Source organism: Arabidopsis lyrata, assembly GCF_000004255.2.
Source record: "Arabidopsis lyrata subsp. lyrata unplaced genomic scaffold ARALYscaffold_7, whole genome shotgun sequence".
NCBI lineage: Eukaryota > Viridiplantae > Streptophyta > Magnoliopsida > Brassicales > Brassicaceae > Arabidopsis > Arabidopsis lyrata.
Window position 1 is genome coordinate 18,832,154 of NW_003302549.1, and position 60,948 is coordinate 18,893,101.

Below are 60,948 nucleotides of genomic sequence, written 5' to 3' on the forward strand. Positions count from 1 at the left end.
CCTAATAAACTATTCTATATCAAAAATAAAAATAAAAATAATATCATTTTAATTCAAAATTAAAACCACTATCGTTTAAAAAGATTTATCAATGGATAATTTTAAAATTGAATTTGAAATTTAGAAAATAAATTAAATACAAATATTTTAAGATTCAGGGCTTGATTGGTTCTCCCGCTAGCACCCTCCTAGCGGTTGCTAGCGGTCGGTTGTGGTTGTTAGCGGTTGGTACCAATCATAGAAACCGTTCCATACCGCTTCGAACCGCTCGAAATCGCTGAATTTCAAAAGCTCTTTCCCGCAAGTGTTTGTGGTTGCGGGCGGTAGCGGTTGTATTTAAAAATAAATAAAAAAAATAATAAAAAAATTAAAAAAATCAGACTTTTACTTATAATTATTATAATATATATTAAACCTATATATATCTTTCATCTTTGTATCACGTTCTCATCAGAAACATTAATCAATATTCTGAAACCCTATTCTCTCAATGTCTTCCACCCAAACTGATGAAAATCAAGAACCAAACGTAGTATCATATATTCTTTTATTCATTCATCACCTCATATGTAACTCTTTAAATATTTTTCATGGCATCTTTTTTTCTTTTCATTATGTATTGCTTTGCTTTTTGATTGAATATATGTTTCGATTTGTTTTCTCGAATAGAAATTCACTTGCGTTTTGATTAAATTCAATGTTATTTACAGTTTATCCCATTACTTGATGCAATTTTTAGTGTTAAACCAGATGCATAAAGTACTATCTTGTATGAGTTTACACGGGAACACAAGAAGGAGATAAAATCTAATGGGCCTTGGGCCGGTTATGGAGTCCATCCATATGATTTATAACACTCCCCCTTGGATGACATAACCGTGTAGATGTTCAGAGATCTTTTCGTAATGTGCTTGGGAATGATGCCTCATTAAAACCTTACCAGAAAAACCCAGTGGGACAAAACCGTGGTGAAGGAAAAGGAGTACATCACACATTACTCCCCCTGATTTGTACATCACTGAAGCTCCTTAAGTCTTCGCATCCCAATCTGATGAATGAGTTTCTTAAGTGTTGATGTTGGCAAAGACTTGGTGAATAGATCGGCTTAGTTGTTACTGGACCGGACCTGTTGAACTTGTACTTCACCGGCTTTCTGTAACTTGTGTGTGAAGAAGAACTTTGACAAAATGTGCTTCGTCCGGTCTCTCTTAATGTAGCCATCCTTGAGTTGAGCAATACAGGCTGCGTTGTCTTCAAATATAATGGTCTTTGATGTAGTAGTAGTTGCGCCTTAAGGAAGGCTGCCTACGTACCCGTGGAAGGGATCAAGCCACACGTAGTTCCTATTCATTGACCATGCCATAATCTGATCTTATGAATAACCTGCATCAACAAATCAAACTAAACCAAAGCAAACTGGACCTTCTTTGGTTAGATTAGTATAGAATAAACCCAAGTAAACAACGCAGGAAGAATAAACTTTAAAATTTAACCAAACCTTCCTTTAAACCTTTACAGTGCCTTCGGTTGATCATGAACTAAATTTAGACAGGAGACTCACGGCAAAACAAATGTTTGGTCTAGTGTGTCTAGCCAAATTCATTAGAACTCCTATGGCACTGAGGTATGGCATTTCCGGACTGAATGAATCACTATCCAATCTGAGGCTTCTCACCACCATTGGGCCTGGTCAATGGGTGGGCTTGGTCCTTATTAAATCTCCTTGAGTACTCTTTCAGTGTATGCCATTTGATTCACAAGAATTCCATTATTCACGTACTCATGTTGTAATCCCAAACAGAACTTAATTATTGCCTAGGTCTTTCATTTCAGATTCTTTCTTTAGATATACTCAACTGTTTGGTCGATTACCCAGAGGTTTAAATCATTCATATACACTGCTATGATTACAAATCCTTTGTTTGCAAACCTCTTTATGAAAATACATGGACTGATGGGATCATTTATAACGTTCCATACGCCCACTTAGTCTAAGTCCATGAAAGGATTTGTCCAGCCTTATGCAGTTCTGTTCTCGAGAATCTTTCTTATCTTTGAGTTCAATATCCTCTGGTAATCTCATATATTATCCAGTGGACTTATATAAATATGCAGGCATTACATCCATTAGCCGCAAATCAAGTCTTTCTCTTTTATATAACCAGACTTAGCAAAAATTTAAATGTCTTAGCATCCACTAGGGGTGGGCATTCGGGTATGCGGGTCGGATTCGGGTAAAACCCGATCGGGTACGGGTCTTTCGGGTAGAGGAGTTTAGGACCCAATAGGGTAAATCTAAAATATCGGTTCGGTTTCGGTTCGGGTCTAATCGGGTTCGGGTTTAGATTTTTAGAACCGCTAAATAACCGAAAAAATCGGGCACCCATCGGGTTCGGGTATTTTATACCCAAATACCCAAAATTTTACCAAATATCCGAAATTTTACTCTAATATCCAAATTTTATCCGCAATTTTACTCAAATATCCGAGTTTCACCCAAAAATTTATCCGAATAACCGGAATTTTGTCCAAATATTTAAAAAATTTACAAGCATCTCGCGTATAAATATATTTAGTCTTAAATATATAAATATAAGTGCATTTAATTTTTGGTAATTACTCTCGGATATTTGGATATAAATGTATTTAGCTCAAATATTACATATATATAAAGTTTTTATATGTATAAGTATAAGTAATTTTGGGTAATCGGGTACCCGTTCGGGTATCGGGTTCGGATCGGGTTTTACCCTATACCCACGGGTACGACAATACAAGACCCAATAGGGTAAATAGCTAATACCCGTACCCGCCCCGAACCGGTTTTTTCGGGTCGGTTTCGGTTCGGGTACTCGGGTACGGTTTTTTTGCCCAGGCCTAGCATCCACCATAGGGGAGTATATCTCCTCTATTTCTGGTCTTTGTGTGAATCCTTGTGCGACAAGCCGTGTCTGATATATCACGCTTTCACTATGTTTATTTCACACAATCACAAAGACTCATTTGTCCCACTGGCTTTACATTGAATGTTGTCCTTCGTATTGGACCAAACACATTCCTCTTCTTAATGATTCTTAGCTCCACGTTTTATGGTCTTGTACCATTTTAATCAATCAAGTCTTTGAGTGCACTCTAGTATAGACGTGGGCTCCTGATCCTCATTCATTTCAGTTGCTACCTTGTACGCAAATATTTTATCATTGATGTCGACATCTTTTCGGTTCCATTGTATTCTAGACATGATATAGTTTATAGAGATCTCTTTACACTTTCAGGACCTTGAGGTTTGGCGTCCCAAACCTCATTGATTGGTACCTTAGGGCTATGTCTATTAGCCTGCCATGTCTATGGTTTCTTGAACCTTCTCGGTTTCCCTTGCACCTTTCTTTGATTTCCGAGGGTTCTTGTCTTTGGAACCTTTTGGGTCTACCATGTTTCTTACGTGTTGTAGCCTCTGTAGTAACTTGATTGTGTTCCTTGTGAACATCAATACGTACTGGTGCATTACAAGCTGGTATGTACGATTTTGTTACTCTCTTTGGGTCATTATAGGAATCTTGGCAACTGTTTTAGCTAGCTTTTGCAGATATATAGTCTTTTGGATCTCTGATGGAGTCCGAGGATCTTGCAATGTGAAGGATGTTTGATTCCATGTAAGTTTTTTGACCAGCTTGTTAGTCTCTCCACCCAGTGTTGGGAAAACGGATTCATTGAGATGACAATCCTTGTATCTGGTCTTTGGCTCGAGATACTTAATGATGGTGGAAGAATCATTTTTAACGTATATTCCCATCCCCTTTTGAGGTCCCATCATTTGCTCTCTGTGGTGGTGCTATGGGTAAATAGGTGACACACCCAAATGTCTTTAGATGGGACATATTTGGCTCCTGACCTGTGAGTAGTTGGGATGGTGAATATCTATGCTCACTAGAGTGGCCTGATGCGTATAAGCTCTTGTTGCATGTAATATTGCGTGTCCCCAAGCAGCTACTGTGAGTTCAAGTATGGACATCTGCCACGGGGTATATTACTCTCCCCCTCATGGACATACTGTAGCCATAAAACGCTTGGAACATAATTTACCAGCATTATCTAGATATATAGTCTTAAGTATGTGGGCTCACAGACTTATGGTCTGGGCCAGCAATCTAGCAAACACCAAGTTTCTAGTTGCTTTGACTGGTGATGGCCTTAGTATGAGTTTCCCTTGTGTACATGCTACACACGTGAGGTCCTTAAGGGGTGTGCCCTTTTGATTTTAATATCAGCTTTACGCATCATGTTAGAACCAGGCTGGCCAAGCCGGTCATGCCATTAGTGAATTTCTCAGTAAACCCTTTTGTTTACTGTATTCGCCTTTATCATATTGACCTTGGCATATTAAAGGTCTATGACGCGGGTATAGTCTCTAAGACTTTCTCATGGTCTTGGGTGCCCTTAGTAATATATGGGAATCCTTTGTTCCCTTCACCCTTAGTTTCAATGTGGAAACCATTCAAACACATTTCTTTGAAACTCAACAAGCCCCTTTGAGCTGGGTGAATATGAAGCATCTGAGGATGCGTGCCCTTGGGAATATGGGCCTGTCATGGGCCTTCCCTTAGCCTTCACTAAATTTAGCTATACCCGCAATTTGGCTAATGAACCATGTCTTTAGATATTTCGTTTATTGAATTCTCATAACTCATAAATCAATCAATTCAAAGTCATAGAACATAGAAAACATCAAGACAAAACAAAACAAGTCAAGAAAACAAATCAAGAACACTTAGATGCCGAAAACAATTAAGCCTCTTTTAGGCAATCCGAAGTCTCATAGTCATCTATCTCATGGTCGAAATCTTCTTCACCATCGTGATGAACTAAATGAGCTTCTAGATTCTTTTCAAACTCTCTTGATAGAGATCAACGAGATGCTTAGGTGTCCTGCACGTCTTAGTCTAATGGTTTCCCCATTCCTCATCAGTGGCAAACAAGTTTATTTGAGTGTTGTGGTTTGGGTATAACGCGGCCTCTACCTCGATTACGACCAAAGTCGGGTCGGCGGCCTTAACCATATAAATGGTTTCCTTGATCATATAAATTATAATTGCCACTTCTACCACGTCCATTCCATTTACCATGACTGTGGCCATGATACTTATCTCTTTGGACGTGGTTAGACTCTTTAGTCTCTTTAGGCTCTTTAGGCTTTTCAGCCCAATGGGCTTCTGATAATGGGGTAGGACCAGGATGTCTCATTTCACTATTTATAACTCATTGTTTTGCTCAGCAAGTAGCAAAACAAGTGTTTAGACTTGCATATGTGGTAAAAACCTTTTTCACGATATTGTTGCTGAGGCAATATATTGTTTGTGTGAAAGGTCGAGAATGCTTTCTCTAGCAAGTCATTCTCAGTAACTTCCTCACCACGGAATCTCAGTATTGACACTATTTTAAATAGTGCTGAGTTATACTCATTCATGGATTTGAATTCCTGGAATCTGAGATTCTTTCGATCGAATCGGGCTTTTGGGTAATAGCACCGTTCTTTGGTGGTTATATTGATTTTTTTTTTCAACTCTGTCCTGAAGTCCAGAGGATTCTTAATAGTGAGGTACTGATTTTGAGACTCTCACTGAGGTGATGGCGTATGTTAGTAATCGCCTTATATCTTTCTCTTCTGGTGACATTGTTTCCTTACACAATAGATTCACCAAGCCATTTTTCCTTTAGGACAATCTCAGTGTCTAAAGTCCATTGTAAATAATTGTCACCAGAGGCATTGAGTGTCGTGTATTCATAATAGTTGATTTCTGACATCTTTTAATATATAAAGTTAAATGAGAACTCATGTAATCGGTTAGACCAAGTCATGCGTTATTTAAGACCGAGCCATGCTTGTCTTCATCAATTGTTTTTAAAACAATCATGTTATATATATATATGGATGACATCAACCCTAGAAGATTGATCTAGTATGCAACAAAAAAAACAACCAAACAATTGGATCATACTAGATTAGGATATTAGGATTTCGCGGTTAAGTTTTAGGGTTTTAGCATCCACGATTTATAGTACTAGGGTTTTTGCTAGGGTTTCGGTTTTATGTATGGAACTTTCTATTTATGGAAACTTTCCTTATATGGAACTTTCCTTATATGGAACTTTCCATTTATGGAAACTTTCTATTTATCATCTAGAAAGAAATCCTAAACAAACGTGTACTTTAGGGTTTTGGAATATTTCCTTATGAAGGGATTTCCTATTTTGGTAACTTTCCATTTTGGGAAACTTGCTATATTAGGGAACCTTTTATTTTGGGAAACTTGCTATTTTTACGAAACTTTCTATTTTAGGAAATTTTCTATTTATAGAAACTTTCTATTTTTAGGAGATTTTCTATTTATAGAAACTTTATATTTATGTTTGTTTTGGGAAGCTTTCTAGTACGGAAATTTTTTGCCATTTTAGGAAACTTAATCGGGAACCGAGACTTAGGGTTTACGAGAACCGGATTTAATCGAGGATTTAGGGTTTCAGTTTTCTTTTGGATTATACCAAACATAAGTCCGGTTTTAGGTCTATAATCAAACCGCAACTTGCAGTTAGGGTTTCAAATTTTAAAATCGCGATTAGGATTAAACCGGTTAATCAAACCGGTTATGATCTGGTTAAGGTTTCGATTAAGGTTTCAGCTTAGAATTAGAAACGGAAATGGCGGTTTGGTTTTCGCGATTAAATTAGGGTTTATATTTATGGAGTTTTATGGCATGAGAGAACAATCAAGCAAACCGGTTTAGGCTTTTAGGGAATAAGATCGCGATTTAGATTTCTATCATTAGAGATTCAATTCAATCAAAAACAAGCAACATATTTTAGGGTTTTATATATTGAGAATCGCGATTTAAGATTTTAGGGTTTAAGATATGCGCATAGGATTTAATCAAAACAGATTCTATTTTATGATTGAGGGTTTAGATTCATGAAACAAAGCAGATTATAAAATCTCTATCAACCTAACTCTCACAGATTTAAAATCTCAAAAGATCATTCCATTAATCAACAAAAAAATCCATCCACACGTAAATTAGGGTTTCAGATTTTAGGGTTTTAGTTTGAACATTAATCAGATTCGATTCTGGGTTTTTAGAGTTAGGTATACCTTTAACCACTGATTGAATTCTGAATTGATTGGGACCTGGAGCTAAAGACCTCGGTAACTCACGCTGCTACAACGAACCGCAAACAGTACCGCGATGAACAGTACCACGATGAACAGTATTTGCGATGAACAGTGTCAAGGATGAACAGTGCCGATGATGAACAGTGTCGACGATGAACACTACCGCGATCGGATCTGATGATGTGCGGTTTTTAGGGTTTTAGCGATTTTTAGGGTTAGGGCTTTTTGAAGGTAGTTTTATTTCTCTAGAGCAAACTCGTGCTGATAACGTGTTGTAAACTGTGTAATCTTATTAACACATAAGAGAGTATATATATGAGTTTACACGGGAACATAAGAAGGAGATAAAACCTAATGGGCCTTGGGCCGGTTATGGAGTCTATCCATATGATTTATAACAGATACTATCAATACAATCTACTATACATTTTTGCAACATTTTTAAGGGATCCTAATCGGGTCAATTGGATCCTTCCTTTTTTGAAATTTTAATTCTATTTGGATATATTGGATATTCACAAATATCTTCTCACCCGATTTTCCAAAACAACTCTAATGATTTAATGTCCTTCAAAATAATCTATATATATAATGGGAGAGTTTCTCTCCTCTTAGGGTCTCCACATCATCACCACATTAATATTATAGATCCCACCAACAATTATTTCAAAATATTTAATTTTATGGTTAATACATCTCATTATCAAAGAAGTAATCATCAATTAATGCATAATTTTAAATAAAGGTTACTTGAATAAGAATAACATAAGTGTAACATATATACATATAAAACATTTAAAATTAATTTTATGTTAATATATAACTTAAAATGAACATAACCCCTAAATATTTAATTAAGAAATAAAAAATAATTATGAAAATTTTATAAAGATATCAATGTTATTTAAGATGGATAAAAGGATTCTTAATGAAATTTATTATACAATTACAAACAAATAATAACTTATTAAAAATAAAATAAAACATTAAAAACTATCATTTTAAGAATAATAAGGAATCCTCAAATATAATTTAGGATGAACAAAAGAATTGAATTGAAATGGAAAGCTATAAGAGTTTTTTTTTTTTAATAATAAGAAGATACTTATATTTCATGGAAACATTAACTTAAAGAGATAATAATGAAATAGAAGAAATTCATTTAAAATAATAATATTTTTAGATTAAAAAAATAAATGGTTAAATGTTATAGTAAATGTATGTTTGTATAAGTTTTTAAAGATAAAAGAAATAATTTATATTTAAAATTATATTTCGAGAGAGTAATAGTATAGATTCACATTGACGAAAAAAATAGAAAGATTCAATGTATCTTAATATTAAATTAGAGTAAAATATAAGAATAAAAACAATACAATTATATCTACATTATTTCGAGATAGTAATAGTATAGATTCACATTGATGAAAAAAAATAGAAAGATTCATTGTATCTAAATATTAAATTAGAGTAAAATATAAGAATAAAAATAATACAATTATATCTACATTATTGTTTGCTTTCTAAATAAAAATTGAATATGTTTAAATATAGGTAAAAATCTAAATAAGTACTATTGAGAAAATTATAACAAATATATATCTTTCTATATATATAATGGGAGAGTTTCTCTCCTCTTAGGGTGTCCACATCATCACCACATTAATATTATAGATCCCACCAACAATTATTTCAAAATATTTAATTTTATGGTTAATACATCTCATTATCAAAGAAGTAATCATCAATTAATGCATAATTTTAAATAAAGGTTACTTGAATAAGAATAACGTAAGTGTAACATATATACATATAAAACATTTAAAATTAATTTTATGTTAATATATAACTTAAAATGAACATAACCCCTAAATATTTAATTAAGAAATAAAAAATAATTATGAAAATTTTATAAAGATATCAATGTTATTTAAGATGGATAAAAGGATTCTTAATGAAATTTATTATTCAATTACAAACAAATAATAACTTATTAAAAATAAAATAAAACATTAAAAACTATCATTTTAAGAATAATAAGGAATCCTCAAATATAATTTAGGATGAACAAAAGAATTGAATTGAAATGGAAAGCTATAAGAGTTTTTTTTTTTTAATAATAAGAAGATATTCATATTTCATGGAAACATTAACTTAAAGAGATAATAATGAAATAGAAGAACTTCATTTAAAATAATAATATTTTTAGATTAAAAAAATAAATAGTTAAATGTTATAGTAAATGTATGTTTGTATAAGTTTTTAAAGATAAAAGAAATAATTTATATTTAAAATTATATTTCGAGAGAGTAATAGTATAGATTCACATTGACGAAAAAAATAGAAAGATTCAATGTATCTTAATATTAAATTAGAGTAAAATATAAGAATAAAAACGATACAATTATATCTACATTATTTCGAGATAGTAATAGTATAGATTCACATTGATGAAAAAAAATAGAAAGATTCATTGTATCTAAATATTAAATTAGAGTAAAATATAAGAATAAAAATAATACAATTATATCTACATTATTGTTTGCTTTCTAAATAAAAATTGAATATGTTTAAATATAGGTAAAAATCTAAATAAGTACTATTGAGAAAATTATAACAAATATATATCTTTCGTAAAATTACATTACACTGAAGCACGAAAACCATATAACTGATAAACGAAAGATAAACTAAGAAGATGAAAATGAAGAAATAGTTTTGAGTTAAGAATCAATTTAAAGTTTTATTATATGTAAGTGAGCATATAAGATAATAGAAGAGTAGATGTTGGAAAGCGAACAAATGCATCATAGAAGATGACGAAAAAATGTTTGAAGATCCTGAAGCATCAGATATATGTATGCACATGACTAAACGAAATTCATCGGATATATGTATGCACTATAGATAATTTGGTTTAGTAAACCAGACTATCATATTCAACATCGGGTTAAATCGTCGAACCATGTAAGCATAGTAGGATAGATAAGATAAAGACATTTATGATTTGGTCAAAACTTTCCTTTAGGTATTATGGTCTGGCTTCAATAGATAAATTATGCTCTCCAAACCTATTGAAGTGGCATGAATATTACGTTTATATATTTTCATAGATTGATGTTCAAACTTAGCAAATTTACTTTTAGTACGAGGTACGATAGGTCAAAACATCAAGAAAAATATACTTACAAGATTTGTTTATGGAAATAACTCTCTTTTTGATAAAGTCCATTGATAACTACCGAGACCGATTCATCTTATATAATTTTTATTATTACGTGGTACCTACCAAATATATTTTATAATTTCTATGTTGTATATTGTTTCGTAAAACAAGTATAAATATATAGAGTTTTTGAAATTCAAACGATTATGATTAGTTTTAACATTTTGTATTGTAACCCGTTGAAATTTGGTATCCCGCGCAACGCGCGGGCGAGTAAATCTAGTTAAATAAAATTAGGTAAGATTTTCCTTGATTACGCTAACGAATAATTAATGCTAACATAAACAATTTTGGTAATATCCCATTTTAGCATAATCAAGGAAATCGAATTCAAAATAATAATAAGAAAACGAAATAAAAACTAATTAATATTGATTGACGAGAATTAAATGGGATATTCCATAACTAACTACTAAATCCTGCGTTAATTCATAATTTTCATATTTTCAAAGATTTTTTGCTTGCCCAATAAAATCCTAAGAATATATGATCATACCTAATTCTATCATAACCAAGGAACTATATAAATAACCTTAGCAAGAAAGAAAACACACCTAATCATATGAAGTTATATCTTTTCACTAGCAGACAAACCTTTAACAATACGATGGCTGTCCTATTTGTCTTTCTAAAAGACTCCATATATGTAGGTAAGTCAATGCAAATGCAAGGTTGTTAAAGAATCCAAATATGAGTTTACCTTGCCTTTTACTACTAAGTATCTCATCTTTATTTTTTCCGTTGATTTTGAAACTCATTATTAAAGTTATTGTGTGATTTTATACTTTCGTTAATCTTAAAAACAATCCTATGTGAAATGATTCATCTTTATGTATGTATCTCTTATTTTTGTGTTGACCATACATGTTTGTTCTATATGGCATTACAAGCTTTAATCCATTTCCATCTATAAACAATCCACTGTGAAATGATTCGTTGATAAAACAATTGCATATTCAAAACTTTTTAAGTAATTAGCACTTAAAAGGTATGATTTGAAATAAGAAAATTGTTGGCAAACCGAATAGGATTAATATCTATCCAAAAAGATTTAAACGGATTTTCATGGGAGTATTTTATGGAAAGATTTTTGTGATCAGGTTAACAAATATGACAAATGAACGCTTACAAAACCATTAACTCTGAATTGAATCATAATTCTCTACAAGTATCACAACTAAAATCGAGAAAAATAAAGCTAATTGGAGACTAATTACAACAACCAATCTAAATAAATGTTATATTCCTTACCTAATTATTCAACCATTAACGTTAATTCAGAATTATATTTAAGATTATGATTCTCTTTTAGTTTGTTTCAAAAAATTTAATTGATTTGAATTATCATATAATACATAAGTTAATAAAAATATAGAATTTTGAAGCATATATTGTGATTCGAATTTAAAAATAAACGGATATATATATTACTCAATTAATGGAATAAAGTGATTCATTCCCATAAATTTTGACAACATAATTTTAAGGAAATGTGATGAGAATATGAATTACGGGACGGGGACGGGATGGAATCATAAATTTCCAACACAGTCTTAGAACATGTAACAATTAATTAAAATAAATCAACGTTTGCAATCTTATATGTGACAAGTTTTTCAATTTATCTATCATAAAATTAATTTATCTATCATAACAATGTTCAAAATAAAAAAAATAAAAGACATTAAACTATCTTCTATAATACTTAAAATTTTTAATGATGTTTAATTTCACGAGACAGGATTATATGGTGGAACGGGGTTGGATTATATGAGATGATATACCACGGGTGAAGTCCTAGATTTAACAATCCAAATACAATTATAAAATCTTATCATAAATTTATGAGTTTATAACAAGAAAACATACAAAATTAATGAGTTTTTAAGTGATATTGAATAGGAAGAAAACATACAAAATATTGCTTGAAGTGCAAACATAAGTTTACAAAATATAAGTTTATACCAAGAAAACATACAAAATTAATACAAACAATATATTTACAAAATATGCTTATTAATACCAAATATTGCAAACATAAGTTTATACCAAGAAAACATACAAAATTAATACAACAATATCATAAATTTATAACAAATATATATATTTACCCCGCGGTGTACCGCGGGTCAAATCCTAGTCTATATATATAATGGGAGAGTTTTCTCTCCATCTAGCCTATCCACCTAAGCATCCACCTAAGCAACATTATTTATTTTACATTAAAATACACTTTAAACATTTATTTAGGGCAGTGTTCAAGAAAGCGCTAGGCGCTAAGCGGGCGGTGACCCAATGCCTAGCGCCTAGAACGCCTAATCGGGGCCTAGGCGATTTTTTAGGCGGTTTAGACATTTATAACATAAAATTTTATACATATGATATTATATATAAAAGTTATATAAAATATCTATATAAAACTAAAAATTATGAAATTATAAACAAAAATTAGATAAAACATTTATTTATATTTATATTAAACAATATATGAATATTTATAACTATATATATAAATAAAACTCTAATTTAAATTGAAAAAATACATTAAACAAGATCTGTGTAATTTTAGGCGGTCAAAGCGGTTATCTAGGCGTCGCATAAGAGCCTAGCGCCTAGTCGGGGCCTAGGCGACCGCCTAGACCGCTTTTTAGAACATTGATTTAGGGCATATGTATGTTACTTATAATTAATAGAAATTTTAAATAAATAAAAATGTTAAAATAATAAAAAAAAAACTATAAAAATATTATTATTAGTAGTAATAATATACTTCCACTTTTAATAGATAAAAATTAAAAATGATCATACTTCAAATCAAGAAACATTGGTATTTCTATGAAATTTTACTAGAATATACTTCACCACTTTTACTTTCTATGATTTTATTAAAGTCATCAAAACACTATTTAAATTGTTTAGAGTCTTTCATTTATTTACTTTCTATGCGCTGCATGTGAATACTATAAGTCAAGTTTGTGGATTGGGACTTGAATCTGTGTCATGTGCTTTTCAAATGTACGACTTCTCAGTAGGTATTGGCACTGGTTAAGATATCCCCTCCTCGTCAAGGTTTTTCGATTTCTTTTAGTGAAAACATGGATTACATTTTTACTTTAATGGAGAATGATAGATTGCCTGCAGCTCGCAAAATTTCAATTCCTTGGATTCTATGGGGTATATGGAAAAATCGAAATGCTATTTTGAATGCTAGTAAAACAGGAGATTTAAAAACATTGGTGTCACTCGCCATGGAAGAAACAACAAACTGGTCGAAACAGAATGAAGTTGCTGTCCAAGAACACAAGCGAGCATTAACCAGAACTAATCTAGCGGAGAAAATGTGTTCCAAAACTATAAATGGTATCATCAAATGCAATGTGAGTTCTTCATGGATTAATTCATCTTTTATGTGTGGTGGAGCGTGGATTGCAAGAGATGATAATGGTGCATCAGTTTTTCATGCCCGTGATGCTTTTTTACCGGCCTTTAACAAGATCACTGCAACATTGCGTTGTATTTTGTGGATGCTTCAAAGCGTAAGTGATCTCCATCTAACAAATATCGATGTATGGTCGGATTGTGCTCCTGCAATTGAAGCTCCGAATAATCCTGAGAAGTAGCCCCGGTATCGGACATACCTTGGTAATGTAAACAATCTTCTTCCAAGTTTTAGATAGTGTAAGTTGAAGGCATCGTTACCTCTAGCTAACACTATAGCTCGTGACATAGCTAAAAGTGTTACACGAGATGGGCGTTTTCAATCTTAATTGGCGTTAGGAAGACCTAATTGGCTTCATGCTTGTATAACCCATGAATGTTGATGTTAGAGTCTTTGTGTTGTGTCGTTGTACTCTATTTTAGCATCTCTTTTGTGGAGGTATTTTATGTTGACATTTTAATAAACCCATAAAGGGTTTTGTGTAAAAAATTCTTCAAACTCGCCAATTTTTGTAACTTTACCTTACACCTTCAGAAAATGCAAATTAATCATACGAAGTCAATATAATACATAATGTAAATTTTTTTCGCTACCGTCAAGTTCGTAAGATTTTGATAAATAATATATCAAATTGAAACCCTCGCGACGATGAATTCAACTCTAATGTATGTGACCAAAAAAACGTTTATAATATACGTATAAGGGTTATATTACGTACTATTTTTGATTTTGTAGAATTAATCTACAATTTTTGGAGTAGAAGTATAAAGTTGCAAAAATTAGAATTTGGAGGGTTTTCTTGCACAAAATCCTTTAATAAAATCAAAATTTTGGTGAAAAAGAAATATATTTATTCTGCGTGGGGAAATATCCAGTATAATCGATAAATAAAGAAGAAGAAAAAGAGTCGCATTTGATTCCACCATTGAGCTCTCTACTATACAAGAAACAAAGGGATCTCTTCCTCGGATGCACAGTTTCATTTGAAGCAAGATCTCTCAAAACCTAAATTCACAGCGATTTTGATGGAGACGGAGCTTGAGCCGAGAGTGAAACCACTTCCGTTCAAGGTCAAAGCGATGTCGCGCGAGTCGTCTTCGCAAAAAGCGGCTCAGGTGCTTGAACCCGATCTTCGTTCCCACTGGTCAACGGGAACCAACACCAAGGAATGGATTTTGCTTGAACTCTCGGTATTCTCAAAATCCCCCTTCTCTCTCTCTGTGTTCAATCATGTGCATTTGTTCGCTTTGTGGAACGAAGACTTTCTTTGGACTAATCGAAATATTGGCTTAATAGACTTCTCAAAACTCTTGCTATAGGGACTTAGTCTTGTGGATCTCAAAGTATAACATAAGACCTTTAAGCATCGGTTATGATATTCGGTTTCTTCTGCAAGGCAAAGATTCAAGTTGAGTGTATGTAGTATAGACTGATTTTGAAATGGAGCTGACGAATTGTCACAATTAGTCAATAGGGACAAAGAGTGTACAAAATTAAGTAGTGCTGGTTCTTTGTTAGTAAAGAGATGTAGCAATGGACTTTAAGTGTGATGCATCTTGTTTCCATCTTTCAGAATCAATTCGTTTGATGTCCTTATTTTTTAGATTACTATCAAATATACTTTGCTTTCGTCTAGACAGAGAGCATGAGCATGTAAATAGTTGGTTGACTGTGTAATTTGATTAGACATTAGAAAATTGATGAGTGATAAAGTATTCCAAAGACAAAGCTAAAGAAGCCATTGCTTTTTTCGTGGCTGTTTCTGCTATTGGCCTTGTTTTCTATTAGTAGATAGCAGTCTAGTTTCTATATGAATTCCTGAAACCTGTCATCTATATTACATAAGTTGTTTGGTGCTCCTGCGCTTTTCTCTTGCTATACTGGTCTGCATGTATTCCTAGCACATTAAAAATAATTAGCTACTACTTCTTCTTTTTTTCTGTTTGCAGGAACCAAGTTTGTTATCACGTGTAAGGATATACAATAAGTCTGTTCTTGAATGGGAAATATCAGTTGGTTTACAATACAAGGTTGGATTCCTGATAATGATAGTTGTCAATGGTCTGCTGATGATTTGATATGTCTTCATTGCTTCTTATCCATTTGTAGAAATTGCAACATGCTTATCCTTCTATTCTTACTACATAATCTAAGTGTAATTAGGTTTTTCATAATTTCTGTAGATTGAAGCACATTTACTAATCGAAATATTTTATTTGCTAATTTAAATTCTTCTTTCATGGTTTATTATTCTAGCAAATTTTATTTAGTTCTATTATCTACATCCATAAAGATTTTTTTTTTTTTTTTTTTTAATATTTGCTCAAACGTCTTGTACGCTGTAGTGATGGCTTCTCTTTATCAGCCAGAAGCATTTGTGAAGGTCCGCCCTCGCTGTGAAGCACCTCGACGCGATATGATTTATCCAGTGAACTACACTCCGTGTCGTTACGTTCGAATTTCTTGCTTACGGGGCAATCCGATAGCCATATTTTTCATCCAAGTAAGTCTTAGGATTTGGAGGTAGATTTGATGGATAGCACATGGAAAGGATGTTAAAAATCCTAAGCGGGAACAGAAACAATAGGTTGTTACAGGCTGCTAAAGATTTGTAGTTGAACATTATTTTTCTTGGATACGTTGTAGTAGAACGCTTATAAATAGTTCTTGACATAGGGACCAATTTATAAAAATTGCTTCTCATGTTACGATAAAATAGTCCTTATTGATTTAAAACCTTGGCATAATATCTAGACATGAAGAACTTTAATTTAAATGAAGCTGACCATAAATATTTCAACATGGAAAATTATTTAATTGCTTTGGAGGCTGACCTAGAATTTTTCTCTTGGCCTTTTGCAGGTCAAGTTTTGTTGTTGTTGTTTTCCTTAGTGAATGTTTAATGGAATAAATGCCACTCTAATCATGTTTTTAGGCTTTTCCATTTAGCGTTTTTCGTCACCTGTAATGCCAAATTGTTAGTTTATTCTGTTTTTTTTCCTAAAATTCATATCTTCTTCACTCTTGTGTAGCTTATCGGGATATCAGTTCCAGGTCTGGAACCAGAATTTCAGCCTGTTGTCGATCATCTGCTTCCACATATTCTCTTGCATAAGCTAGATGCTCATGATATGTATCTTAAGGTTCTCAACGTTCTTTCATGTAACATTTTCTTTTGAATACTGTAGATTGTGCAATTATATGCATGGTTCGTTTGACACTGTCTATTTGTAGTTTCTTCAAGACATGACAAGGCGGTTGCATACCTTCCTTCCCCAACTTGAGGTAACTAGAATCTTTTATTGACTAAGATGAGAATGCTTTTCTTATCTCTGCCTACGATTCTGTTTGTTATTTCTCAGGCAGACCTTTCCAGCTTTCAAGATGACGTTGACTTTAATCTCCATTTCCTTGCCATGCTTACCGGCCCCTTTTTCCCAATACTCCAGTTTCTAAGCGAGAGGTTTGTGTGTCTACTACACTTGAGTTTTCTTATGTTAGTGAAAATGTATATCCATGGTATAGGGATGATACCATTGAGTGTAAGACTTCTAAATGAAAGGTCTGTCTTTTCTTTTTCCTCTAGCTACTTTCATTGGGAATGCCTTTCCTTAATCATTTAGGCATGGTAATCATGTTTTCCTTCTTTTAAAACTGATAAAAGATAATGTACCTTGAACTTTCTTTCCTTGTGTGGAAATTCCAACTTGTTTTGTTAGTTGCCCTTCTCAAACTTGAAAAACTTGCTAGGAGCATTTGAAGTATGTCCTTGGATTGAAGTGTCAACTTTTTTATTTAGTTAACTTTATCTTAAGACTTCCCAATATTGGGTGATAGTGACATCTTTTCTTTTAACTCTCCAGAGAAATTGCAAGAACTTCGAGCACCATTGTTGTTACCGTCTCTTCTAACTTTGAGGTACACATTCTTACTATATTTTACAGTCAGTTGCAATTCTCTCTCTTTTATTCTTGGTACATTTGTATATGGTAAACAAAGCTTAGCATTCTCAGTGTTTCTGAAACCTAGCAAAAATCAGCATGGATCTTTGCGTAAAGATCTATGCCCTATATGGCTTTATAACAAGTTTATTTTTAACCTCAGCGCTTTTATTTTTTGTTTTTTTGTTTTTTTCAGTTTTAAGTCAATATAAATAGGCTTGTCGTAGACTAAGTAGAATTTTTGTAGTATGTATAAAATCTGTATTCAGTTGTTTCACCGCTCACATGGCATTAATAAAGATCTCAACTCTTGCTTTCTGTTTAGGAATATATGAAGAAGTTGCATAAATAATTTGCTTTTTCTTATTCTCTCCTTTATGTAATGCCAGCCTAGAAGGTCATGTGGTCCTTCATCTGTCACTTTCTCTGCATCCAGTTCAGCTGCATTTTGGCCAGATGCCATATTTTTGCTTCTGAGAAAGGCGTTAAAAGATCCTCATCTGGAAATTGTTTGTAGAATGGTGATGGATTTTACACTTTGGTATTTGTCTCTGCAGAAAATGTTTTGGTCTCCAAAACTCACCCTATGTATGTCCCTATATATACAGGGTTCCAAAATCCTAGAGAAGCTTAATGAATCTACATGTCAAGAAGAATCATCTGATGCTGGAGGCACTTCTAAATTGGACGAGCAAACCTCAAAATCGGAACCATTTTCTAACAAAGACCAAACCGATTATTCAAGTTTGTTTGGAGAGAAGAATAGCTTGCTTGCCTCTGAATTTAACTGTTGCATCATCAATATCAATATTTTAGATACGTCTGCGGTGGAGGAAGGAATTCTGCATATTCTCTTTTCTTGTGCTGCACAGGTTAATTATGTTCTCTTTCTCTGACTCCTATAGCATCTGCTTTAAGGAGTTAACGTTGTTAATTTTTTTTTGTAGCCTGCACTCTGCCATAGATTATCTGAGAACCCCTCAAACCTCTGCTTTGCCCTACCGCTTGTGCAAGCATTATTGCCAGGTAATGGCCTGATTATCTATCGTTTTTCCTTGAAGATATTTAATATCTGTGCTGGAGGCCTCTAAGAGATCTACCACTCTTGAGTGCATCAAGTCTTGTTGCTCCAGTTACTAACGTCACCGTTTTAGACACGTTTCGTTTTATCTTACCAGCTTTCCTTTTTTCTTGTGTGATAAGCACTTCGTCCATACGGAAGCAGCTCATGTGATCACATAAGTGATTTTTCATTATGGGGGCAAGCTTCTGTTCAGCAGGCTTTATCACAGGTTGCCTTATGATTTTGGTGTCGCTATTTATTTTTTAATCCCGACTGATTATAAATTCCGTCCAGATTTCATTCTGATTATTTACATCGCTTTGGTTACAGATTGTTCTGATGTCATCTTCACCATCATACCATCCGCTACTTGAGGCTTGTGCTGGCTATCTGTCATCTTTTTCGCAATCTCATGTCAGTTCATTTAGTCTCCTACATACAGATTTTTATTTTACTATATATTTAATGCTGTCCTGTTTCTGAAACCTGTAAAAAAGCATCCTTATCACAGTATTTTTGTCTAGCATTTACTTCATGGTGACACACCGCGGTAGCATTGAAGTATGTGTACTGTAGATTGGGTGTAGATGCACGTATTCTAATGTTTTTATGCAACCTCTGAAAGTTTTCGAAACGTTTTGTCAACGTTTAAGATAAGTTTGTTTTTCACTGGATTCCGTAAGGTAGTAAATATCTAGAAAATCTGCTTAGCAGGCAAGCTTCTTATGAATATCACATAAGGGTTATTTAAAATAGGCTAGGCCTTGAACATGACTGATATACTTCTGTTGAATTGCAAACAATCTGGTGAAAGTAGTCTTTTGAAATGTGTAATCCATGAAGTGTTGATAATCTTATGCAGGCTAAGGCGGCATGCCTTCTAATTGATCTTTGTTCTTCCGTTTTAGCTTCTTGGACAGCGCAAGTGATTGCAAAGGTTCAGATGCAGCACTTTAAATTACAGTCCATGTATATGTTCTTATTCATTGTTTTCATGGTGTATGTAGATATGTTAATATGTTCTCAGACTTAAATTTCTTCTGTTTCACAGGTTGATCTAAGTATAGAGCTTTTAGAAGATCTTTTGGGCACACTTCAGGTTTATATACTAACTTTCCATGTATCTCAGTTCTGCTCTAACTTTTTACATCTAATGGTTAGAATATGACGTTACTGGCACTTTTTCAGGGTGCTAGCCAATCAATGGCTTCTGTTCATGCTGCAATCAAATACATTGTTCTTGCTCTGTCTGGTCACATGGACAATATTTTAGGGAAGTACAAGGTAGTGCACCTATTGAAGTATTAACCTTGCAAATTATCTTATTTTTGCTTCAACTCCTTGTTCCCGTTTCGAAAATTTGGAAAAGAGGAAACTAGCAAGAACTCATCAGGCCTAAAACATGAAATATAGTAATTTTAAGTAGTCCTTTTCTTTTGTAGTGAGGTTTTATATTATATTCATCTTAGTCTCATTGTCCTACAATTTTCAGGAAGTTAAGCACAAAATTCTTTTCCTCTTGGAGATGTTGGAGCCATTTCTGGTTCCTGCTATGTGTCCAGTTAAGGGTGGAACAATATTTGGTGACACCACATTTACTAAGAAAGAGGAGGAGAATTGCGCTATTGCCCTCGATATCATCCGTATTGCAGTGGAAAAGCCAGCCGTTCTTCCTTCCCTTGAAACAGAATGGCAACATGGTTCAGTTAGTCCTAGGTATGACTTGCATCAGACTTGGCACTTCTTTGTAGGTTACCAAATATTCCTCTTCCCTAAGCTAGCAGGAAACCAATAACACGTACAAATTTTTTTGGAGACAATTGGACTATGTTAAAGATGATATCCATATCAGTATTTCCAAACTGTCCCAGCTCCTTGTTTCTTACGAGCTGAACCTTTTTTTGTAGGACTGCCACTTCATTCTTCTTTTTCTTTCTCTACATTTCCTTTCCAAATTAGTGGAGTTTTTTTCTTTCTGTGGTGATTATTTGTGGAAGTTTGGAGAGGCCTTGCATAACCCATGTTAAAAATGGAAAAAGTACATATTACGTCTCTTTGATTTGATGATAGATAGCGATGACAGTTTAAAATCAAATGCTATTCTAGTACTTATTAAATTTTCTTTTAAGCAGTTCACTTGTTTTTTTCATAATTTCTCTGTTTGTTATTCAGCTATGCATTATTCATATGATCAGTAGAGCATATTCTGGTACTAACTAGTAAATGGTCAGTCAAGCTTTTGGTGGTAAGAGCTAGGCTACTATTTATATATCATATTCCTAATGGTTATATGGTACACTTTGCAGTGTCCTCCTCTCCATACTTGATCCTCAGTTAGATTTACCAACTGGAATTGATCTTTGCAAGCCTGCCAGAAAAAGTATAGAGTTTGATCCATCCTCTACATCAAAGGTTCCCTGTCAAGTAGGACTTAAAAAAGCTCCTAAGCAAGTTGACACTGACATTAGTGCAGATGTTTCAGATTCGACAATCAAGGTTGATGTTTATGACGATGTAAGACTCTATTTTGCTCCTCAAGAACTTCGTAGTTTGTCATTGACAAACACTAATTTAAGTTGCAACAAAGCTGTCAGAGATGTAATGGCTGAAAAGAAAGATGATGACGAAAAATTTACCCTCTTATCGCCAAGTGGGTTGGTGTTGGATTCTGATCTTGGTACCAAGTTCTTCAACCTGCAAGCTGACTCTTTTCAACTTGAGAACATTCAAGATTGTGAGATCAAGGCTTCTGAATTCAAACGTTTGGCCCATGAGTTACAAACGCACGATTCCATTTCTAGCGAAGGTCATGATGCTGCAGTCGATGCTTTGCTATCTGCCGCGGAGTGCTATGTGAATCCCTTTTTTCTGAAATCCGTTGGGGAGGGTTCAAATTTTGTAAAGGAGTTTGAGATAACCAAAGCTCGAAACCAGAAAGACCTTAAGCCAAGGAGCGGTGCAGAGAAGAAACATGTCAGCATTGAAACAATTGCTAAGCTTGAAAGACAAAGAGATGTAATCGTTTTTCAAATTCTGCTTGAGGCTGCAGAGTTAGACAGAAAATTCAAGTTGGAGCTGTCAACCAAAGAAATGTACAGCTCTGCCGAAGTGTGTGATGAACATGTTATTGATCTATCTCCCAGTGATATGATATATCTGGATGCGATCACTCTGGTTCGGCAAAACCAAGCTCTGATATGTAATTTTCTTGTTCAGCGACTCATGAAGGATCAGCATTCTCATCATGAGACTCTTATGCATTGCTTGGTGTTTCTCCTGCGTTCAGCTACTAAGCTATTCTGTCCACCTGAAGATGTGATTCATATCATATTACAATCAGCTGATTACCTCAGTGTGATGTTAACATCTATTCATCATCATCTCAGGGAAGAGAATTATCGGTTAAGACCAGAAAAAGGTGTTGTGATTCAACGCCGCTGGCTGCTACTTCAGAAATTGGTAATTGCTTCTAGTGGAAATGCTGGCGACTTTGATTCTACAGAAAAAGTTGAGGATTGTTTTATGCGTCAAAGTTTTATTCCATCCATAAGTTGGGTGCAGAAAATAACACCACTTTCCCACTCTAGCTCGGCCGTTGTTCGTTTTGTGGGCTGGATGGCAGTATCTCGTATTGCGAAACAGTTCATTAGTGATAGAATTTACCTTGTGTCTGATCTGTCCGAGTTAACTGGCTTATTATCAATTTTCGCTGATGAGCTCGCTGTAGTACATAAATATATTGATCCAGAAACTGGTAATATGAACACAGAATTTGCCCGTCAAAAAGAGTCAGCTGGGGAAGCTTCTGAACATAGTGATTTTCATGTCATATACCCGTATCTTGGTATGTTTTTTCCGCAGATGAAGAAACAATTCCAAGTCTTTGGAGAATTCATTTTAGAAGCTGTCAGTTTGCAACTGAGATTGCTTTCTTCCGCAGCATTGCCTGACATCTTGTGCTGGTTTTCTGATATGTGTACATGGCCTTTTTCTGACAAAGGGGAAGTTGGCAAGATGAATTCTGATTTTTTCAAAGGTTATGTTGGGAGAAACACCAAAGCAGTAATACTCTATATATTGGAAAGCATTGTGAAAGCACACATGGAAGCTATGGTTCTTGAAATACCTCGAGTGGTTCAAGTGTTAGTATCACTTTGCAAAGCCTCATATTGTGATGTTGCGTTTCTCAACTCTATTTTACTTGTGCTGAGACCGATTATTACACATGCATTGCAAAAAGCGTCATCTGTGGAAAAAGTAACTGCTGATGAGACTTGTCTTGATTTTGAAACATTGTGCTTTGAGGAGCTTTTCAAATGTATCAGACAGAGGGATGAGAATCAATATACTTGCATGGGGAAAACATCCACCATGTCTCGGACTATATTTGTTCTAGCTTCTGTTTTACCAGATCTAACTTTCCAAAGCAAACGGGCCTTCTTGCAGTCTTTAATGCAGTGGACTCACTTTCCTGACTTTGAGCCAACATCTTCCTTCCATGATTATCTCTGTGCTTTTCAGGCCGTCTTAGACAGTTGCAAACTTTTCTTAATGCAGATTTTACAGGCATTTGGTTGTCTCCCCATTCAGTTTCCAGGTATTTCCGGTCCTCAAACAGTCTGTAACAAGAACCCTCTCAAAAGACCATTGTTTCTTAAGGAAATCATACTGAATTCATCCAATGTTTCCGGTAGTCAATATATCAGCAAAGATGATGCTTTTCTTTCAACCCAAAACGTTAAACTACTTTCAAGTGAGGTCGAAGGGTTTACCAAGGACTTGGAGGATTTAATTGTCTGTCTCCAAGTGACTATTGAAAAATGTTGGAGTCTTCACTGTCAACTGTCTAAGAAGCTAACTAATATCTCAGCAGAATGCTTTGTGTACTTGAGGTGCTTGGCTTCAGCTTCTGCTATATCTCAGAATTGTGAAGAGGACAATAATGAAAACCTTGATTCCGACAGGTGTTTGGGCCATTGTAAAAAAAGTCTGGAAGGACTTGCTGAAAGGATTCTTATTCTGCAAGATAACCACTGCTGGGAAGTTTCATCGACTATCCTTGACTGCTTGCTTGGGTCTCCTCCATGTTTCCAGCTTGACAACGTCACTAATTATATATGCTCTGCCATTAGAAAGAATGTATCTTCTGCTCCCAGGCTTTTATTGCGTGTCCAATCTGATGAGTGGCTGTCATTGTTGTTTGAAAGGGTCGGCCATGGACTCTGTGAGAGTGATGTTTCACCTTTAGCTGATTTGTTTTGTGCCATGTTGGATCATGCTGAACCTGAGCAGCGACTGATAGGCCTCCGGCATTTATGTAAGCTGCTCGGAAAAGATATGGATGATGAAGTAGCTGTAAAGTCCTCGATACTCTGCCATAAACCTCTCGGAATTGTTAGTTCTGTACCACAGCCAACATTGTCACTCTTGGTTGGGAGTACATGGGATTCTGTTGTTTTTAGGGCATCGTCAGATACATCAATCTCAATACGGACTTGTGCTATGGCACTCCTAGTAGATTTTATCCCTTATGCTAGCCGAAAACTACTGCAAAAATTTCTGTGTGCATCTGATAGTGTCCTCCATTGTTTTGGAAAGGCTGGGGGATCATTGGGGGAAGGACCACTGCTGAGGCTCTCACTAGCAATTATTGCTAGCTGTTGTCTTTATTGTTCAAGTGAAGATTTGGCGCTGATTCATCAAAGTGTTTGGACAAGCATCGAGATTCTTGGTTCCTCAAGAATCGGTAAGTCAACCTTTTCATTCTCACCGTGCTGCGTTCCTAATGGGAATTTTCTTTAAAAGGTTTACTTTTCTTTTCTGGTTCTTGAGCAGATGGCAGATTGGAGCTAGTTGAAACAAAAGCTTGCCAACTATTGTGCAGATTTAGAAATGGAGAAGATGAAGCAAGAGAGGTATGAGTTCATGTTTGTGAAGAATAAACATAGGCGTGGACCAATTTCTGTAAATAACTTTTCTTGCAGAACCTGCTCCGTCAAGCAAACTGTTTTTGGTTTTTTTGTGCCATAGGTTCTCAGAGAGGTGGTTTCTTCTAGTTTTGAAGTGGAAGACAATCTGGACTTTAGGTCTACACGTCAATCAATTCTTGAGGTATATAATGGTATTAATAGTCTGCATGTACAATCTGTAATGTTATCTAAATAGCTCGCTCATTTAGCCTTCGTGTTTCGTTTAAGTGGTTATGATCAGTTTAGCTTAGAAAGTATCTTTGTGAATATCTGAAGCTGAAAAATCAGTTTTTAGGACTTCTTCATGTAAAAGGGTATAGTATAATGTTTCCATGGAGTCGCATGATCCTTCTGTTCAAGTAAGATCTTGTAGTTAACTAACAAATATGTAAAGATATATTGTAATTAACGAATGCGTAATGATTATCTGCTCAACTAGCATTTGGCAATAATCCTCTGATGTTCTTTGTAGTAGGATATTCTTTCGTACTGTTACAAATTTTGGTTGTACAGCATTTACAAATCACATATATCTGCTTTTCATTTTAGTATTTAGTATGATATATAAGGGATAAATACCACAGGCGCCATAGCACAGGTCAAAGAAAGAGTTGGGGTCTTGGTATTAGATTTCTTAAATATGTTATGGGTCTATTCTTCGACCTTTTCTTCTTAATAAGTTCACCATGATCTCAAATTTGCTATAGGCATACTAATGTGTTTCTAAGTTTTATATTTGATATGACAGGTGCTCTCTAGTCTATCTTCTGTTGAGTCATACTTTGAGCTTCTTGCAAAGAAAGTTGATGAGGAGACTATTGTGAGTATGAATGTCTCCTTTAATACTCTTTTGATGACTGTATTCACTGATTTGATATTTTGTTTTCGAAACATTAGGAACTAGAGGAGGCTGAGATAGAATTGGATATCGTAAAGAAAGAGCATAATGTACCAGATATATTGGGTTCCAAAGAAAACCATCAACTTCCTCACGTTACATGTAATAGCTTCTCTCTTTTCATGTCCATCATACAGTAACCAGTTCTAAACAGATATCTAATTGATGCAAAATTCTGTTTCTCAGCCTCGAGAAAGCATGATAATCGCCTTCAGCAGATCAAGGACGACATATATGCACTGTATGTCTCACTAAAATTCTAAATAGATTAAGCTTTTAGTAAGCTCCAGAGATTTGTAGCATGAATTCCTATTTCTCCACGCTCTGTTGATTTAAAGCTCTAAAAGGAGCTACTGTGTTAGAGATAGAATCCAATTCAAACCAAAACCTTTATTATGATAATAGAAAGATAGAACAATAACGTAACAAGAGTATAAACTCCCCAAAGAGAACTACGTTCTCTTCCTTCGGCCTAACCCGATAGAATCCTCCAAAGCTCTCAATTGCTTGGATAGGTTTCACAAACAAAACCTAACCCTTATTTATAATAGAAGGTAAAGTAAAAGACTCTAGGAAAAGTAAATAAGAAATTGGAAATCCTAAACTATTTCCTAAATCATAAATTAGGAAGTATTCGTATCATACTGCAAGGATATAAGAAAAATTATTAAGCAAATTACTGCTAGTGAGATCTTTTAATTATTCTGGTCATTGCCAGCATGTAGGAGCATGCGGCAGTAGAATAGCTCAAATTTTGTGAGCTGAGGCTCCAAAATTTGTTGTGTATGCATTGATGAGTGTTCTTGTGGATACAAGTTTTATATGCTCATCATCTTGTTAATTCTGTATATTATCAGGGAAAAGGCAAAACTTCGAGAAGACTTAGTTGCCCGCAGGCAAAAGAAAATTCTTATGTGGCGTGACCGACAGAAGTATCTAGAAGAAACAGCTTTACGAGAAGCTGAACTCCTTCAAGAATTGGACAGGTTTGTTCTTGTTCTTATTGTAGCTATATGATAAACTGATTTTATATCTTTTTGGCTAGTAACGATAATTGATCTTTGGCCATTATTAATTAGGGAGAGGGCAGCTGAAGCAGAAAAGGAGATAGAGAGACAACTGGCTCTAGAACTCGAAAGAGCCAAAACAAGGGATCTGCGACACCAACTGGAGATGGAAAAGGAGATGCAAATGCAGGCAAGAATCTCTATTTCGCTTCCACCGTGTCCTATGCATGATCGCATTATGTATTATTGAATTGTTTTTTTTCATCACCCAGCTTCTATACCATACGTAGATGCACAAATTATAAAATCAGAATAGAATTACACTGAAAATGTTTCTATGGTTCCCGGTTTCTAGAAAACATGCTCATTTTATGCTTTAGATGAGTCAAAATACCAGTCACATTGGTTTAGCTTGTAATATAATGCTCTGCTTTATATCCAGAGAGAGCTTCAACGTGAATTGGAGCAGGCAGAGTCAGGATTAAGATCATCACGGCGAGACTCGTCTGCTTCCCACAGTGGGTAAGCTTCTCTAACTTCTTCCATTTCTCATGCATGTTCTTCATGTTTGTATGTTAACAAAAATTTCAGTTTTTATTCAATGAATGACCATGAAAAATTTGAGCATTTGGCTGGACTGTCGTATGCTCTATATGGGCTTGAGAAACTGAGATAAAAATATATATATTCTGCCAAAATTTATATTTTAAAAAACCAGTGGGTTAGCCACATATTCTAATTCTAGTGAGGAAGCTTAAAATGTAGGGGTCACTCTACAGATGGAATTGAAAAACAACTGTTTTGTGATGGTTAGCTACAGTTAATTATGGTGTGTTTGGTAAAATGTTGAGGTTGCTCTGTATGTGTTAGTGTTAGAATTCCACTGGAGTTGCTTAGCGATGCTTCTTGCAATTATGTTAGCCAACACATGATTACCTTCACAGTTCAATAATACATTGTAGAAAGTTTTGGGGTTCAATGAAATTTGGGTATTTGACTGATCTTTCCCTTTCAGTTTAATTTATGTTCTTAACACATTTGATGGCCATACCTACCATACCTAGAGACTGCGTTACTTCTTAAACCCGTGACTTGAGTCACTTGTGCACTGAACTCAACAAACGCTAATTTGTTTCCCCTCCCCTACAGTAGACCTAGGGAAAGATTTCGAGAAAGAGATAATGGACGGTCTGGAAGTGAAGGAAGCACGAGAGGGCAAGAAACTGTGAATACACCAACAATGGTTCTGTCTGGGTCAAGGTCATTCTCTGGCCAGCCTCCAACGATCCTACAATCACGTGACCGCTTAGAAGAGTATGACGAAACACTTGAAGGAAGCAGAGACTCGGGAGATACAGGAAGTGTCGGGGAGCTGGAGATGGGCTCTGGTTTTGAAGGGCAGTCTGGTCAGCGACTAAGCGGGTCAAGAGGAGGAAGCAAATCGAGACAGGTGATGGAAAGAAGAGAAAGAAGTGAAAGTAGTAGGCGTGAAGGGAAATGGGAAAGAAAACACTGAGAGATTCCCAGTGAGCTGTCTGTGTATCAAAGTTACAAATTCGACCTGCTTTTCTCTTCTCCGACCATTTTTTACCTCGACTTTATTAAATGATACCAGGTTTTCTATAATTCCTATTAAGGCAAGCAATCTTTACTAGACTATACCAAACCGAACCAAAAAGTACCAAACTTATAAACAGTTTGGTTAGGAACCAAACTTCATCGGAATAGTTGTACATAAACACCACATTGCACAACAACGAACGAACGTCCGATAGGTTTGCCTCTATTAATATGCAATAATTCGTGTTGTTTGGAACTCATACTCAAGACTTTATGTAAAACCATTGATTAATCCTGGGACAACTACATAATTTAGGGAGTTTCACAATTACATTCATAATTACTATGTAACTTTTAAGTGAAAAAGAAAGTAAAATAATATCAAAAAACATATCCAACTCAACTGTAGCATATTTCTACAAAATATGTTTTACAGTCAAATCAGCTTACTCATTTCTCACTCGGAATGATTCTCCAAGGCAGAACGTGGGGAGTCTCTTTCTTGTATATGGCGGGTGGTGGCGCCTAAGAGGGTCTGTGTCTTTCTTTGATTGACAGTGCATCAAGTGTTAATGACTAATGGCACTTAAGTGACAATCATGATCTAATCGTCTTCAAATAACCCTAATTTAACTAACAACCAAGAACCCTAATTTACCTAAAATCACAGAACCCTAATCAAATTCACAAGAATTTATAGCAAGAGAAAGACGTTCGTACCATGAGAAAGAGTTTGTGAAGGTTTCACGCCGATTTGGTGAAGGAAAGTCACGGATTGCTTCAGGGAAACTCGCGGATTGCTTCAGGGAAACTCGTGGATTGCTTCAGGGAGTGTCCCGCGTCGGTGGAGATGATGATCAGGATGGATCGAGTAGTCGGAGATAACGATTTCTTCTCCGTTTGCTTTCAATTTCTGAGAAATCTCGTCGGTTTCGCATGCTGTGTTTTGCGAGAAAGAGAGAGATAGAAGAGAGAATCGTAGATGGAAAGCACGGGAATTTTTTTTTTTTTTCTGTAATACAAAAGTCCTGACCAACCAAATCGCGACACGTAAGAGATCCAAAGCTGTCCAAAAAGTCCAAAAATAGAACCGGATCCATTGTTTTTAATCGTTTTGGATTAAATTTTTGGACCCATTGGACCTTAGACACCTACTTGGATCCCCCATTAATGCTGCTCTAAGAGTGGTGAGGAGAAAATTATGCATGTTCTCTGTGATTTTCAAGCTGTGATGGGTATATGGCGTAGAACAGTAGCTACAGGGAAGATGCAGTTATTTTTGCGCAAACTATACTCGAGTGGCTCTATAGAAACTTGAGGGATGATGCAAATACAGATGGAAGCCTGTGGTCGACGATGTTTGCCATGGGAGTATGGTGAGGATGGAAGTGGCGCTGCGGTAATATTTTTGGGACTAATGGAAAATGCGGTGATAGGGTTCGATTCCTTAAAGACCGTACTAAGGAGATGCTCCTTGCGCAACCGAGCGGTGAGGGACGAGAGGATGATACGATAGATACCTCTAGGAGAAGGGTGGACTAAGCTCAACACGGACAGAGCCTCTCATGGAAATCCTGGATTAGCTACGGCGGGTGGAGTTTTGCAGGATAGAGACAGGAATTGGTGTGGAGGCTTCGCCTTGAATATAGGTATATGTTTGGTACCTTTAGCGAAGTTATGGGGTGTGTACTATGGCATATATATAGCTTGGGAGAAGCGAGTTACAAGACTGGAGTTGGAAGTTGATTCAGAAATAGTGGTGGGTTTTCACAAGACAGGGATTAGTGAGTCTCATCCGTTGTCTTTCCTAATACGTTTGTGCTATGGCTTTTTGTCACGCGACTGGATAGTCCACATTTCTCACATGTCTAGGAAGCTGCCCGTCTAGTCGACGAATTAGCAAATTATGCGTTTTCGTTATCAGTGGAGTTTCATTTGTTGGAATCTAAGCTGGAGTTAGTGAATTCCATTGTTTTAGAGGATGCTATTGGGTTTGCGCACCCAAGTATGGTTTGAGTGTAATGTTTTTGATTTTTTCTTAATAAATTGTTGGGGACTTTGTCCCCCACCTCATCAAAAAAAAGAAAAGCTCAACTGTGGCCTATTTCTAATAGGTTAATGTAAATGACTTTAAGCCAGAGCTATACAATAGAATTAGATTTTAACCCGCGGTACACCGCGGGATAATTTATTTTTTAAAGTTAGTATATATAAAATTTTGCAAATTATATCTCTTTATAAAATATTTCTATTATATAGTTTACAGTTGTTATTAAATAACAGTATACTACGAGTCCACGGGACAATTTGTTAATAAACTAAGGATTTAACCCGTATTGAAGCGGCATGTTAAAGATATTTTAAAATTTTATTAATATTGATTCAAATCCGTCTGCCATATAAACATGTTCCGAAATATAACCCGTCCCGTAATTTCTTAACCCGTCCCGTGATTTATTTTCTAAAAATAGTGATTTTAAAATTTAATAATTATTTATTATATATAAAAGTTTACAAATTGTATCATTCTGTAAGACATTTATATTTTAATAAACTGAAGATTTAATCTATATATATAATTAGAGAGTCTTCTCTCCATTTAGAGTATCCACATCATCATCCATGTCATAAAATTTTATATTTTTGTGGGCTCCACATATCTTATTTATTAAAACTAAAAACATTAAAACTAAAATTAATTCACACAAATTACCTTACAAAAAATATTAAAACTAAAACTAATTCACACACTTTATATTATTATCTTTTGCTAAAGAAAAACAGTAATTTACCAAAAAACAATAAAATTTAAAACAAAGTGGAAAAAAATACAACACAAAATATGAAAATTTTAAATAGAGAGATAATATAAAATTCGATAATTATATCTTAACATATAATTAATAAATATTTTAAATGATTAGAGATCGGAAATTTTTTTTTTATCATATATTTTAATGGTACAGCAATCATTTTTAAGAGTAACAATTATTTAGTAGGATAAAAAAAATAAGAGTTAGAAAAAAACAAATTTAAAGGTTTTTACTTAAAATAAAGAGTAATTATACTGCATACCCTAAGACCACAAAGTATTTAAGTCAAAGGAGCAGTGGCACGTTCGTAAATAATGGGTCTTTTGAAAACATGGGGAAAAGACAATAATATCCCTCAAATCAAACGCATCATTTCTTCTTATTTGTTTTCTTCTTCCTTCTTCTTTCTTTCGCTTTCTCTCTCTTCAATTCTTTATTCATTTTCTTTTTCTTTACTTTATGAAATACTCCATATGACTCTCTCTAATTTTCTTAAAATTGATTGTATCCTGAATTATGATATTCTGAATTCATTAAATTGATTAGATTTTTCTGATCAAAATGCATACCATGAACCTCATCGAAGTCTTGATACCAAGACGTCACGAATGTGTGTCGTTCGTTATTTATTGAGTTTCTGTTAGAGATGATAACAGATATCAGATATCGTTATATCATGAGATATATTTATAAACCTTGATATATATTTATATAGCACGATATTTTAATATATATCATATTATATATTGAGATATCATGATATATGTTATGATATATATATTGATATATCATGACATATATTGTTATATCATGATATATAGTGAATATCATATTATATCAGAATATAGTGATATATCAAGATATATAGTGATATATCTATAGTGATGTGTCATATGTAAACAATATTAATAGAATATTACGATGTATGATATATATTTATATATCATGATATTTTAACATATATCATATTATATATTGAGATATCATGATATATATTGATATATTATGAAATATATTGCTATATCATGATATATACTAAAATAAAAAGTAATTAATTTCTAAGAATTCACATTTAAAATTTGAGAATATATTTGTTAATGTTAAAGTATCAATACCGATTAAATAATGAGAAGGATTGAACATATAATTATTTATAACTCTAATATAATATAAATAGGTCAATTAATAGATTTGTCTATTTTATTAATGTTTTCTAAATTAAAAATTGGTGGTTTTTTTTTAAAAAAATGAATACCTAAAATAGAAAAACTTATATTAATCATTGTTTAGGAAATTAACATAGATTGAAAAAAATAACGTGATTTGAAATACAACAAAAAAACAATCCTAAAATCACAAATAAAAATAAAATAATCTAATTGAATAATAAAACTGTATAATAATAATATTTGAGATAAGGATCCTTTAATCCTAATGGAAGATATGTTTAGAGTTTTAGAGCAAATCACTGAACCCTTCTATCCCTCTAATAAACCTTTGCAACCATCTTCTTCAATAGAGAGAACTATTGCTAGACCTTCGACCTCTTTGCGGAGAAACCATGTTGGTTTCCTAATCTTCTTTTTAGAAGCGACGTGCATTGAGTCGATATCACCCAAGGTCAAGGAATTTTTATCAACGTCACTAGCCCTTTATGGAAATGTGACCATTCAACAATGTCCCGAAATCCTCGTGGAATTGTCTTCAACTCAGCACTCTATCGTTTGTGGCAAGCTACTATATTGTTCTTGTCTCCGATGTTTGGACCTTTCGTCGAATTACTCTATCTATGTTATCTACCAATCGCTTTTAAGAGTATTAGTTGCTATTTTTGTTGTATCCAACGATGAGGTTGATGTTTACTTAACATTTGTATTTGCTATGGTTTGAATGAATGAAATATGTTTTGTCCCAAAAAAAAATAATAATAATAATAATATTAATATTTGAGAATGCTATTTGGAAATTAGAATAGTTTTTAATTGGAAATTGGAAATGGAAGAGTTTTTAGTTATAAATAAGAAGGATTAAAAAAAATAATAATAAACGTATTTTTAAATTATAATAATTTTTATGAGTTCGTATGTTACACATTTGAGAAAAACCAACACTAAAAATACTATCTAGAATCATAATATAGAATCATAATATACGCCAAATAATATATGTGAAAAGAAAATTTTAGATTTTTAAGCTGGTCAAGATAAAATGTAATTTTTTACATTTGAATCCGATGTTTGTTAATAGGAATGAATCTATATATCATATTTTTTGTCTATAAAACAATTTTAAATACACCAAAACATGGTCAAAAAGCTATATGAATAAAATCTCCCTAGATACTCTGATGTTAACTTTAATATCAAAGATCATGCAACTTACAAATAAGAATGGAGTATTGAAATATAGCAAGGAGGAAATACATATGATCTATCTTAAGAACTAATTCACAGTCGAATATATTATATGTGAGCCAATGTACGGTGAATAAAGACTAGCTTTCGAGAGACGACGAGTAAATCATAGAAGATAGCGAGAGAAATTATAGTGAAAAGTGTGAGAAATGTTTTACTATTTTGGAAATAATGCACATGAGAACTTTTAAAAATCAAATGATTATATTTATACTCAAAAATTCGCATTGATAAAAGTTTTATATTAAAATCCCGCGCAACGCGCGGGTACATAATCTAGTATGTATTAAAGCGGCAATGATATTTTAAAATTTTATAAATATTGATTCAAACTCGCCCACAATATAACCCGGTTCCAAAATATAATCCGTCCTGTAATTTCTTAACCCGTCCCGTGATTTGTTTTCTAAAAGTAGTAATTTGAAAATTTTAACGATTATTTATTATATATAAAAGTTTGCAAATTGTATCATTCTCTAAGACATTTATATTTTATAGTTTACAATTGTTATTAATTAACATTATACCACGGTACAGTTTTTGGTTTTATACAATTTTTTCTAAATGAGACTGATTTGATATGTCTAATATTGGTGATATTAAAAAAAAATTAAGAATTTAATCCGTATTGAAGCGGTAGATTAATGATATTTTAATTTTTTTTATTATTGTTGATTCAGAAACCTGTCTCGTCAAACCATTCCCGCCAAAAAACCTATTTATTATATTAATATTGATCTTATTTATGATATGATTCTGAATCATTGTCTAAATATTTTAGTCGTTGTGGAACGTTGAACACACATTTTTTCGTCAATTGGATAATATATGACCGTTTTTAAAATTTCGAATCACAATATATGCAATAAAAAAAATTGATTTTTTTTTACTTCATGTATTATATTATGGTTTAAAACAGTTAAAAACAAATCAAACAAATATGATATGAGAATCATAATTATAAATCTTAATCAAATCTTCTAAATATCTAAATTATTAAATATAAATATCCGGTGTATGAGTTGGGTTAAATATAACCGGACCCAATAAACTTTTTATGGCCAAAATTTGTAGACAGGTCGGATATCCATTGAACCCAAATGCTAAACAATTTAATTAAAAATAAATAAATAAATAAACTAAAAATAGAATGAACTATTTACTCAAGAGTTAGATAAATACATCAAAATGATTATTAGAAAAAAACACCAAAAAGTTTACTTATCAAATTAATTCAGTCGATGTAAAATATTATAACTAATAAATTATGGATAAAAAAATACGCACAACTATTGGCCTAGTATATTTGAAGAGTGTTATATTTCATTTTAAACTTTATGTATATGGCTATGTTCTTTTGCTCATTCAGATAGATTTTCTTAATGAAGCTGCGAACTGCGGTTCGTTTTTGTATAAAAATGAGTATCATCAAGACAAATCAATTAAAATGAATTTTTATATTTTAGGCAATATTTTCAAACTCATTTGGTTGAACGTAATTATTTGGATGGAGATGGTTAAGTCAAAATAGCAAATGACAAATATACCCTAATTATCTAAATAATAAGTTTGTGTACAAAATTTTAAATAATACTTTACAATTATCTTGTAAAAAACCGTAATTTGTCCGTCAAAACCGCAAAAATTATATTTCATGCCAAAATTGAAAATCATGTTTCCCGCCAAAACCACAAAACCATATTTTTCCGCAAAACCGCAATATCTTATTTTCTCGACCAAAACCGCAATATCATATTTTTGTTTGCTCATGTGTTAGTCTTTGACAAGTGAATTCGCTCAAAATCAAATAAAATGGTCGCTAGCCCACCCTTAAAATTCACCACCTTCGACCGATCGAGGGGTCTGAAGACAACAAACTTGACTTTCACCCTAACAAAATCATTAATTTGAGTTTTGTTAGGGTCAAAAACCACTTCTATAATCTGACCAGTGAGTTCCCCAAAGATGTAATAGCCTGTGTAGTGTAATGGTTCACCGAAACATTCGGGATCTGAATCCAAACCGGGATTAACCTAAGATAGTTCTCTCTACTTTTAAATGTTAACTTGTATATACACATTCGGGATCTGACAACGTTGTTATTTATAAAAGAAGAAAAAGAAAAAGACACGTAGATATTAACTTTAGGAAAATCCAGTTTTGCCCTACGTCGCAAAATCGTTAACAAAGAAATCGATTTGGGCATAATGGATTTGTTGAAATCGATTTCGTGTTTGATTAAGGGTAAGATTGCTCAATTGTTAGGGTTACTAGAATGTGTATATACATCCGGTTCAATGTCGGTTAAGTTACATAGATTAGATTTCTGGTTTACTTGGTTTTTGTATATATATATGTACTTATGTAATGTATGTTACGATTGAGAGAATAGAAAAGCATTTCAATGTATATACATTTTGACCAAAAACCAAGTGAACGAAGATGTCCCCGACGCCTATATATATATTTCCTGAATTTGCTTCTTTTTTTTTTTTTTTTTTTTTTATGTATCACCGTCTCTTTTATTCATACTTATTTACGTGTGATTACAGTAGTCGAAAGAGAGATTTGTGCTCTACCTATTTTATGGCTAACTAGATTTCATTTTGTGGATATCAAACTTCTGACTTTTCTTGAAGCTACCACACTTTTAATAAACTGGGTAATCTTCTTTAAACAATTATTTGTGACGGTTGCAGTGAGTGATCTGGAAGCTGCCACTATCAATAAACTAATAGAAATTGTTGTCTTGACTTTTAATTTCATGATACAGTCAGTCTAAGAATGCACGATTGTATTCCTCTTTATCCCCCCCTTGTTTCCTGCATCGCCTTGGCAGTAATCCCGGGGGTTTCTTTCTTGAAGTTTGAGCAAAATGGCGGACTGGCTTCTACTAATACCCTGGAATAAAATCTTCACTGCTGCATGTGGCTGCTTTTTAAGCGATAGAAACTACATTCACTTGATGGAGTCAAATCTCGATGCTCTGGAGACAACTATGGACGAACTTAAGAATAGACGAGATGATCTGTTAGGAAGAGTCGCCATAGAAGAAGATAAAGGTTTGCAACGGCTTGCTCAAGTCAACGGATGGCTTTCAAGGGTAAAAAGTGTTGAATCCCAATTCAATGATATGCTTGCGGCTAGATCAACTGAAACTGGAAGATTGTGTTTGTTTGGATATTGCTCCAATGATTGCGTATCAAGCTACAATTATGGTCAAAAGGTAATGGAGAATTTGGAAGAAGTTAAAGAACTTCTATCCAAAAAAGAAGTATACCTAAGGCGGAGAAGAAGCATATCCAAACCACAATTGGTTTGGATACAATGGTTGGAAATGTATGGGAAAGCCTCATGAACGATGAAATAAGAACCTTGGGTCTTTATGGTATGGGGGGTGTAGGAAAAACCACCCTCTTAGCTTGTATCAACAACAAATTTGTTGAACTGGAGAGTGAATTTGATGTTGTGATATGGGTTGTGGTATCAAAAGAGTTTCAGTTCGAGGGCATTCAAGATCAGATTCTTGGAAGAATACGTCTTGACAAGGAATGGGAAAGAGAAACTGAAAATAAGAAAGCCTCTCTCATAAACAATAACCTTAAGAGAAAGAAATTTGTGCTGTTGTTGGATGATATATGGAGCAAGGTAGATCTGTACAAGATAGGAGTTCCACCTCCAACTCGAGAAAATGGATCGAAGATAGTTTTCACCAGACGTTCAAAGGAAGTTTGCAAGTACATGAAAGCTGACGAGCAGATAAAAGTTGATTGTTTGTCACCAGTTGAAGCGTGGGAATTGTTTCGAATTACTATTGGAGATATCATATTAAGCAGCCATCAGGATATTCCCGCACTTGCAAGAATAGTTGCTGCAAAATGTCATGGCTTGCCACTTGCACTCAATGTCATTGGGGAAACCATGGCATGTAAAGATACTATACAAGAATGGCGTCATGCGATTAATGTTCTGAATTCACCTGGCCACAAATTTCCAGGTATGGAATGTTAAATTTGGGCTAATTATGGGCTTCCAACTAAAAACCAATTGGCAATTAGTGGATTGGCCCTAACCTTTTATATATTATTGATTGTCCCATCAAACTTCCGATGTGGGACTTGGATTGTATCTCCAACAATCTCCCCTTCAATCCAAGGACCACATGGATCTTAACACACCTCCTCGATCCCTCACTCGGACCGATAATAAGCCCCTTTCTCGGGCCCCCATTACTCGGGTTTGAGGTATGTCCGTATCCACTTTTCTAGGTCCACCAGAATTTGAACTTTGGGCTCTGATACCATGTTAAATTTGGGCTAATTATGGGCTTCCAACTAAAAACCAATTGGCAATTAGTGGATTGGCCCTAACCCTTTATATATTATTGATTGTCCCATCAAACTTCCGATGTGGGACTTGGATTGTATCTCCAACATGGAAGAAAGAATTCTTCGCGTTTTGAAGTTCAGTTATGATAGCTTGAAGAATGGTGAAAATCAATCGTGCTTCCTATATTGTTCTTTGTTTCCTGAGGATTTTGAAATAGAGAAGGAGAAGTTGATAGAATACTGGATTTGCGAAGGATATATAAATACGAACAGATATGAAGATGGAGGTACCAACCAAGGTTATGATATAATTGGCTTGTTAGTTCGTGCACATTTGTTGATTGAATGTGAACTCACAGACAAAGTTAAAATGCATGATGTGATACGTGAGATGGCTCTTTGGATAAATTCTGACTTCGGAAAACAGCAAGAAACAATTTGTGTGAAATCTGGTACTCATGTACGGCTGATACCGAATGACATCAATTGGGAGAACGTGAGGCAGATGTCTTTAATTAGTACTCAGATTGAGAAGATATCTTGCAGTCCCAACTGCCCCAACCTTTCAAGTTTCAACCCTATTACTCCCGTATAACAAGTTGGTGAATATTTCAGTTGGATTCTTTCGGGTTATGCCAAAACTTGTGGTCTTGGATCTTTCTACAAACATGAGTCTTATTGAATTGCCGGAAGAAATTTCTAACTTATGTTCCCTGCAATATCTCAATTTATCAAGCACAAGGATAAAATCGCTACCGGTTGGTAAGTTGAGGAAACTAATCTACTTGAATCTGGAGTTCAGTTATAAACTTGAGAGTCTTGTTGGGATCGCAGCAACCTTACCAAATCTGCAAGTGTTGAAATTATTTTATTCCCATGTTTGTGTTGATGACAGATTAATGGAGGAACTAGAGCACTTGGAGCATATGAAGATTTTAGCGGTAACTATAGAGGATGCCATGATTTTGGAAAGGATACAAGGAATGGACCGATTGGCGAGTAGTATTCGAAGTTTATGTCTAATAAATATGTCAACACCTCGTGTAATATTAAGCACGACAGCTCTGGGAAGTCTTCAACAACTTGCAGTTAGGAGCTGCAACATATCCGAGATAACGATAGATTGGGAAAGCAAAGAAAGAAGAGAGCTTTCACCAATGGAGATTCATCCATCTACAAGTTCTCCAGGCTTCAAGCTACTCTCCACTGATAATATAATGAAATTGGTAGGGCCAAGGGATTTGCTTCCTTGTGTGTAGGAACGTGTAGTTCCAAGTTTGTTTCCTATATAAATGAAAAAGCCAAAAAAAAAAGGCAGAGAACTTTTCCTGAAGAATTTTGGTTCTTGTGTTCTTTATTCATGATTTGATTGGGACTTTATCATTGGGTCTTAAGAATGGGAGAAAGATGTTTCTACGCAAATGAATGGTCTCTCTCATCTACAGGTTGGGAATAAAGCCATTACATAAGTGGTCTCTATATCTCTCTCCTGCTTTTGTTTCAATGACCTTGTTATCCAGAATTGTGTTTTATCATCCATTTCTAGAGTTTCAGAAAAACTGATCATATAACCATACTAATACGATTTTGAGAAGGCTTTAAATCAATAAGCTAAGTTAAATAGAGCTGTGTTACCTGAATTTGAAAAATAGGAGTCCCCCAATGATAACAAAAGATACACATGCTATCAAAAGCGCCACAAGGAACCTAAAACCGCCATTACAAGTGATCAGAACAGATGTTATAGTCACAAAGAAAAATAGAATTTAAACAGTACGAACAATGCTTCTAGTAACATTTGTACATACAACTATCTCACAGAAATAGAATAAATAGATTTAGCATCTTGGTAAGGAATATTGGGTTTAGGACGTACATGCCAATGTTCTTCTCAAGCTGAATATTGAGCAGGTAAAGAAACCTTGCAAGACCCCATCTGATATCTTGAAAAGAATGAACGGAGACGTCTAACTTGAGAGGAGTAGGTCGAGAGTTTGATACATAAGCAAAAGGCAAGCCAGCCCCCAATGAGTTCTGAACGAGGCGGGGAAGCTCTTGACATATCCTTTGCGCTATCCTGAATACCGCATACAGTGGGATGCATCCTATCACAAGTTTTAATTGAAGACTCTGCAGATTAAGAAGATTATATCATAAGCATACGGAATATTTCATCTCGATAGCTAAAATGGAAGCAAACACATTGAAAGCCATCAAATACACCAAGAAAGGGTGTACATAAGACATCAGAATAATCATCTGAGGAAAAAAACCGAACGTGGTACAGTCTAGCACCTCTTAAACATGAAAGGAACAGATTATTCGACTTGTTCTACACAGTACAGGAGCAAGAAAAAAAGATAAAAGACATGACACTGGACATGGTTTAGCTTCACGTTATGGAATTTGGAATTGGAATCATTCAGGTTAACACTAGACGGCTCTGTGTCTCCTGTTCTCGGAGATTTGACTTTGAAGGTCCCTGTAGTATAGGAAGAACATTAACAATGAGACCCTAAAGAATTGCATTAAAATTTTTGGGAAAATGCCAAATCCTTTATTGTAGCAAACCTCACCTGGGCATCTGAAAGACTCAATCCCACCTAAAGGCAGAGACTTTTAAATTCAAGCTCCTGCAAATTCAATTCGTACTTAAACCCTAAATCCTAAACTCGAATTCAGAACTTCCATTAAGAGTCCAAAAAACTAAGAACCATCGTCATTTCTAATCAAAAACTCTGCTACATTTTCTACATTTAAACAAACATAAAACAGCTTCATCGGAAAACAGAAACAAAAAGCCAAATGAAACACTAAAAATCATCGACAATCAAAAATTTCATAATCATCATCTTATGTATAGGAAAAAAGACACTACTAATCTTGGCAATAATTTAGAGAACAAGCCTCCTCTATGTGTCCAATTTAATGTCAATCTTAGGAGATTTGTCAAGAAGAGAGCTTAGGTCAGTAAGATAGCTTCCCAAGTCGGTTGTGGCAGCATTAACACCCAAACCAGAACCATTGTCAGACCCTTGATCTCCACTCTTTCCTTCCCTTTGCTTTGTAGTCAGCGTTTCATAGAACCGCTTCATTGCTACTTCCGGTGATAAGGCATGCACACAACTGTGTAATTTCTGAAAATTATCTCGAGTTTCTTGTTCATCGATCAGCTTCTCTCTTAGCTCATCTGGGAGGAAAGCCAGTGCACTTAAAAAAAAAAACAAATTCCGTATAAACTACTACTACTCGATAAGCTAGCTTCATGGGATAAAGCAGTAACTCATTTCGTAATTATACCTACCTGGAAACACCTCTAACAATACCAAATTTGTAGGCATCAAGAACTGATTCCTTATAGCCAAAGTTATAACCTTGTTGCGCAATAGCTTCTTTCCCGGCGACAATCCCATCACGGTATCCAGCCTGTGAATTCGATATTAACCAGACATATAGAGAAAAGATGATCAAAACTGAAAAGGCATTTTACACAGAAAAGAGAATCATTAAGTAACAAAGATGAATACCGTGTGGAATTTAACAAGTCTCAACTTATTCTCATTGTCCAACACGCGAGCTTCACTACTATGTTCTTCATCCGAACTTCCGTAAAAGGGATCCTCTGAATTCTCAAGACTGTACTGATCAACAACAATACCAATTCTTGAATTATACTTACATCATCAACAATAAATAAGCATTAAAATTTGCCAAGCATAATACTAAACAATCTCCAATTTCATGTAACCAATAATAACCAACTAGAAAGTTTAAAGACTGTTGATGACAGATTCAGTGTATTAAAAAATGTAGTGAGAATCCAAAATAGATGAATAGCAAGAGAAGCTTAATTACCCTGACATGTTGACTTGACTCTTTGAAGCTGGCAAGAAAATCAAAAGCAAATCAGTCTCGAAATTACTGAGCCAAATAGGAGGAAGAAGAATAAAGTTCTTACATGACACAGATCAGTTCGATTGAGGAACTGCGCAAAAATAGTCTGAATACCAACGATTTTACAAATTGGTCCTGAACCTGGGCCTCTTTGATGGGCTTTTACTAGGCCATTTGGATCCTTGTTGAAACGGTGCCGTCTCTTGAAAGGGTTGGTTAATAAAAGCCCAATCCCAAGTAAAAACTATTATAATGGTTAAGGAAACCAATTGAACCAGATAAATTAAATCCGAGTAAATTGGTTGATTGAGTCTGGGATTGGGATTGGGATTGGTCTTAGTTCGGGGTGGTCGAAGTCGGTTTGGATGTTTCAATCAATCAGAGTTACGAGGATTATTATAAGCAGACAAGAGAGATAGATACGTCAAAGGAACTTATCAATGCGATGCATTGGTTGAGAAATTCAATGTCACGCCTTTGATATATTGGTTTGGTCGGACCTATCTGCTTACGGTTCGTGTCTCTCTCTGGTGTCTTTGATGATGGTTGGGCTGATAAAGCCATTCATTCAAGACTCTGAGCTTCAATCAAATGGTTGCTTGCTTCTTAAGTTTCTACATTTTTTTTGTATATTTTTGGTTTGTTCCTAACTCTGCATAAAGGAGCCAAAGAACCTCGTAACTTATATGGTAAAAGAGCGGTAACGATATGGATAAGTCAGCTTAAGATCCAAGTTTCTGCCTTTATCGGCTTCTCTAGCGATATCTTTCCTTGCTTGTAACAAAGCGGGATCACCCGTTCTACCCACGGATATAGTGAAAAGGAAAGATTCCGTATCTTTCTTGTTTTCTCAAGATTCGAAAGCAAATGGGAGAGCGATCAGCTTCCTGTCCTGTACTGCAAGTGTAATGTTTAGACCTATTCAGATTGTTTCTGCTCAGAGATTAGAAGCTCAAGCCACTTCGATTGCTGACATTATCGGTTTGCCTTTACCTCCTGTGAATTTCTATAGTTCAAACTATCTAAAGCTGTTATATAATCCCAACGATAAGGTTCTTGAACTGTTGTGTCTAATACAGAACTGGTCAATTCCTTCGGGTTTATATTATCGAAGAACGAGCTTAGGCTTCCCACTCGTGTATGTGTCATGTCTGTTTTGGTGTATGGGAACGGAGTTTGGGTTTGGTTGATGCTGGTGAGGCGGATGCAGAGTTATGGGATTCCACGCAAGCAACTGAATTTGAAAGAGCCTTGAAATGGAATATTATGAGGTTACTGCTGAAACAGTTGAATAAGAAAAGGGTCTGTTGTCATATTTATTACACGGGAAGGACGACATCTTTGCTGGTTTAGAAGAAGCATCAGCTGATGACACATACAGAACTGTTGATAATCTGTGGAATAGTTACCCGAAAGAGGAGGTAAAACGTGTTTATATTTCTATGTTTCAAATTCTACTGTGGGATATTTGAAAATTAGTCCTTATAAACTATCTCTTTTACTCGCATTTTGTAGGAATTTGAACGGTTTGGGACTTCATCCAAGAGGGGGAAGAGACTGGGAAGATGATTTATCACTTATTAAACTGTCCTTGAACGATGACAAGTTGAGGAATGGAAACAATCCTTGTGTTAGTCATTCAAGAAAAAGCGAAACCGAGTCAATGGATTGTGATGAGCCATCTTTGGAATGTGTTTCATCACCAGATGATCACAAGGAGAAATCCAAGGAGTGTGCGATAAAAAGACTAATAACAGACATGGGGTATAATTTGTTCTGTTACATACCGCCTCGTGTGAAGGTAAAGAGACAAGACTATCTTCAGTGTGAGGAAAAAAAATGGTGGAGCATTGTTATATGCGGATCACGCAGATTACTACATTCTTTTACGGGTTTGCGCTAAGGTCGCTGAGATTGATGCGAGGAATATGCATAGAGATGTGTTGATCTTTGAGAGAAGATTGGCTTGGATTGAGAAAAGGATAGATCATGTTTTGCATTTAACTCCACCTTTTATATCTACTAGAGACACAGAGACACGTTTGGAGGAGCCAAGCCTAGAGAGGAAGTCTTTTCCAAATTAAAAAGGTTTTGAGCTATTGGAAGGATAACCACATCGATTTGGTGTGTAGAGATATTAATTGTCATTTGTCAGTATTTGATTCTGATGATTCTCTCTGGCAGCGAAAAGCAAGTGCGGTTTCCAAAGGGGAAGAAATCTAAACCACGAAGCCCGTGCTACTGCTGTTGAAATGCACAGATACTGCTAAGCTCTTTATCGAAGATGCCAATATTGATGAGGGTTAGGAGACATATGAGGTAGTATTCCTACAATCCTTTTTTGTTTGGTGACTTCATGGAAGCAAATGATCGGTTTTGTGTTTGGAAAAAGTACCTGCTGATGTGATTATCTCATTGTAGAATGATGAGAACCGCACAGAGGATGGGATCCAAATCGAAGCGTTTCATCTGGACAGAGAGAAAGAAGAATGATATTTTGATGCTGATTGTAACTTTGTAGGATATGTTAGAGAAGGAAGGCAAGGTGTAATGTACACACATCTTTTATTTTAAAGTACCTCCACGAGATTAACAATATTAAACAAAAAAAACTCATTTCTTTACATAGAACTGTTTTCGCAATCAAACGCAAAAAGTTTCATGATTTTGATATATACAGCGATTCAAAAAATTCCTTTCAGGAGTTATAACTTTTCTTACCTGCAACTCTCAAGAGAGAGGCAATGCACATAGTCGTCACGACAGCCAACAAATATCCGGCCACCGATCATCACTGGTGAAGAGAAAATGTCTGCCTGCAACTCTAGCCTCGCGATTTCTCCTACTTTTAAGTCAAGTGAATCTCTGCTGTGGTTGGTTCTCACACGAAGGACATGAACTCTTCCTGAGCTCGAGCATACAGTCACCAACCTGGAAAATACATGGAAACGCAATGACGAGGTATCATCATACATCAATGATAATTATATACATTCATTTGTGTGTATTACTGTATTCTTGTAATTAATACCTGTCTGATGCAAGCAGTTGATGCGATTCAAAATGCAGATTCTCATCGATGTATGCAGAAGCTGTGATCGGGTCCCCAATATTGTATTCCCACACAAGACACCCAGATTCCTGAAGTGAATTCCACAAAACAGTCACGACTTATGATACTAGTGCCACAACAACTGATCCTCATGAACGTCCCTATCAATGTCCTTGCGGACCTAAAACTCATTTCACGCAAAACTAAAACTGACTTCCTTGGAGCCGATTTGATTCCACGGATTTTGCTACAGATTCAAGTATCTCTTTAGTGCATCCACAAGCTGTTAATTTCAAGAGAGTATATTCCTTCTAATATAAACTCGGAAATCAATATGCCAATGAACTCGGAAATCTTATTAAACTGATGTCTTTCAGAAGGACTCCCTAGAAGATGCATAAGAAGCTCTATGAATTTAGAATATGCACAGACATGACAAAGTTGTACTTGCTTGGAAATAAGTCTACTTAGAATTAAGTCTATCGCACATCAGGTTTAAGTGCTTGAAAAACAAAAGCCTCTCGCACAAAATAAATAACAGTAGACAGAAATAAATAAACTATACAAGAAGAAAGTACCGGTTCTAGTGAATAAACACTTCCATTTCTACAGCACACAAGCACCTGCAGAAATAAAGACGTGTAGTCAGCCTTAGTGAGATATCCCTACACAAAAAGGATATACTGCAGTGTAGTCAGCCTTAGTGAGATATCCCTACACAAAAAGGATATACTGCAGATATATTCAGGAGTCAAGGGCACCTGAGAAGGAAGCACATGTGACATGCAAGGCCCAGCAAATATTGGTCCACCAGTCCTATACTGCATCAATGTAATAACTGACTAATTTGAGCACTCTGAGATGGAAAAAACAAAGTGACAGGAACAAAAGATGGTGAAAGCCCTTTTGACTAGATAATTGCCTATCATTATTCAGTAACTCCTAGATAGCATAAAAATCAGGGAACGCCATATGAACTTTTATGATATCATTCAAATGAACTGGGATCAACTCATGCACATACCCTCCAAATAATAGTTCCAGACGTACTCATTGCGATAACTTGGCCATCAACTAGGCAGCAAATGACTGTGACATAAAATAGAGATTAACAATAATAGTGAAATCAAGGAAACAGAAAGACAACAGTAAAAGAAGAAGAAAATACCGCTTCGGCTTGTCGGGGTAATGCATAGGGAACCAAAAATCGGTGCTTCTAGATCAAGTAGCCACAAGGTGTGGAATGGCAAATCCTGCATTTGCAAAATTAAACCCAAAATAAACAAGGCTCCATCTCCATTATTATTTATCTGTAACAACAAATCTCCCTCTGGAGCCAAGTAAAATGTAATGCTGATCAGTTAAGCTAAAGATCTCTATAGGGTAAGGGAGACCATACTGATACAGGACCCAATTTTGGCCCAAATATTTGGTAGTGAACCATTACTTCCAAGGACTATTCTGCTTAATTTTTGTTGAGCAGAAAAGATTACTTTCTATATCTGACCTGGACTATTCATACAGCCAACTGGAATGCAAAAAATGAGGCAAAAAACAGAATACAAAGTATGTACAAGCGACAACGCATAGGGTGTTAAGAGTATATATCAAAAGGCCCATACCTCTATTGATACAGCTATCACGCGACCACTTGTAGAAGCCACATATAGTAAACTATGACCCTGGGTGAAGCATCAAAGAAGAATCAGGTGATATCAAGAGAACTCCACTAATCAAAAAAATCTTTGACCACAGATGACATTGTTTTAGTTGTGGACAAGCAACTATGCCTAACATGTTGGATAGAGTAGTTAAAGTCTGCACCTCATCAATTAAAGGTGAAGCAAATATGCTCCCACCACATTGCAGCTTATAAACACAACGTTGACTCCTATAGTCAAGGGCATAAAGAGTGTGGTCATGTGATCCGCACCTGCATGAGTGATGCAAAATTAAGCTTAATGATTGGTGACTTTACAAGAACTTTAGGCAAAAAAATTTCTACAGAATCAAAAGGAACTTAAGTAAACACACAGGGAGCTAAAAGAGTATGCTTCTTTTACTTAAGTCACTGCTCGTATATTTCTCTTCAAACTTCTTTGTCAGTTGCTATGTATTTTAACTAAGGTGAAAACCCTTCACAGACCCAGTTCAAATTGGTTGTCATAACAATTTTTCCACGTATATCTATGAAAAACAAAAACCATATAATCAACCATTGGTATGAAAGTATAAATGTAAGGTCCACTCAGACGAAAGCAAGATTGGAAAGGGATTTAACATGTGGCACAAACATTATGATCACAGAACCACTCCTCCTAAACTCAGTACAATGACTTCAGTGGATACATTAACAGAAAAATTCATCACTGTATTACCATATCAGTTGCGAAGATGCATCCACAACAGGTTGGCACTTTATCTTCATCCCAAAAAGAAAACAAATTGTCTTAAGTCAGCTAGCCATCTGAGAACAATTACTAGGAATGAGCATATATGACACAGAAATTAAAGCGGCAATAAGGTAGACAAACAGAGTACAAAGCTATTATCGATCAATTTTCCTTCAGATAATACCTCGCCACATGCTTGGAATGTCCAACATAAGCTTCCAGTTGAGAAATCTAAAAAATATAATTTTCCTTTGTAGCATCCAACAACGACCTAGCATTGGAGATGTCCCTAAAACTGTTCAAGTAGATTCGAAAGGATACAGTGATCTATACAAACTGATGAGAAGACTAACCTGACTAAAATCACCAACAACCATGGCTGAACCTTCGACCCTTCCCTCTAGAGTGGTCTCCCAATATATAGAGCCACTAATTAGCACAGTAAGTGTATCATTTGTTAGAAGTCCAGCCTATTTCATAAAAAGAATAAACCTAATCCTCTCATTTTCGATCCAAATCCAATAAAATCAAGTAGTTCAATAAAAACTTAAAACTTCATATGCTAGATCTGATTCTAATTTAGTCAGAACGATGATGGCACCTCTTTGATTACAATAAATTACACCTTTCAACATCTGATACAGCAGAATAACAAGGATGCATACCTTTTGGCGTCAATGCACGAAAATTTACGTGAGTGAGACCCAATGAATAGATAAGTTTTCGAATCCTTCAACACAACTAGGGGCGAGGCATCTACACAAGACTCCATATGAACTTTCCATATCTCTTGCATAGAGACCATTTGGTTCCTTGGAATCTCCACCGACCAGTTTTCTCGGTTTGCCTCTTCATTACTACATGAGTTCGGAGAATATACCTTATTGCACCGACTGAATGCACATTGTGTTTGAGAAAATCCTGAATCCCATGATTTCTTTTCTTTCATTTTGGGAGAAAAAATTTTGGAATCAATTTTCAATCGCTTTGGGGAATTATTCTTCTCACACTGCATTCCTGAAGGCGTTGGGCTTGATGTAACACCAGAATGACGTGGAACAGTTCTACTAACCAACCCATTACCATTCTGACTCTCTGTCTTGTGGTCTAGTTTCTGAGTGGTGTTGTGTTGCGTATCTTCTCTTAACTTACCTTCCTTCTCTGACAGACAGATCAAAAGCCTAGATGGACTTCGAAATTGGTAAATCAATCTCATATCAATACCAAGACTATGAGAAAGATGTGCTGCGGCTAAAGAGTCTCCACCAATCGCAAAGAAATCATCATCGTCTAAAACTTCTTTGACCACTAATGCATCACAGACGGCCTATATCAAAAAGGAAATGATATAACTCCTCTTCTATAGTCAATTAGATTCTGCAGGTTAAAAATAAACAAAGAATGTTCTCTACATTTTTTCATAAGCATAATCACTCAGCTAAATACTGAGATTCTAAGTTTATCTGTTTCCGAAAAATTTTATATTAGTATCCCAACAAGTATTTCATTTGCTTTTATTTTCCTTGCCAGAAAAATACCCTTAAACACCCCTAAACCGTCACCTTTATTATCAGATTCCTTTGCACAACTCTAATTTCCCGTTCGAACTATATGTCCAGCCCATAATAGCAACCGTCCAAAAGTTACCCAAGGAAAATTATCAAAGATTTCACTTCCTAATATGGTTTAGAGACAAAGAAGCAACCAGATACCAAAAATGCTTACTCCATAACTCATAAGGAGAAAATAAAACGCGTATGTAAGCACAGCATGGAAATAGTCTGACCTTTTTAATAGTTTGCAGTAGACTATTAGTTCCATTGCTATGCATCATATCTTGAGCAAGGGTTTTAGGACATTTCAACCTTGCTAGTGCTTCATAATTAACTTTTCCACTTGCAGTAAGTGGCAGCGACTCCACCAAAAGAAAATGGTTAGGAATCATCACCGTAGGAAGTTTTTCGCTCATCCAATTTCTGATAGAAAATATGATACCATCACCGGAATTGCTTTCCTTGTTCAGTACTAAAAAGGCCTTAAGTGAAGCAAGCTCCTTCTCATCTCTGCTAAGTAGAACAACAGCTTCAGCAACATCTGGATTTAGTTCTAGAGTTGTTTCAATCTCTTCAAGGGCCATGCGTTTTCCATTGAGTTTAACAGTTCGATCCCTTCTCCCAATAAAAATCAAATCACCACTAGAAAGCTGTCGTCCATAATCACCCGTTCTATAATAAAGCTCGCTTCCACAATCATTCGTTAAATGATTACAGAGCGATTTATTATTATGTAGCTTCACGTAGCCTTGAGACTCTATCGAGGAATGCATGTACCCTTGTGAAATACAGAGGCCACCAACACATATTTCTCCCTCATAAGGTTTATCTTCGTCCCCAAAAAGTAACACTTTGCAATTCGAAATTGGCTTGCCAATAGGAACACTACCAATCTCCTCGGTCTTCAAGATTCTTGGCAACCCACTGCAGTCGAAATAAGTGCAGTCCCCTGATACCTAAACAAAACAAAAGGCTAATCGATACACTTTCAATTTCAACACACTGCTGCATAAGTTAAGAGAAGTGAAATTACAACTCTGACCAGCTACAACAAGTCAGACTATGCCTAAGTATCAAATAAGTGAAATTAAGAAGTCTTAAGGTATCAACAACTTTCAAACCAAAAGCAGGTAGTAATTATCAACACCTCTCAAACCATAAATTCTAGGTGGTACCAACCAGCTGACACCGTTACGAACTTTTTAATTACACCAGCTTAAGAAGATTTTCTGAGAGAAAATTATAATAAACATATTTTTCTCACCTCTGTACTCCCATATAGATTCAGAAAACATGTTTCAGGAAGTAGGCTGTGAAGTGAATCCCACAGGCTCACGGGAAAGGGTTCGCCACTTAAAACTACCAGCTTCAAGCTACTTTGAAGCTTATTGTGTCCACGATGTTGTAAAGTAGGAAGAATAGCTCTGATCATCGATGGGACAGCTAGGAGTCTGCTGATAGAATACACCTATCAAGATGGATAAACATTCGCGACCATTACTCAAACAGAAAGTAAAAGTAATACAATGAAAGATAAAGCAGTCTTCTTCTAACTCTTACCTCCAAAAAATCAATGATGGATGTCATATTCTCTTTGAGTAGAGTAAATGGAGGGATGACTAAGGGGGTTGAATTAAGAATAGGGCCAAGAAACTCCTGCAGATGATCAATAAAACCAACTGAAGTCTTGAAAGCCGATCGCTGCTCTCCAACAACAGGATAGAGCTCTTGCATCCACACGAAGCGATTTAAAAGTCCTACAGAGAACAAGGGGCGGGAATTTCAAATGTTAGATGAATTCATTTACATTAGCTACAAAAAGAGGTTACCTAGCATTAGCTATTTACTGGTCACACCATGCACTTACGATGGATAGAAAATAAATTATAGAATAATCAATATATGCGAAGATTCAAATAAATGAAAACAGCTATGGAACAACCTTGGACAAGCTACAGATATGGTATATATATATATATATATATTCCAACGAGATGTTCAAATATCGCAGAGGGTCAAAGTTATTCTGCAATTCCAGAGAGTTATAGCTAACATGTTTACAAAAAACAACAACTAAAAATCTAACATTACATGCTGTATATCTACCCAAAAAGAAGAGGTTTGTTATTGCCACCCATTTTAAGGTTTAACATGTGATCTACTGATAAATGACGAATTCTATAACCAAATCTCTTTCTCGAACTAAAAAAACCTTCGAATTTCAAGATCATCATACCTAACAATCTATTTTCATAACAAAAGTAGCTGAAACAGGTTTAAACAGTTGTATGAATAAAACAAATCCTAACCTTGCTCAGTGCCACAAACTCCTTTAGGCTTCCCAGTAGATCCTGAAGTATACATAAGATAACAAAATTTTCTCTGCCTCTGTTTCTTGCAAGGCCAAACAAAGCTTGAGCAACCAGTTTCCTCACTCAATTTCTCATCCATTGAAAACAGTAATACAGGGCAGACCTTGGTTTCCACAAGCCAATGTGATCTCTCTAAAGCAATAACAAGAGAAGCATTTGAAGAGGAAATAAGAGACAAAACCCTTTCTCTTGGCCATGTAGGATCTAAAGGTAAAAAAGCTTCTCCACACCTCAAAACAGAGAACACACTTATAATATATTCAACTGATGGTGGCATATATAAAGCCACTACCTTTGGCATATATACAACATCTGAACCAGCCTCTGCAATGTCAAAAGGTTTAAACTTTATTAGCTTTTATACTCGGAGAACTTCAGAATTTTGAAAGAGCCAAAATGGGTAACCTTGAGAATCATCATCACTGAGGATACGACGGAGACGAGAGGTGAGGGAATCAATGGATGAAGAAAGCTCGGCGAACGTGAAACATTTGTCTCCGTCGTAAACAGAAGGTTCAGCTGATTCCGACCTAATCCTCCTCGCCGTCAAGCCTGAAGCTTGAATCACGGCGATTTGATGAGGGTTTTTGGAGGCTGCAACGAATTTATGAGAAATGCAACAATTCTCCGACTTGCCTCGGTTTCTTTCACTCATCTGCCGCCGCTTTCACCGGCAAGCTGAGGTTTTTTTTTTTTTTTTAAACAACCGGAAACTTGTTCTTACATAGTGAGCATTTCGGTTTATTTTTGAGTTCGGTTTAGTTTGGTTAATTTGGTTTTATGAAAATTCTAACCAAACTCAAGTCGAAGATAGTTAGGTTCGGTTTGGTTTGGTGCATTTCAGTTTGGTTTGGCGTAGTTTCGTATGGTTTTAGGAGGGTGCATTGGGGTAAAGGTTTAGGATGATTTTGTGAAATTTAGGAAATTGGGGATTTGAAAAATGTAGTGAGTTTTTAGTATACTTTTTGTTGGAATTGGTGGATTTTTTATTTAAAAAAGAAAAAATAATTTGTGATTTGGTGAGATTTTAAAGAGATAATATTGGGTGATTTGGTGAAACTTTTTTTTTTTTTTTGTCAACCACACATATATATTAGGGTGAATTTTCTCTATAACCATTTCTGATAAATAAATTAAGAATATAGCATATTAATTTGAAAAATTAAGTAACTAACATGAAGGTATTGTGAAAAGACTAAAGTAGAGTTACCGAGAGAATACATGGCAAATGAGAAAAACAAAGAGTTATCTTTATTTTGTTTTCCTCTATATTTTTAAATATAATAATGTTTACCCCTTAATACTTTTTTGCAACATATCTTTTACAAAAAAACTGATTCGAAAATTCAAATCTACTTGAAGCAAATATATTTTTTTTCTGCATCCAACACAACTTGAATTTCTTAAATCGGATTTGATTTTTTTTAAATAATGAATAGTGTTTATCATTCTAAACATAGATGAGATAGAATAGAATCCAATGAAATAGTATAGAACGAAACATTTTTAATAAAATGAAGGTAGTGGTGGTGGTGACCGTAATAATTTAGTGACGGTAATAACTTGGTGATGGTGATGGTAACGTTATGGTGGTGATGGCATAGTTGTGGTAGCGGTGGTGATGATATAGTGGTGGTGATGGTGACGTCGGTGGTGGTTGGGACAACGGCGATGGTGGTGGAGGTAGTAGTAGTGGTGGTGGTGACTGTCGTTGGAACTTTACTCGCAAAGTTGAAATTCTGGAAAGAGATTCAAAATTTGATTCTCCCCATAGAAACAATAATCAAAGCTAATTTTTTACAGTTACAAAGAAAATGGGATAGGTTACGTAAAAAATAAAGGAGAGACACAAGGGCAAAAGGGTCCAAAATACAAAAATACAAAAATACACACAATATCATTGGCTTTTTTTTTTGTTGGTTATTTACTTAATTATAGATTTTTTGTATGTTATTGGTGCAAATTTTCCTATATTAAAAAGCTACTTGGTGAAACTTTTATAACAAAAAAAAAAAAGAGAAACTGGATTTCAATAATAAAAAAATAATAGAAGTGACGTAACTCGTAGCAGAGAGTTTTTCCATCTATGGACCATTCAAAAGTTCAAGTCACTGGAATTACTATCAACGAGTACCAATTACAAAGAGCCAAGATATAACAACAAAAAGTTGGATTTGGTTCTCTTTGGAACGTCGTTTGTGGTTTTGAAACATGTCGTTCACTAAAAAACGTTGTCGTTAACATGATGGAACTGATTAAAGATGAGACAGCTTGCTTATTGGAGAAACCATGTTGTGGTTATGATTCTGAGATAGTTTACGGCTTTGTGTTACAACTTCAACATTGGAAAGTTGAAACTGAGAGAATTTTGTTGATATTAAATTTGAAAAATAGACTCCAGCGTTATCGATTTTGGTGGAACGGTTCTTCCACATCCACTTTGTTGTAGTAGTTTGTATTTGACTAAATTGTGTTCTTTTTCGCATCTTCTCTTCCGAGTGGAGCACAATAATGACCGCTGCGAACCTTCAAAACGATCTCATGTTTGAAATCCCTTGTTTTTTTTAAGAGTGATGAACAAAAGAGACGATGATTTGTTTTGACGATGAGAACGAGAGAGTGAACGACAATCTCTTCTTTTTTTGTGTTTGTTTTTTAATAAAACAAATTATTCCAAATAACACTTCTGAAGGTGTGATTTTTTTAAAAGGTTTCTCATATAAAAATGTATACAAAGTCTCTCCAAATCAGTGTTGTGGTTTTCTTCCAAAAAAAAATTATGTTTTCAATAACAACTGATTTGATATAAGTTTTACAAATTCTTGATTGAATGACAAGAGATTGCAAGTGATTTTATAGAAAACTAGGACTTAGGACCCCCGCGATGTCGCGGGGGAATATATTTCAAAAATCATTTAAAAAAATATCAAACGAAAAAATCATAATGAATTGTAATAATTTTGAATTTTTTTAATAACAAATCAATATATATTTTACAAAAATTATGATAAAGAAAACCCTCACAAGCATTTATTTAGTATATTAATATTAGAAAAACAATAATTTGTAACTACAAAACTATTCCCAAGTGCAAAAAGCATAAACTAATAAACCAAATATTACAATGGTTTGATAAATAAGCCAAAACGTTCAACGTCAAATAAACCAAATGCTATTGTGTTAAATTAAACGGTAACAACAATTCATTTAAATATATTTTAGTATTTAAATATTTTTTTAAAATATGACGAACTTATCCGAGAAACGCAACCGTAGATATCAAACATTCCAAAAACTGCTACGGTTCGTCAATTATACCAAATGTTGCAATAGTTCATCAAATATACTAAAGATAACAATGGTTCGTAACACAAAACCAAAAGTTGCAATAATTCGTCAAATAATCCAAATGTTGAAACCGTTCAATTAAATAGTTACAATCTCATTTAAATACATTTTAGTAATTAAAAATTAAGAATTAAAATAATAATTTATGAAGTTACACCGAGAGACGCGGCGGCAGATAATTAAATGTTATAGCTATTTATAAAATAAACCAAAAATTGCAATAGTTCGTGAAATAAACTAAATATATAAACCAAATGTTGCAATTGTTCGTAAAATAAACTAAATATTGCAATGATTCGAATAAGCGGTTTCAACTGTTTATGAAGAATTACAATAAAAATGCAACCGTAGAAAACATTCAGAATGCAATTTATAAAAAAAAACATAACCGTAAAATATATATTTTAATTAATAAAAACAATAACGAAAAGTTGCGATAAAAAGACGCAACCGTTCAGATGTGCAAATGGTATTTATTAGATTGCTATTATATATAGATTTCAATTTCAATAACATTTGATTTGAAAAGTGCTTTAAAAATCACAAGTTGAATAACATGTGATTTAAACAAAAAACCAAAAATGAAAAAATTGAATAATTCGTTTAAATAATTGGGAGAAGTATGGTTTAGAATTAGAGGTTTTAGGATTGAGAAAACTAAGTAAACTTTATTTATATAAAAAAGAAAATCATATATGGGTTTAGACATTTATAACATATGTGGGTTTAGACATTTATAGAAAATCATATGTGGGTTTAGACATTTATAGAAAATCATAACATTTATTTAATTAAATTAGTTATAGATAAAAACAGATTGGGTTATTGGTTCAGTTCGGTTTCAAAACCAAACCAAACTGAATGATTCGGGTTGAAGAAAAGCTTAACCAAATGGGTTTGCTTGTAGATTTTGGTTCGGTTTGGATCAATTTGAGTTCAGTTGTTTTGGGTCAGTTAAGTTTGGTTCGATTATATTGACATCTAAAAGTTCATATTGTTGTGAAACTTATTGTTATCTTATTTCATTCCATGAATAATGATACATATATATAGGCATATAAACCTAGGGTTTTAGAGTACATAATGAATAACCCTGATGGGCTTATTGGGCCCGGTTATAAGTCCAATATGATGTATTATAACACTCCCCCTTGGACGGAGTAACCGGACCTGATGGTCAATCGGGATCTCGATAATACGCTGGGGAATGTTGCCTCATTAAAACCTTACCAGGAAAACCCAGTGGGAAAAACCATGGTGAAGGAAAAAGAGTACAACACGCATTACTCCCCCTGATTAGAGCATCACCGTAGATCTCTAAGTCTACGCATTCCTATTTGTTGGATGAGCTTCCGGAGTGTTGAAGCGGGCAATGATTTGGTGAAAAGGTCGGCGGAGTTATCGCATGATCGGACCTGTTGAACGCTGATCGTACCATCCTTCTGCCAATCCGAGGTTGAGAAGAATTTCGGTAGGATGTGCTTCGTCCGATCTCCTTTGATATAACCTTCCTTGAGTTGAGCAATGCAAGCCGCGTTGTCTTCAAACATAACCGTGGGCTCCTTATCTTCTTTCATACCACAATCTGATCGGATGTGCTGAGTCATGGATCGTAGCCAAACACATTCTCTGCTGGCTTCGTGAATGGCCAAAAGTTCTGCATGGTTTGATGAAGTGGTAGTGATTGTCTGCTTTATCGATCTCCAAGAGATAGCTGTTCCTCCATGCGTGAACACATAACCAGTTTGAGACTTGGCATTGTGCGGATCTGATTGATATCCTGCATCAGCAAAACCAACTAGTCCATCCTTGTTGTGGTTAGTGTAAAACAGTCCTAAGTCTTTAGTACCTTGAAGGTATCTTAGGAGGTGTTTGATACCATTCCAGTGCCTCTGAGTTGGACATGAGCTGAAGCGAGCTAGGAGGTTCACGGCAAAACAAATGTCTGGTCTAGTGTGACTAGCCAAGTACATTAACGCTCCTACAGCACTGAGGTATGGCTTTTCTGGACCGAGAATTTCTTCATCGTCCTTCTTGGGACCAAATGGATCACTGTCCAATCCTAGGCTCCGGACAACCATTGGGCTGTTCAATGGGTGGGCCTGGTCCATATTGAATCGCTTGAGTACTTTTTCAATGTAAGCCGCTTGATGCACAAGGATTCCTCCTTTAACGTACTCAAGTTGTAAACCCAAACAGAATTTAGTTTTACCTAGGTCTTTCATTTCGAATTCTGCTTTCAAGCAGTCGACTGTTTGGGAGATTTCACCAGATGTTCCGAGGATGTTTAGATCATCCACGTAAACTGCTATGATTACAAATCCTTTGTTTGAGTATTTCTTGATGAAAATGCATGGACTGATGGGATCGTTTTTGTAGCCTTCTCTGATGAGATATTCGCTTAACCGGTTATACCACATACGTCAACTTTGTTTCAGTCCATACAAGGATTTGTTCAGCCTGATGCAGTATTGATCTCGAGATGCATGCTTATCTTTAAGCTCTATGCCATCTGGTAATCTCATGTATATTTCATTGTCGAGGGGCCCATAGAGATATGCGGTGACAACATCCATTAACCGCAAATCTAGATTTTCTCTTATGGCCAGACTTATGAGGAATCGAAAAGTAGTTGCATCCACCACCGGAGAATAAGTCTCCTCATAATCGATTCCGGGTCTCTGTGAGAATCCTTGTGCTACAAGCCGTGCTTTATAACGAACGACTTCACCGAGTTCGTTTCTTTTACGCACAAAGACCCATTTATGGCCCACTGGTTTGACATTGAATGGTGTCCGGATGATCGGACCAAACACATTCCTGAGTTTGAGACTCTTTAACTCCACGTTTATGGCTTCTTTCCATTTTAGCCAGTCTGTTCTATGAGTGCACTCTATGATAGACGTGGGTTCTAGATCCTCTTGCGTGTTTGCAATATCAAGTGCTACTTTGTATGCAAAGAGTGCATTTAAGTCGACTTCTTTTCTGTTCCATTGGGTTCCAGACATGTTGTAATTGATAGAGATCTCGTTGTTATCGATCTCGTCAGAACCTAGAGATTCGGCGTCCCAAACCTCTTCTGGTGGTTCATTAGAGTGAGTCTCAGCGCGCGCTATGTCTGTTATATTGGGAATCCCGGTTTCACTATTGCACCTTTCTTTGATTTCCGTGGATTCTTGTCTTTGGAACCTAGAGGTCTGCCACGTTTATTTCGTGATGCAGACTCTGTAGCAACTTGAACTTGTCCCGTTGGAACAGTGATTCGTACTGGTGCATTACAAGCTGGTATGTACGATTTGGTTACTTTGTTCGGGTCAGCAAAGGAATCTGGCAATTGATTAGCTAGCTTTTGATAGTGTATAATCTTTTGGATCTCCGAATCACATTCTAGAGTCCGAGGATCTTGCCAATTTAAGGATGTTTGATTCCATGATAGCTCTTTGACCAGCTTGTGTTTCTCTCCACCCAATGTTGGATATACCGATTCATCAAATTGGCAATCCGCATATCTGGCCTTAAATAGGTCTCCAGTGGTCGGCTCGAGATATTTGATGATGGTGGGAGAATCAAAACCAACATATATTCCCATCCTCCTATGAGGTCCCATTTTGGTTCTATGTGGTGGAGCAATGGGTACATAGACTGAGCACCCAAATGTTTTGAGATGGGAGATGTCTGGCTCATGACCCTGTAATAATTGGGATGGGGAATATCTATGCTCACTAGATGGTCGGATGCGTATTAGTTCAGCAGCATGTAATACTGCATGTCCCCAAGCTGAGACCGGGAGTTTCGACCTCATGAGTAATGGTCGAGCAATCCATTGGATTCGTTTAATGAATGATTCAGCAAGTCCATTCTGAGTATGGACATGTGCCACAGGATGTTCAACGGTCACCCCCATGGCCATACAGTAATCATTAAACGCTTGGGAAGTGAATTCACCAGCATTATCAAGACGTATAGTCTTTAGTGGGAAGTCTGGAAAGTGGGCTCGTAATCTGATGATTTGAGCCAACAACCTAGCAAAAGCTTGGTTCCGAGAAGACAACAGGCATACATACGACCAACGGGTCGAAGCATCTATTAGTACCATGAAGTACCGGAATGTCCTAGAAAGTGGGTGAATGGGACCACAGATATCTCCTTGGATTCTTTCCAGAAAATGCAATGTCTCTTTGGACACTTTTACTGGTGAAGGCCGAGTGATCAACTTCCCTTGGGAGCAAGCTGTGCACATGAGGTGCTGAGGGAAGACTCGGTTTTCTCGAAGGGTGTGTCCTTGAGAACTTTGGATTAATTTACGCATCATGGTTGTACCGGGATGACCAAGCCGGTCGTGCCAAATAGTGTAGTCTTGGAACCGGGCTTTGAGAGCATTATTAGCCTCAATCATACTGACCTTGGCATAGTAAAGGCCAGTAGATAAAGCGGGTATAGTCTCGAGGACTTGTTTATGGCCAAGTGTGATCTTAGTGATCAGTAGGGATTCTTTATTCCCTTCACCCTGGGTTTCTATGTGGAAACCATTAAGTCTGATATCTTTAAAACTTAAAAGGTTTCTTTTTGAGCTGGGTGAGTATAATGCATCTGGAATGTCCAGATGTGTGCCGTTTGATAACAACACATGGGCCTGGCCGTGGCCTTCTATTAAGTTCGAGCTACCCGCTATTGTGCTAATATTCGCGGTTTGCATGATTAAATTTATGAAATAACTCTTGTCTTTGAGGATAGTGTGGCTGGATCCACTATCCACCACTATGATATCCTTTTGAGTGTTCATATCTTCAATTTAAACAAGAGGTATGATTTAAAAATGAGTAAATCATAAGATTCATAAATTAATAAAATATCAAAATGTCTGAAAATAAATAGCAAATGAAAATAAAACAAATCCCCAAAATGAAAAAAAACAAAATCAAAATAAGCAAGTGTTCAGATGATAGAATCAATCGAGGAGATCTGAGGTCTCGTAGTCCATGAGATCGGTCGGCTCGGTGGTGGTGTCGTTAGCATCAACTTGCTGGGCCATGTTAGCTTCAGCAGGTGCTTTCCCATGTTTCTGATACAAATCACAATGAAACTTGGGAGTACGACAGTTCTTTGTCCAGTGATTGAACATTCCGCATCTGGTACAGGCAGACTGATTGGTTGGGTGGGCAGGGCGGTTTGGTTTAGAGATACCACGGCCTTTACCGGAACCATAACTGAGGTTATGTCGGTTGCCACGTCCGTTTCCGCGTCCACGCTTTCCACGTCCATTCCCACGTCCATTCCCATGTCCATGGCCACGATCTGAGGATCTGTCTCGCTGGACATTGTAGGATTCTTTGCGGGAATCTGGTACTAGAGCCGATCCCGGGGGCCTCTGGGCACTGTTCCTCATTAACATGTCATTGTTTTTCTCGGCCAAGAGCAAACAGGATAACAAATCTTCGTACAATGTATGTTTCATTGCACGATATTGTTGCTGAAGCACAATATTTTGGGTATGGAAGGTGGATAATGTTTTCTCGAGGAGATCATTATCAGACACCTCTTCACCACATAGTTTCATGATTGAAACTATCCGAAAGAGTTCGGAGTTGTAGTCATCCACAGATTTGTAATCTTGGAACCGGAGTTCCTTCCAGTCAAACTTGGCTTGTGGCAAGAGCACCGTTTTCTGGTGATCATACCGTTTTTTCAGGGCCACCCAAAGTTCGAGTGGGTTCTCAAGAGTGAGATATTGCTGTTTGAGGCTTGCGGCCAAATGATGGCGGATATGAAATATCGCCTGGGACCGGTCTTTATCAGATGTGGTGTTATCCGCTTTGATACACTCACCCAGTCCCTTTGAGTTGAGGAAAATCCTGGTGTCCAGGGCCCATTCGAGATAGTTTTCACCGGAGACCTTGAGGGCCTCGAACTCGACTTTCTGAATGTTTGACATCTGAAACATGAAATTGATTTCATTAGGGGTTTGTTAAAAGGATAGTTATATGAAAATAATTAAATTTTCTATTTGAGGAAACTTTATATTTGAGGAAAGTTTCTAATTTGGGAAACTTTCTAAATGAGGAAAGTTTTCATTCCGGGTCATTTGCTATTTGAGGAAAGTTTCTATTTTAGGAAACCTTCTAAATGAGGAAAGTTTCTATTTGAGGGAAACTTTCTAAATGAGGAAAGTTTCTATTTGAGGAAAACTTTCTAAATGAGGAAAGTTTCTATTTGAGGAAACCTTCTAAATGAGGAAAGTTTCTAATTTGGGAAACTTTCTAAATGAGGAAAGTTTTCATTCCGGGTTATTTGCTATTTGAGGAAAGTTTCTATTTTAGGAAACCTTCTAAATGAGGAAAGTTTCTATTTGAGGGAAACTTTCTAAATGAGGAAAGTTTCTATTTGAGGAAAACTTTCTAAATGAGGAAAGTTTCTATTTGAGGAAACCTTCTAAATGAGGAAAGTTTCTAATTTGGAAAACTTTCTAAATGAGGAAAGTTTTCATTCCGGGTCATTTGCTATTTGAGGAAAGTT

The 60,948-nt window shown here is 35.4% G+C and overlaps 4 protein-coding genes, 1 long non-coding RNA gene and 1 pseudogene across 11 annotated transcripts; 3 read left to right on the forward strand and 3 right to left on the reverse strand.

The window, feature by feature from the left end:
- The first annotated feature begins 14,710 nt into the window (after nt 1-14,710).
- Nucleotides 14,711-28,367, forward strand: LOC9306524. Of its 4 annotated transcripts, none has more exons than XM_021016675.1 (26): nt 14,711-15,020; nt 15,780-15,860; nt 16,196-16,333; nt 16,863-16,973; nt 17,065-17,115; nt 17,193-17,293; nt 17,694-17,748; nt 18,161-18,292; nt 18,380-18,643; nt 18,719-18,797; nt 18,975-19,063; nt 19,165-19,248; nt 19,697-19,771; nt 19,886-19,933; nt 20,023-20,118; nt 20,327-20,550; nt 21,141-24,580; nt 24,670-24,749; nt 24,865-24,945; nt 25,552-25,623; nt 25,701-25,803; nt 25,888-25,942; nt 26,559-26,687; nt 26,781-26,898; nt 27,151-27,230; nt 27,858-28,367. In XM_021016675.1, the coding sequence occupies exons 1-26, from the start codon at nt 14,856-14,858 to the stop codon at nt 28,222-28,224; spliced, it is 6,318 nt and encodes a 2,105-aa protein (XP_020872334.1). In that variant the 5' UTR covers nt 14,711-14,855; the 3' UTR covers nt 28,225-28,367. The 4 variants fall into 4 exon arrangements, with proteins under 4 accessions (XP_020872334.1, XP_020872335.1, XP_020872336.1 ...); XM_021016676.1 differs by having other exon boundaries at nt 27,861-28,367; XM_021016677.1 differs by having other exon boundaries at nt 14,930-15,020; nt 16,176-16,333.
- Nucleotides 28,368-28,517: 150 nt separating this feature from the next.
- Nucleotides 28,518-29,268, reverse strand: LOC110226090. Its single transcript, XR_002330212.1, has 2 exons — nt 28,989-29,268; nt 28,518-28,813 (listed from the first exon to the last, which is right to left on the reverse strand). It is a non-coding gene; the product is annotated as an uncharacterized LOC110226090 (long non-coding RNA).
- Nucleotides 29,269-35,624: 6,356 nt separating this feature from the next.
- LOC9304519 (probable disease resistance protein At1g51480) lies at nt 35,625-39,107 on the forward strand. The gene is given in 4 exon segments (XM_021018290.1): nt 35,625-36,767; nt 36,770-37,501; nt 37,937-38,388; nt 38,390-39,107. Coding segments are annotated over 4 exon segments (2,274 nt in total). The 5' UTR covers nt 35,625-36,370; the 3' UTR covers nt 39,083-39,107.
- Nucleotides 39,108-40,031: 924 nt separating this feature from the next.
- On the reverse strand, nt 40,032-44,131 carry LOC9306525. 2 transcript variants are annotated; one of them, XM_021018289.1, is made up of 6 exons: nt 44,113-44,131; nt 41,679-41,706; nt 41,351-41,459; nt 41,128-41,249; nt 40,400-41,033; nt 40,032-40,305 (listed from the first exon to the last, which is right to left on the reverse strand). In XM_021018289.1, exons 2-5 carry the CDS (start codon nt 41,684-41,686, stop codon nt 40,736-40,738), a joined length of 537 nt encoding a protein of 178 aa, XP_020873948.1. In that variant the 5' UTR covers nt 41,687-41,706; nt 44,113-44,131; the 3' UTR covers nt 40,032-40,305; nt 40,400-40,735. The 2 variants fall into 2 exon arrangements, with proteins under 2 accessions (XP_020873948.1, XP_020873946.1); XM_021018287.1 differs by lacking the exons at nt 40,032-40,305; nt 44,113-44,131 and adding an exon at nt 41,782-42,162 and having other exon boundaries at nt 40,491-41,033.
- Nucleotides 41,782-43,853, forward strand: LOC9306526 (annotated as a pseudogene).
- Nucleotides 43,979-51,772, reverse strand: LOC9304521 (putative acyl-activating enzyme 19). 3 transcript variants are annotated; one of them, XM_021018285.1, is made up of 18 exons: nt 51,493-51,772; nt 51,025-51,411; nt 50,276-50,472; nt 49,980-50,183; nt 48,949-49,671; nt 47,828-48,489; nt 47,516-47,591; nt 47,347-47,433; nt 47,148-47,191; nt 46,594-46,702; nt 46,392-46,451; nt 45,938-46,022; nt 45,794-45,858; nt 45,531-45,590; nt 45,348-45,392; nt 44,749-44,858; nt 44,439-44,648; nt 43,979-44,186 (listed from the first exon to the last, which is right to left on the reverse strand). In XM_021018285.1, exons 1-18 carry the CDS (start codon nt 51,740-51,742, stop codon nt 44,183-44,185), a joined length of 3,378 nt encoding a protein of 1,125 aa, XP_020873944.1. In that variant the 5' UTR covers nt 51,743-51,772; the 3' UTR covers nt 43,979-44,182. The 3 variants fall into 3 exon arrangements, with proteins under 3 accessions (XP_020873944.1, XP_020873943.1, XP_020873945.1); XM_021018284.1 differs by lacking the exon at nt 43,979-44,186 and having other exon boundaries at nt 44,266-44,648; XM_021018286.1 differs by lacking the exons at nt 43,979-44,186; nt 44,439-44,648; nt 44,749-44,858; nt 45,348-45,392 and having other exon boundaries at nt 45,535-45,625.
- Nucleotides 51,773-60,948: the final 9,176 nt, after the last annotated feature.

What these genes read in the sequence shown, in the direction of transcription:
- LOC9306524 (XM_021016675.1), top strand. Translation starts at nt 14,856, where the DNA reads ATGGAGACGGAGCTTGAGCCGAGAGTGAAACCACTTCCGTTCAAGGTC. An exon ending in TTCAGCAGGCTTTATCACAG is followed by an intron (nt 19,064 to 19,164) that starts GTTGCCTTATGA and finishes CTTTGGTTACAG; the next exon opens with ATTGTTCTGATGTCATCTTC. An exon ending in CACGTCAATCAATTCTTGAG is followed by an intron (nt 24,946 to 25,551) that starts GTATATAATGGT and finishes TTGATATGACAG; the next exon opens with GTGCTCTCTAGTCTATCTTC.
- LOC9306525 (XM_021018289.1), bottom strand. An exon ending in GACTTGTTAAATTCCACACG is followed by an intron (nt 41,250 to 41,350) that starts GTATTCATCTTT and finishes TCGAATTCACAG; the next exon opens with GCTGGATACCGTGATGGGAT. An exon ending in ATTGTTAGAGGTGTTTCCAG is followed by an intron (nt 41,034 to 41,127) that starts GTAGGTATAATT and finishes TTTTTTTTTAAG; the next exon opens with TGCACTGGCTTTCCTCCCAG.
- LOC9304521 (XM_021018285.1), bottom strand. Translation starts at nt 51,742, where the DNA reads ATGAGTGAAAGAAACCGAGGCAAGTCGGAGAATTGTTGCATTTCTCAT. An exon ending in CCATCATTGATTTTTTGGAG is followed by an intron (nt 50,184 to 50,275) that starts GTAAGAGTTAGA and finishes CCATCTTGATAG; the next exon opens with GTGTATTCTATCAGCAGACT. An exon ending in TACCCCGACAAGCCGAAGCG is followed by an intron (nt 45,859 to 45,937) that starts GTATTTTCTTCT and finishes TTTATGTCACAG; the next exon opens with TCATTTGCTGCCTAGTTGAT.